This window comes from Neomonachus schauinslandi, chromosome 5 (genome assembly GCF_002201575.2).
Source record: "Neomonachus schauinslandi chromosome 5, ASM220157v2, whole genome shotgun sequence".
Lineage (NCBI taxonomy): Eukaryota > Metazoa > Chordata > Mammalia > Carnivora > Phocidae > Neomonachus > Neomonachus schauinslandi.
Window position 1 is genome coordinate 96,380,444 of NC_058407.1, and position 67,669 is coordinate 96,448,112.

The 67,669-nt window shown below is 50.6% G+C and overlaps 5 protein-coding genes across 24 annotated transcripts in view; all 5 read left to right on the forward strand.

Moving 5' to 3' along the window:
• The first annotated feature begins 1,660 nt into the window (after positions 1–1,660).
• ZNF384 (zinc finger protein 384) lies at positions 1,661–21,803 on the forward strand. 6 transcript variants are annotated; one of them, XM_021690760.2, is made up of 11 exons: positions 1,803–1,836; positions 2,983–3,042; positions 8,932–9,002; positions 9,287–9,524; positions 9,760–9,807; positions 10,006–10,339; positions 14,964–15,188; positions 15,893–16,075; positions 17,603–17,681; positions 18,921–19,079; positions 19,651–21,803. In XM_021690760.2, exons 3-11 carry the CDS (start codon positions 8,937–8,939, stop codon positions 20,026–20,028), a joined length of 1,710 nt encoding a protein of 569 aa, XP_021546435.1. In that variant the 5' UTR covers positions 1,803–1,836; positions 2,983–3,042; positions 8,932–8,936; the 3' UTR covers positions 20,029–21,803. The 6 variants fall into 6 exon arrangements, with proteins under 6 accessions (XP_021546434.1, XP_021546435.1, XP_044771403.1 ...); XM_044915468.1 differs by lacking the exon at positions 9,760–9,807 and adding an exon at positions 11,201–11,293; XM_044915469.1 differs by lacking the exons at positions 1,803–1,836; positions 15,893–16,075 and adding exons at positions 2,377–2,483; positions 11,201–11,293.
• A 1,686-nt stretch (positions 21,804–23,489) lies between these two features.
• Positions 23,490–30,464, forward strand: ING4 (inhibitor of growth family member 4). Of its 6 annotated transcripts, none has more exons than XM_021690755.1 (8): positions 23,490–23,552; positions 26,515–26,586; positions 28,292–28,458; positions 28,639–28,753; positions 28,895–29,003; positions 29,241–29,388; positions 29,647–29,708; positions 29,820–30,464. In XM_021690755.1, the coding sequence occupies exons 1-8, from the start codon at positions 23,516–23,518 to the stop codon at positions 29,857–29,859; spliced, it is 750 nt and encodes a 249-aa protein (XP_021546430.1). In that variant the 5' UTR covers positions 23,490–23,515; the 3' UTR covers positions 29,860–30,464. The 6 variants fall into 6 exon arrangements, with proteins under 6 accessions (XP_021546430.1, XP_044771407.1, XP_021546431.1 ...); XM_044915472.1 differs by having other exon boundaries at positions 28,895–28,995; positions 29,251–29,388; XM_021690756.1 differs by having other exon boundaries at positions 28,898–29,003.
• A 976-nt stretch (positions 30,465–31,440) lies between these two features.
• LOC110580887 (acrosin binding protein) lies at positions 31,441–39,856 on the forward strand. Its single transcript, XM_021690570.1, has 10 exons — positions 31,441–31,498; positions 31,803–32,021; positions 32,204–32,298; positions 32,780–32,897; positions 33,530–33,965; positions 34,450–34,582; positions 37,258–37,437; positions 37,559–37,726; positions 38,886–38,969; positions 39,569–39,856. The coding sequence occupies exons 1-10, from the start codon at positions 31,456–31,458 to the stop codon at positions 39,689–39,691; spliced, it is 1,599 nt and encodes a 532-aa protein (XP_021546245.1). The 5' UTR covers positions 31,441–31,455; the 3' UTR covers positions 39,692–39,856.
• Positions 39,857–41,297: 1,441 nt separating this feature from the next.
• LPAR5 (lysophosphatidic acid receptor 5) lies at positions 41,298–52,327 on the forward strand. The gene is made up of 2 exons (XM_021690616.1): positions 41,298–41,317; positions 50,440–52,327. The coding sequence occupies exon 2, from the start codon at positions 50,636–50,638 to the stop codon at positions 51,740–51,742; it is 1,107 nt and encodes a 368-aa protein (XP_021546291.1). The 5' UTR covers positions 41,298–41,317; positions 50,440–50,635; the 3' UTR covers positions 51,743–52,327.
• A 9,933-nt stretch (positions 52,328–62,260) lies between these two features.
• Positions 62,261–67,669, forward strand: part of CHD4 (chromodomain helicase DNA binding protein 4) — a 30,607-nt gene continuing 25,198 nt past the window's right edge. For 8 of the 10 annotated variants that reach the window (XM_021690768.2, XM_044915474.1, XM_021690769.2 and 5 more), the window contains exons 1-4: positions 62,261–62,394; positions 63,275–63,452; positions 67,014–67,135; positions 67,343–67,558. In XM_021690768.2, the coding sequence (XP_021546443.1) occupies positions 63,353–63,452; positions 67,014–67,135; positions 67,343–67,558 (438 nt within the window). In that variant the 5' untranslated portion in view covers positions 62,261–62,394; positions 63,275–63,352. The remainder of the gene's footprint in view (positions 62,395–63,274; positions 63,453–67,013; positions 67,136–67,342; positions 67,559–67,669) is intronic. The other 2 variants (XM_044915476.1, XM_021690771.2) reach the window with 1 other exon arrangement.

The window sequence follows — 67,669 nt, forward strand, 5'->3', positions numbered from 1 at the left end:
TGGTCACATCTGAGCCCTTAAGATCTTATCCTGCCAACTGTTGCTATTCAGTTAACACAGACTGAGTGCAGAGCCCAAAAAATATGGTTGAGAGAGTAGACATTTTCAAAAGGATATAAACTATAATTACAAACCAAGGATACATATCTCCTATTTAAACCTTTAACTTAAATATTTATTTTTAGGTATTTTTTGCTACTTCCTTGCTGTGAAAAAAAAATCACTTAAATCTTCAGTCTTATTTTCATTATCCGTAAAGAGAACATTACAATTATTTTTATTTGCGTTGTTTTGCTTTAAGCAAGGGGCTATTACTGTTAGTAGGAAGGACTTCAATTCTGCCTCAGCCAAAATAGAGCTCAGCTCAAGGGGATTCTGGCCAGATGAGGGTGCAGGCAGCATTCATTTACTCAAATAGCATATATTTATTCAGCATCTGCTTCGTATTCAGCAAAGCAGTGGGAAGGATACCATGTACGAGACCGTTTCTTCCGTGAGAAACGGACAATCTTGCTGAAGAGTCATGTATATGAAATAGTTAAAAGAGCAACAAAAGGTACAGACTAAATGCTGTGGAAATTCAGAGAACGGAACCGTTATGTGTTCGAGCAATCCCGTAAGGCTTCCTGAAAGACTTTACAGTGTTCATTTATGCGACAGACGTTTACTGACCACTTACTAAATGCCTGGCTCTGAGGATACGGCGGTGAACAATTCAAAGCCCTTGCCCTCATGAAGCCGATATTCCAGCAAGAAGAGGTGGACAGCAAACAATATAATATCAGGGGGTGATGAGTGCTCTATTTAAAAGTAGAGCAGGGGGGCGCCTGGGTGGCTCAGTCGTTAAGTGTCTGCCCTCGGCTCAGGTCATGATCCCAGGATCCCGAGATCGAGCCCCACATCGGGCTCCCTGCTCAGCGGGAAGCCTGCTTCTCCCTCTCCCACTCCTCCTGCTTGTGTTCCCTCTCTCGCTGTCTCTCTCTGTCAAATAAATAAAATCTTAAAAAAATAAAATAAAAAATAAAAGTAGAGCAGGGTGAGGAGATAGAGATGTGGATGGGGGCAACAAGAACATAGAGACCCAAAGCCAAGAGTACGTGGTGTGGTCAGGGAGAGGTTATCAGTTACTCTTGGGGCCTAAGTAGGGACCTCAGAAAACAACTGACATATCCTCATCCCTTCCCGCAATTCAAAGCACTGAGATATTGAGAGTATAACGAAAAATAATGGTAACTTCCTATATCAGTTTATTCTACGCTGAGGGAAGGGAAACGGATCCATAGTCTTTTAAGAATCCCTACCTGAAAAAAAAAAAAAAGAATCCCTACCTGCCTTCCCCCCCCCAACACACCCCACCCCCGGCCCCGTACCTGATGCATAATTCATAAACCTGTCGGCTTTCACCCTCCCACTTCCCCAGAAGTCCCTTCCGGAAAGCCGGGACCGCAATTCTGAAGGTTCAGCTTCTGCCCTTAGCGGAATCCGCCTTCGCTTCCGTTGTGGCGTCACATCCACACAGGACTCTATCGCGTCCCTGGGCAGAAGCCACTTCCGCCCCTACTTGTCGTAACTTCTGCCCTGAGTATCCCGGAGCGCTGGCAGCGCCGGATATGCTCTGCCGCTCCCGGAAGTGACTCGACCTTTGCATTCCCCCCCCCTTTCCCCTTTACCGCCCCCCCTGCATTGCCGTTTCCCTCCCTCCCCCCTTTTCGTTTCCGGCGCTCCCGCCTTCTCTCCGCCGCAGCTCTACTCCGAGTCTGTTGGGGGGAGGGAGGGAGGGAGGGGGCGTGGAGGAATCGGGGTTCTCGGAAGCACGAGCTGCAGCACCACTTCCGGGTGAGTGTTAGGGGAGGGAGGGCCGGAGGGAGGGGGCCACCCACTGCCTCGCGCCCCCGCCCTGCGGGTGTCTCGCGCGCATTCCGTGCGTGTGAGTGTGTGGGTCTGTCTCGCGCCGAAAGTGCGTGCCCGCGCGCTCCGCCTCGCGCTCTTCCCCCCTCCCTTCGCCCCCTGCTGGTCCTCCCGCCCCACTCGGCTCCCTCCTTTCCCAGCAAACGCCGCCCCTCCCGCGCTCTGGCTCAGGCTCTGGCGCCGCCGCAGCCGTCGCCGCCGGGTGAGTCTCGCGCCGCTGCAGTTGGCGCGCGCCAAGCTCTCTGCTCCTCCCCCCTCCCCTTTTCCTTGGGGGGGGCGTGGAAGGGGGGGTCCACGGTGTGACTGTATGTGTGTCCGTCCCGGAACCGGAAGTGGTTGTTGGAGGAGCGGGCGATGGGGAGGAATGGGGGGGCTTAGGGGGCGGGTGTCTGTCTGGTGGGTGGCAGAGTTCAGCTCCCTGGAGGGGAAGGAGGGACGTCCCAAAGAAGGGTCTTTGAGGAAGGGGTGGGGGGTGACATCAGGAGAAGGCTCCCAGGGGCTGTCTCAGGGGAGCGAAGGTGTTTTGGGGACAGCTGGGGTGTCCAATAGGTAGACCCCTGTGCAGGCTGAGGGAGGTACTTCTTGGCGCAAGGCCTTGGGTAGGCAGGGGCGAAGTCCTCGAAGAAGTGGGGGGGAGGCCAGAGGAAGTGGCTGGGCCTGAACTGGCACTGTGCCTGACACAAGGGCTTGTGCATCCCCCTAGTCTTCAGCTTTGCCTTCTGAGGCAATCCTCAGGGGGCAGGGGCCCATCTCTTCCTCCAACTCCTCTGTTCTCTGACTCCTGCTTACCCGTGGCCCTGGGGAATGAAGAAGAGCCAGTGTCTGAGCCCAGGAGTGGAACCCAAACACTGGTGATAGAGTTCATCTTAGTTCCTGGGAATTGGATTTATTTCCCTTGTATCCACATAGTGGGTGGCACTACACTCCTTATTATCCCATTGCATCTTTGGATTTTGGGGGTCTGCCTGCCTTCCAGACTGACTGCTGACGGTCAAAAGAATTCCTGAGGTTCTCCACAGTTCCCTGGTGGCTGCACCCTTACTGGCCCCTGTAACCCAGACAATTTGTTTACAGAAAGTTCAGGAGCCCTGGAAAGGAGAAGGAATAAGACGACAGGAGGAAGAGAGAGAGAGGGTAAGACAATTTGGGGTTAATGGCTTTTCTGGTTTGGGGGGAGAAGGGGTCATAATTAAATGGGCTTCTTGGGGACGATGTGACAGAATTCTTCTAGTAATAGCAATTTTAATACTGGTGTTTGTTGTGAGAGAAAAATGATCTCTTGAAGATACCCAGGAAGTTTTTGTGTAAAAAGTTAGCACTGTACCCCATCACTTTCCATTCCCACCAGTATTCAGAAATGATTTATGAAATGTCCAGGTGAAATCACTGAGTAGGGTTGCGTTGTGTCCAAAGGAGAAATTTATTCTGCTCTAGGGACAAATGGGCCCCAGTCGCCAGTATAGTCCTTGTGGTATAGCTTATGGAATTGCTTTCCTGGATTTGGAACAAGCAGAGTTGAGTTTAGAGTGGAGTTCATAATCTTAATGTCACAGAGGAGTGCTTCAAGTGGACCTGTTTAGTGATTAGTATCTGTGACACAGGGTTATTTCAGTTTGGTGTGTCAGGGTGAAGTTTTCAGAAAAAAAAAAAAAAAAAAAAAAAAAACCAAAACCTGGTTCGTGGTAGTTTGAAGTAAAGTGGATAAAATTGTATGGAGTGAACTTCAGAAGTAGGTCTGGAAGAATTCAAAATAATGAGGTTTGATGGTGGTAGCGTTTTAGGTAGTCTGAAAATGACAATGTGAGACCCAAAAGAGTTTGAGTTCAGAGCTTATAATCCTAGAGATGTCTTCTAAGGACCAATTCCAATCTGGTTTATAAAATTTATTCCCCATAGGCTCCTGAGCCAAGTTGATAATTAAATATTAAGTGCATATTTCCTTTTCTCCAACTGCCCCGCCCCCTTTTCCCTGCCCACTTTTTTTTTTTTTTTTTTTGCCTCATATTTCCCAGATCCATCATTTATAGTGAAGTAGGCAGGACAGGGGGAACCACTGTGCTCTTCTTCCCACAGGGTACTGGGTACCATAGTCCAGCGGTACCCAGGGTAGACATTGCTGGCTCAGATTGCCAACTTTGTGGTGGTAGTGGTCCTGTTGCTGTGTTTGGGCATGGTGTGATGGTCTTTCCCAGTAGAATTGGGATAAACCTATTCTGGGTTATTTTGGACTTGGAAGAGTTCACAGATGGTAGGAAGGCCCCCAAATTCTATTGGGATGGCCCTTGCTGAGTGCCGTTAGAACCTGAGGAAAAAGATTTTGTTTCTTTACTGAGAGAAAAATGGTTCTCTGTGTTTCTTCATTTCAAGTCCTTAGCTAATATTGCAGCCTTCCTGCAGTTGTGCATTTTGGAGCAGTTTTTAGAGTGTCTGAGGTCCGTGGGTCAAGTTCTTTCTGCAGTTGAGTTTGGGTTGATTGTTCTTCGCATCTCTATTTATTGTTGGTGCTTCTAGTTGATGATTACTGAGCTGGAGGCTATAGACCTGATACTCTTGGGTAGTACCTTTGTAATTATGTGGTCTTTATGTAATTGTCAGTAATTGTCACTAGTAGTCCTCGGTACATGGAAGTATTTCCCTAACTCTCTTCCTTTTGGGAGCACTTGAAGCATTTTATTTCTTTTTCTTTTTTGAGCTGCCTCCCATCACCATATGCCTTATGAATTTGTTTTAAGGGGTTTATTCTCCTCTATCCTCTACCCAAATAGAAACTTAGTAGAATAGTAAATTATTCAGAGTCAACCACTGATGTGGGACCTAGAATTAGATTCCAGAAGTCTTGATTTCTAGGTTCATTCTCCAGCTACTACACTTGGTTGGAGCAAGTCTTTCATGATTTTCTCAAGACTTGTTGTGTTAATACTGCTTTCCTGAGGAAAAATCGGGCTTTATTTGAAAAACAACAATTTTTTTAAATGTAGTAAGTACCAGGAAAGAGACTGTAGTCTTTTTACCATGTCTACCAAAACCACATGCTGCAGGCGGTGGCATCTTTGTTCCTGAATGGCTGGTTGCGCTGTGGAAGGATGGACAGATGGACAAAGCTCTGGTGCAAGAGTTCAAGACTTACTAAATGTTTCGTGGGTGTTACTTAATAATTGTCTTTTTTCTTCACCTCCTCAGTGCTTCCAAGATTTTTTTTGAGATTGGAAAAGAAATGTGTAGTTCTTTGACCCTCTTGAAAGAAAAATACTGTTCAACTTAATTATAGTAAACCTTCCTTTTTGTTAACAGAATGCTTGAGGTATGCTGCAATAGTAAAGTTGAAATTAGAACCCAGATTTTCAATCTGCCAACATTCTTCTTTCTACTTACTATGTTTTTCTTTCTTTCCTGCTCTTTGGGTCTGTAATAAAAGCCTTCTACTTCCTTCCTAATCTAGGGTAAACCAGTTCTTTTTATTATCATTGATATGTTGGCATAATCATCAAAACTGGCACTCTGTGTAGAAATGGGGTTTCCTCATAATATCATTGGGCTTCTTCAGGTTTTAAGAATGTTGGTATATGCCTGCTTGGATGTCGGGATGGTTTGGGGAGGAGAATTATTCCATGAAACATAGAAAGTTAAGAGGTTAATGGACAGTAAAAAGGTATCGAGTGATCTGGCACCAGGAGCGCCCTTTTACACAACTCCAGGGGGCGCCATTTACATTGTATTCTGGCAAGAGCCTTCCTTCTTGGCTCTCCATTTGATCTCCTTTCAGGGATATAGAGATTGAAGTCAGCCTTTTCAGAACAGTAGTATAGCATATAGGTGTCATTTTGTAGGCAAATATTACTTCTAGTTGGGTGAGCAGAACTCTCCGTGTACCCCCCTCTTTGGGGCAGACATGTTTATCGGAAGCCCACAAGGCACATTTATCATTGTGTCCTAGGACCAGCTGTGGTTCTGATCTTCAGCTTTGTTCTCTTAACCAAAGCAGAGGGATAGCCTGGGTATCCAGGGAAGTGGAGAGGCCATTTATTCAGTTAACCCCTCCGGATGGTCTGGCCCTTTTACTCAGATTCCATTATTCTAAAATCAATTAACCTTGGTGGCCAAGTGAGGTCTCCCAGGTTGTGGACAGAGAATATCCTCTTTTAACTGCATTTTTGCTGTTATCAAAAATTTCATTTTTGGAAACATTTACAGAGAACTATCTCAAAAATGCATAGTCCATTCCTGGAAATGCTGTAAATTTTAGTTGATGTATCAAGTCACAATATCAGAGTGTATGTACTTCAGTTGTAGGGTTCGGGTCTCTTGGAGAACCCACATTCTTAACTTGCTCTTTGGTATCTGCATTCAGATCCCCGCTCTAATATTTACTATTTGACTCTGTGACTCCAGTTTCCTTATTTGAAAGGTGGGGATCCCAGTACCTACTTCATGGAGTTGCTGTGGGGATTAAATGATGCAGTCGTTGTGAAGTACTTCGAAGGGCTTAGAACAGTGCCCTGAACACAACGAGCAGTTAATAGATGTTAATGGTGATGGTGGTGGTGACATTGTCCTGTCCTCCACGTCACTTTGTGTGCTCCCTTTGTAAGAACCCACAGGGGCTCTTTCTCTCAGAAAGTGTTTCACCTGAGCCACTTGTAGGACAGTATGAATGGATCTAATCTTTATTGGCAGGGAGGAGCATTGTGCTTCGGAACCCTATCGGAAGACATTCTTATTTTCAGGCTTTTGGTTCCTCCCTTCTAAATTTTCACATCCCTAATGTGTTTACTTGCTTGACTCTTTTTTTTTTTTTTAAAGATTTTATTTATTTATTTGAGAGAGAATGAGAGCACATGAGAGGGGGGAGGGTCAGAGGGAGAAGCAGACTCCCTGCCGAGCGGGGAGCCCGATGCAGGACTCGATCCAGGGACTCCAGGATCATGACCTGAGCCGAAGGCAGTCGCTTAACCAACTGAGCCACCCAGGCGCCCTACTTGCTTGACTCTTTAGGGGGAGATTATAATTAGACCCTCCTTTCTTTACTCTGCAGCCTAATTCTCTACTTCATTGCCACCATATGCCACCACTCTTGTCTGTGTCATTTCTTTCAACTAGAAGGTTAGAGAGATGGGGATTATGAGTTATGGTTTGAGCCCCCTAGCATTGTTTTCAAAATCTGTATGTATAGAGTCCACTGTCATTCAGTCCATTAAATGTGGACTTGCATACTGGGTGAGGAGTTCTGTGTTGGAGACCGTGGGGAGGTCCAAGATGGGATCCCAGCTTCCCAAAAGGCTTGGCAAGATTGGATCACCTTAAACTGTGATCTGATCATTTCTTGATTTCTGTCGCCTAAGGAAGACCTGAGACCCCTTTATAAAATTAGTGCTGGAAGGAAAAGGTTAGCACCAATGTTGGAGATTGTTCTGATGTATTTTATAAGTTGGGGAGCAGGATGTGCCTGTGGTTGATTTCTCGAGTCAGTTAATTATTGAGTCTTATTTGTGTGAAGTTGTAGTCACAGGTTTGGTGCATTCCTCTCCTCTCCTTTGCTACTTTTTAGGAAAGAGTAGGCTGCAATTCAGTTCTGCTTCCCTTTATAGGTTTTATGAAAATCGAGAATGCTGTTTAATAGAGCAAAAAATGTGATGAGATTTCTGGAGAAGGAGAAGGAACAGGGTTACGTTTAGAGTGATGTCCCTTCTGTTTCTCCTCCTTTGTTACAGATTTTCCTAGTTTTCTTAATCTACTTCAAACCTGGTTTCTGTGCCCAGTGTACCCTCAGTACTTAGCAGCTCTGGTATCTGCCTCCAGCACATCCTCAGTGGGACCCACTCGTGGCTGTAAGTCACAGGTCCTTCTTCCCCACCTAAATCTTGGTTACTTCTGGTTCAGAGTAAGCAGCATGATGATAATGTTTATTTCCTGCTGTTCATCATTTCCCCATTCCAGCAGTTTCATACTCCCTCTTCACCTGCCTTCTGCTGGGCTGGATCTTTCTAGGTCCCGGATTTGGGGAAACTACTCTTGAATAACTGTCATTAACATACTACCTTGCTAGGAGAAGTGATCAGAGTGGGAAAATGGCGGGATGCCTAGATTCTGTACCCATCTGTGACTTGCAACATGATTCTGAAGGATTGCTCGTCTTGCTTATTCCTCCCTCCCAAAGTTTTAAGCTTAATTATCATCCACACACAGAGAAGAACTTGAACTCTCAGAAGCATCGTGTTTGAGAATTACAAAGCAGGGGTCTAGTACTGTGTTAATGTGTTCTGGTCCACTATTGTCCCTTTTCTGAATCCCTGTAAGTAGGAATCTGGGTGCTACTGCTACTCCTGGTGCTAGAACGTTCTTTTAAACTGGTGATTCCAGGTTCTCACTGCTCTGTTCAGCATGTGTAGTACCCAGTGCAGCACCATGAATGTTCTTAGACCTTGGTGGGTTTGGGGGGGGCATGGTCCCCAGGTATCATCTGGCACTGATTGTGATTCCTGCCAGTTTCACTCTTTAATTCCCTTGGGCATTTTGTGTTCTGGCCTAGAACCTTTTCAAGCTGCATAGAACTACAAATGTGTCATTTGGAAGTCTTAAAATGTTTTATTTCAAGGAAGGTGGATTTGTGGGATAAAGGAAAAGAGGAGCAGGGATAGGTACCCTGGCTGTTATTAAGTCAGTCAGTGATTTACTTCGTGTGACTGTGGGTATATCCCTTCCCTGCTAATGACTTGACTTTCTCTTTTTGTCACCAAAGGAAAGTATTACCAGGTCTGTTTCTTTGGGTTATGGGAGACATTCTATAGGTGAGATGTGTATACAAGTTCTTTCATTCGCATCTTACATAGGATAGGCTCTGTTGGATTTCATGCTGAGTGGCTCTCTGGGACTAATATGGCAGATCCTGAGATCTTCACTCTGAATTCCCAGCTGTATGGTCAGGTGCCAAAGAAGGGGCCAGGAATTCCTCAACTGCCCTTCTCCGTTGCTGCGTTTCTTCAGATTTAGTCCTGAGTGTGATGTGGTTTCTCTTTCTCTCTTCAGGTAGAATGGAAGAATCTCACTTCAATTCTAACCCGTACTTCTGGCCTTCTATCCCCACAGTCTCAGGACAGGTAGGTGGTGTTTGGTTTTTGCTCCTTCCCTTTCACGTACTTTTTTCAACTCTGAGCAGTAAGTTCTATTACTGTGGAGACTGAAGCAAGATAAATCATGTGCTGTTTCACCAGGTCCCCCATCACTGAGAATTCTAATTTCTGTCCTGGCTTCTCTCTGGAAGCACAAAGATATTATACTTCTTGATCTCCAAGGAGGACAGACCATGCAAAGTGCTTAGGGAGCAGACAAAATCGGGCTCTTTCTGAGGAGACCGCTTGCCTCCCCTTTCCTTTTCTTTTAGATTGAGAACACGATGTTCATCAACAAGATGAAGGATCAGCTGCTGCCAGAGAAGGGCTGTGGGCTGGCTCCACCCCACTACCCCACCCTGCTGACAGTGCCTGCCTCAGTGTCCCTGCCCTCAGGCATCAGTATGGACACAGAGTCCAAGTCAGACCAGCTGACCCCACATAGCCAGGCGTCCGTTACCCAGAATATCACCGTGGTCCCTGTGCCGTCTACAGGACTGATGACTGCTGGTGAGCCACTCTGCTCTTCTCCAATCTGAGGTGTTGATCTTCCATGATCAGTACCCCAGGCTGGAGGGCTCCAAGGACATGGGGAGTGGGATATGTGTTTGATTACTCAATCACATTTTTATTAAGTGCCTACTGTGTGCCTAGCAATGCGCTAGGCATTGTGGGGGATACAAAGAAGTAGAAGATGCGGTCCCTGCCTTTGAGGAGGTGACATTCTTTCCTTCTCTGAATCAAGGAGTCTCCTGTTCTCAGAGGTGGAGAAGAGAAGGGAGTCAATCAAGGGGTAAATCTCACTGTTAACCGGGGGTGGGGTGGGGGCAGGGGTTAGGAGACCATTATTTTTCTACAGGGTTTGGGGTTTCCTATATACTCTGGGCTGGGAGGGCGGTGGTGAGGGGTTGGTTAGACAATGATCTGGGGGAAATTAAATAGGATCAGGACTGGACAACATGACACCATCTCCTTTTTCTCCCAATCCTAGGTCCTGGTTTGGTAATCACGTCCCCCTCAGGCTCCCTTGTGACCACAGCCTCATCAGCTCAGACCTTCCCCATTTCGGCTCCCATGATTGTCTCAGCTCTTCCCCCCGGCTCACAAGCCCTGCAGGTGGTCCCTGACCTCTCCAAGAAGGTAGCATCAACCCTAACAGAGGAAGGAGGCGGAGGTGGTGGTGGAGGTGGCAGTGTGGCCCCTAAGCCCCCTCGGGGCCGGAAGAAGAAGCGGATGCTGGAATCAGGGCTACCTGAGATGAATGACCCTTATGTCCTCTCCCCCGAGGATGATGATGACCATCAGAAAGACGGCAAGACCTATAGGTAAGGATCAGAGCCAGGGCAGCAAGGGGTGAGGATCACTGTCTCAGCTTACCTACCCCCTTTGTGTCTTGCCCCTAATCGGGCTCTACACAGACAGCTTTCCACCTCAGATCCACTTGCATGTCAGGTGTTCTGTTGTGGGGCAGGAACGTAGAGCTTCCAACTAGCATTTCTCTAGTGACTCTTCCCCAGGACGCAGACCCATTGTATGCCTTCCTTTTTGGGGTTGTCAGCATTGACTAATTTTTGAATGACTTAACGGAGTTTCTTCCTTATGATAAGGCTTTAGATTGGATTTCAGACTCCGTCTCCAGCTCCTTTGTGCTTTCTACACCTTCCATTCCTATTTTTCTAAGAAACTGTTCTGATAAGCCCCTAACCTTAACCTGCGTGCCATCCACTGGTTCTTGGGCCATATTTGAGCACTGACTGCCTGACCCTGCATGGTTGGGATGATGGGAGGGGTCTGTATAAAAAGATGGGAGGAACAGGATATCGCCCTTTCCCCCCGCCTTGGACTATATGCTTATAAAATGCCTGTTTGCTCACTTTCTAATTCATGAAAGTCATTTTGATTCTCTACTTCCTTTAAGTTGTCCATTGCCAAATAGTCTTATATTTGCATGTGGCGCTATACAAAAAGAATTTCAGAAGCAAACTCTCTGCCCTTTGAAAGTTGGACGTCTTTTAATCCCCTTGAAAACTATCAAGGGCCCTAGTGGGTTTGGGAAGTCTGGTCCCAGGTTACAGAGTGGGATAACCACTGTCACAGCTTTGATGCAGACAGGGGCAGATGTGCATGGCTGGGAGACTGGGTCTGTCCTTAGTGTACCGAGATGGGCAATGTTGTTCCCATTTTAGGAGCGAAGGGAACTGCGGCACAGGAAATGGACAGAGCCTTGGGCTCATGGATTCAGTTCCCGGCTCCACCACGAACTTGCTGTGTGACCCTGGGCAAGTCCTTTTCCCCTCTCTGGGCCTCAGTTTCCTCATCTGTAAAATGGGGAGAATTCTGTTTATGCCTCCCATTTGTTGGGAGTATATATATCAGCTAAGATGTGAAATGTTGGGAACTTCAAAAGAAAGAAGCAGTAGTTGTCATTTAGCATTTATTTGTATTTGTGTTGTACACATCTACTGTGGAGAGTAGCCACGACTACAGAGTGTTTAAATTCCTCTTTGTAAGTGAAAATGAGGGGAGTGTTGCTATGCAGAAAGTATTGAGCACTGCAGAATCCCAGCTCCTAATCCGAAAGTTCACTGCAGCTTTATTATTACAGGTGTATCCCACTTTATACAATAAAAGTGTTCCTGGAAAATGTTTACATCATATTTTATAAAGGTACCTGACAAGTTTGATTCATTTAAAAGCATCTTTTATATATCATTTTATAAAGTGAAAATCCCTTTTATTTTGTAGAAATCTGGATTTTTATGTATTTGCTTAAAGTGAGGTCATTGTGACATGGAGATACACCTCTAGAAAATGTGTTGTTGTAAGAGTAATGGGCTAGGTCTCTGACACTCTTTGGAGCTTTGCACGTGGATCAGGGTACTCTGATTCTGCCAAGCGTTTGTTTTTGTTTTTGCTTTTGCTTGTTTATTTTTGGGGCCCACATTCAAGCTATCTCTGGACTTCCTAAACTGTGTCTATGGGAAGAAATGTGAATATACAATTGGAAGGAAACCCTGGTAGCATTTTCTACACCCTTAGTGTTTTTGGAATTCTTGACCAGCCCCACACCCAGGTGACTAAGGAGAACTCTGAAATTAAGGGCGCCTAATTATATTCTAGGTGACTGGAATTTCTTTAGAAACTCAGAACTCTGAAGTTCCAAAGGAATCTTTTTAATCCACACACAACACACACACACAAAAATAAATAAATCCCTATTTTCGTGCATGTGTGGGTCAACCACATTCATTCCTGTGGTCAGTGGCATTTGACTGGGTATTGTTGGACTTAGGTTCTATTAGTCTGGACAAGTCATCTTCTTTCTAGCTCTTTGTTCCCATCTGTAAAATGGGAAGATCAGTCACAGCCCCCCATTTGTCATGTGGAAATGTTTTGAGGGAAAATCAGAGTATCTGAAATTGGTTTTGAATATCTTAGGGAAAAAATGGGGTGACTCAAAGTTGTTATTGTAAACAGGGTCATTGCACTGCATGCCTTAAAAGGGGTCCCATTCTTGTGTTGGATGTGACTGCTGCCCACTGCCACAGTGCTCCTAAATCAGATTTCTTTCCAACCACCCAACACCTTGCATTAAAGGACTTGTGCTCTTTTATCTGGCTTCATAGGATTTCAGAGTTGGAAATAACTTTAATGGTCACCTAAGCCAGCCCCTTCTCTGTAGTTTTAGTCTTCTAAACATTCCTGACAGATGATAGTCTGCCTCTCCTTGAATATGTCTAATGTGAGGAATCTCAGATTAGGTTAGAATCATAGCTTTGTGTAGTGAATAACTGTTTGCCCTTTGGCAAATTACTTAACCTCTCTGAGCCTTCAGTGTTCCTTTCTGTAAAACAGGGATAATACTTGCCAGGTTGTTGTGAGGAGCGGAAACAGTGTGTCTCAAGTGCCTAACTGGTGTGGGGCCCTGGCAATATCTGGCACAACAAATGGCAACTATTATTATGGTTATTATGATCGTCATTTGAGACTGCTTATTTTGTTGCCAGTCCATTGTCTATGGATTTAAGTTTTGCAGATTCTTCTCTAGTTGGAAACTTGGATAAAGAGGGTTATTTTCTCATTTGTAGTTAATTTCATACTAAGGGTGCAGTTGTGTGTTCAACACTCACACATAAACTATGAGCTTTTGTTTGAGTTACAATGAATGTGTTGTTCCACCTGTCTGAGAAATTTTAGCAACCAAGGGAAATTATGGTGTAACATTAGTACTGTTTCCCCTCCAAGTGACAATGTGTCCAGTTTCTAACCTCAGTGGAAGATTAGTAGCATGAGCTCATCCATGGGCACTGGTACTGTTAACATTTGTGCAGTTTTATTATTAGAGAGCACTTGGCTTAGCTTTGACTGTTCTGCGGGTTTGCCGGCCCTTCCGGGGGAAGATATTTATCTCTCCATTTTACAGACCAGAAAATTGAGGTCTAGATTGATGAGCAAGCCTATAACTGAGCCCTGAGTAGAGCCCAGGTGTCCAGACTTCCATTGGCTGTGTCCTTTGGACTGTACTAACTATAAACAGAACCTGTGCGCCTCCCATATAATGGTTGGGCATGCCAGACGATAGCCAGGGATTGGCGAACTGGAAAATCTGGGAACCAGATTTCCTTCAGAGTTTTCAAGTGACCAGAGATGTAGAAATTGACCTTAATGATCGGAATTTCAGTAGAAACATTAATAATAGAGACCATACCCCCAAATAATGTAACATTTTTTCCTCTGAGGAGCGCAGAGTTCTTTTTAGTCTTGATCTCAGTTATTCTCTAAAAATTCTCCTGGGATCAGAAGAAAGCAGAAGTCATCCCCCCACACCATCCTGAGGCCAGATTATAGAAAGAAGTTGGGGAGGAACCAGAGCAGAGGGACTTTGTCCCCAGTTGCCTGGCTTCCAGGTGCTGCCCTTCCTACCAGCTCACACTGTGCACTGCAGAGTTGTTGAGGAATGAGAGCATTCCAGCTCACACACAGATAACTCTTACTCGATAAAGTCTGAATAGTTGTGGCTTATCTTGCTCAGAGGCCTCCTTATTTGATACTGTTGGGCAATGTCAGAACAGGAAGGATTACCCACTCAGGTGATGGGTGAAAGTATATCAGCTGCTTATTGATGTCAGCCCAAAGTACTGACTTTGGGTCCATGTGGTAGGAAAGAGGAAAGGTTTAGCATGGAAGCTCAGTGTTTCACAAATCTTTTCCTCCTAAGTGTTTGAGGGGAGACAGCCCACTCCCAACAGTTACCTCAGCTCTTTGCAAAAGTAGTTCTCACTTGATGGCCAAGGGGTTCGGGGGTGGAGGCGGCCGGTGGAACACCAGATCCAGGGTGCAGGCCAGACATACATGATTTGGAAAAGCCCCCCCAAATAATTCCTATCCTTCCCCACCCCCATCCCTCTAGGAATCACTGGCAAAAAGGAAGTAGGAGAGAATCTGAGAGAAGGCAATGATGTGAGGAGACAGGAGAGAAGTCCTTCTGGGGAGTATAGTCGACTAGTTTGTCCTCATTAGCATCTCGGGAACTTGAGAAATACCCAAGGCATGTCCTTTATAGATGGGAAGTTGGGGAAGGGAGCCCTTTAAAAGTCTGAAATCAAGTTATAGGCAGAAGAAAAACAGAAGTAAGTCGATAAACCTGGCCCAACGGAATCCACATCAGCCTAGAGCCCATGATAAGATTTACCTGTCTTTTCTGGTTGAATTTTTGTTTCTCGACACACTTAGGGAGTCAGATCCTTCGAACATTTATTGAATATTTGTATTGTGTGGGTCTGTATGAGAAGCTTAGACTATAAAGATCAGAACAGCTCCTCCTCTCAGGGCCTTACAGCAGAGGTACAGTAAGTGGGAGATCAGATAGGCTGGTTTCTGTGGAAGCGGAGGGAGGGTGCAGCGCCCTGCCGGTGGGAAGGCTCTAACCACTGCCCTCGCTTGGCCCAGGTGCCGGATGTGCTCACTGACATTCTACTCAAAGTCGGAGATGCAGATCCACTCCAAGTCCCACACCGAGACCAAGCCCCACAAGTGCCCGCACTGCTCCAAGACCTTCGCCAACAGCTCCTACCTGGCCCAGCACATCCGTATACACTCAGGGGCCAAGCCCTACAGTTGTAACTTCTGTGAGAAATCCTTCCGCCAGCTGTCCCACCTCCAGCAGCACACCCGGTAAGGCTGCTCTTGGTTTTACCCTGCCGCCTGGCTGCGAGCCCCTGCCCCTAAGGCCACGTTGCCTGAGCCTACTCTTCTCTCCTCATGGTTTCTCTTTTCCCTTTTGACTTGGCCCTTCGGGAGCCTCGGTTTGCTCTCATGACTGTCTGTGAAAAATAAACTCTCTATTTTAGCAGTTTGCGGGGGCCTGGGCAATGGTGGTCTCCAATCCCAAAGTCTGGAACGGTTTTTGTGGTTTCTCTCTGTGTCTGTGTTTGGAAATCTTCCGCAGAGCAGGCCCTGCTTATACTATATGCTTCAGTTCAGAGCCAAGGTGTGCATTCAACTTCAGGTCCATGGGGAGCAGGCGGTATTGGTCTTTGTTCAAATTACTATTTGGAAGCAGGGTATCTGTGGTGAGTTGCTAACCTTAGAACGAAGCAGAGGGTTGACAAGACTGAAATCGTTAAGGTGACCAGGAGCCAGGGGTCGCAGCTCTTCATCATCTCACTGCCATTCTAGCCACCGACGTAAGATCAGCAGCAACCTAGATCCGGGTGTCCTCGTCATTAGCCTCTCCAGGCCGGAGTGTGTTTGGGAGGAGGGAGGAGGGGGTGCTGTCATCCGTCAAGCAACATCATTTCACCCAGCAGAGAGCTGAGCCCATGGTGTCGAACCGCTTCCTCCTCCCCCCTTCCCTCCTCTCCTCTCCTCTCCGGCAGGATCCACTCCAAGATGCACACGGAGACCATCAAGCCCCACAAGTGCCCGCACTGCTCCAAGACCTTCGCCAACACCTCCTACCTGGCCCAGCACCTCCGAATCCACTCGGGGGCCAAGCCCTACAACTGTTCCTACTGCCAGAAGGCCTTCCGCCAGCTCTCCCACCTCCAGCAGCACACACGGTAAGGGAGAGTGGCGGGCTACTGCCCCCGCCCCCGCTGGCATGCCCTCCCCACCCCCGCCCCGGACACACACAACAACCCGCATGCGGGGGGCGGGGGACAGACCTGGCTGGAGGAGAATACGACCGGCGTCTGGGAGAAGAAGCAGCCATGACCCTGGAGACACAAGCGGACGCTCGGAGAGAACCTTTTTGGGGCACAAGCGGCGTGGGGGAGATGCAGTGACTGTGTGGCATTCCCTGATGCATGGGAGGAAGAGATGTACCCGGGGCAGAGACAGCTTCTGCCTTCATTTCTCTTGCTGCAAACACCAGTGCACACATCTCGCAAGATTTTTTTGTCCTTCGTGCCAAAGCAAGGGCATTTGATTGGAGAAGACCGTACCGCTAGCCCTTAGGGCACCAGTTGTGAGCAGGAGACATCATTGGCCTTGAGCTGGGTACCAGCCTCGTGACCCCTACAGCAACCAGCGAGGTTCCAAGGATGCCAGGAGTAGAGAACAAATCAAAACATGTCCAAAATAGTCACAGAGAACTAACTGGCCAACAAAATGAAAACGCTCATACTTCATAAGAATGCCCACCGTTTGTCCTGTGAATCTGGAGTGACTAGGAGGAAGTGAACCTGCCAACTGGAAGAGTTGATGTCCTTCAAGGGTATCTCAAGTTGAACTGGAGTCCAGACTTACTGCTCAGAAGCCTTCTCACCTGGCTGCTTCTGGATGCGGTGATTCCCCCTCAAAGGGGTCAGACATCTTGCTTTGCGAAGAGGAGGAGTCGGGCTTTCCTCACAAAGAGACACGTCTTGTGACGTTTCCAACATTTTATCCTGGAGGTCCAGAAAAGCACCTGGTCACAAAGATGGCTCTGAAGTCTCTGATGAGGAGCAGGTGTCCGCAGACCCTCAAGTCCTTGGCTCATCTCAGTGGAGGGCCCTGTAGTGTTTGGGAAAGAGATCGAATTGGTACTAAACTAGGCATTTCTGCCCTTAGGGGGCCGGACTGGGAAAAGCCCCATGGAGTTTCCATGAGTATTAATATCGCTGCTACTCTCCATAATTAGCATAACTCTGCTTTTCTTTGATACCAAAGCTTTTTCTGGGAGCAGTGTTCAAGGCTGAGGGAATAGGTTTCGGTTGTATGGTGGGGGCCAAGGAAGAAGTGTTCTATGTTTCTTTTTCCTTACCAATGTGTTTACGTTATGTTTCTGAACATTCATTAGGGACAGCTACTGTAGGAGCTGACTTGTATGTCAAATTGTGGACTGCCTGTGTCTTGGCTGCTAAGCCACCAGTCCCTCCTCCCCCATCAGAGGAGCCCAGCTTGAGCTGAGTGACGGAGGCAGTGAGCAGAAATCAGGCACTATGGCATGATCCGTGTCAGAGAGGAGCTGAGGCTGGGATCTCCTGGAACCCAGCTTGTACTCTCATAGGAGGGCAGGCATGGCCTTGAGGAGGTTGGTTAAGGAGCCAATCCCTGAGTGGCCTTGCTGACATCCTTTCCCTGTCTTCTTTTCTCATCCCATGCAGAATCCACACCGGTGACAGACCATACAAATGTGCACACCCGGGCTGTGAGAAAGCCTTCACACAGCTGTCCAATCTGCAGGTAAATGTTCCCCCCTCCACACGGGGCCTTGCGCATAAGACTTGGGTCAAAGTGCCATTTGACTAGTACAGTGGTTCCCGAACTTTTTCAGGACCCCTTTACGCCCTTAATTACTGGGAAACCCAAAGAGTTTTTGTTGATGTGAGTAATACCTGTCTACACAGAGAACGTGAAACTGAAAAACTTGAAAAAATACTTAGTAATTCATTAAAAAATAACAAACCTGGGCACCTGGGTGGCTCAGTTGGTTAAGCGTCTGCCTTTGGCTCGGGTCATGATCTCAGGGTCCTGGGATCCGAGCCCTGCGTTGGGCTCCCTGCTCCACAGGGAGTCTGCTCCCTCTGCCCCTCCTCCTCCCACTCATTTGCTCAATCTCTCTCTCAAATAATAAATAAAATCTTTAAAAAAAGTAATAAACCCATTGCATGTTAACGTATATAACGTATTTCCAAACACACACACCCAAAAAATGGAAAGATTGGCTTTTTTTTTTTTTTTTTAAGAGAGAGTGAGTGCGTGCACAAGCGGGGCTGGGGGGAGGCAGAGAGAGACTCTTAAGCAGGCTCCACGCTCAGTGTGGAGCTGAAAGCGGGGCTGAATCTCATGACCCTGAGATCATGACCTGAGCCGAAATCAAGAGTCGGACGTTCAACTGACTGAGCCCCTATAGAGAAAGATTGCTAAGCAATGATTCTTAATTTTACTTAAACATAAGGCAAAATAACCTGCAGTGTGGGGAGAAAGATTTCATTTAGATGTTTTCCATTAGACTCCAGCACGTTTTTAATGTTTAGCTTACCAGAAGATGGCTAGATGCTCCTACCTGCTGTGCTCAGTCTTTGCTACATTATATGTTAGGTAATCTCTGTACAGTCATGAGAGAATGAAAAGGCAAACGTGGTCTTACTATTATTTTGAAAATAGTTTTGAGTTTGGGGGCCCTGTGGAAAGCTCTTGGTATTCCCTAGCATCCCCCCATGCTTCACTTTGGGAACCACTGGGCTAGTGGGGCCAGCATAGCCGTCTTCCCTTTTCAGGCTCCTTGGATGTCCTGCAGGAGCTATGCCTCTTCCCTTAGCCTGTAACTCCTCAAGTTTTACTGAAAGCAGTTCCTGCTGCCTTCAGATGGAAGGAGAACCTGGGAGGCTGACACCCCAGCTCAGGGCTCTGGCATTAAGGTCAAGGAGGCAGGAAGGATGAGTCTGATGCACTCATCCTGATTTCTCCTCATTTTCCCAGTCCCACAGACGGCAGCACAACAAAGATAAACCCTTCAAGTGCCACAACTGTCATCGGGCGTACACAGACGCAGCCTCCCTAGAGGTACACCTATCTACGCACACGGTGAAGCACGCCAAGGTGTACACCTGCACGATCTGTAGTCGGGCATACACGTCGGTGAGTGCTCATGCCAGTGTCTGCCCTTCACTTCCCCATAGGCCTGCGGGACCACACAGTCCACCTCGCCCCATCTTCCCGGAGAGAGCTCCCTAGCTCCAGCTTGTCAGAATCTGTAAAGAGAGGCAAAATTAAACAGATCTATAGCTAAGGAATTTAGGGGGTGCCTGATCCCTTAAGCCTATAGAGAAAGATTGCTAAGCAATGATTCTTAATTTCACTTAAACATAAGGCAAAATAACTTGCAATCTGGGGAGAAAGATTTCAGTTAGATGTTTTCCACTGGACTCCAGGAAGAGGTGGTAAAGTCGTTCCACTCAAAGATCTTTGGGGAAATGACAGTTTTCCCTGTGCCGGTTGAATGCCTACCGTGACTCTGAGGGTCTCCCTCTCCTTCCTGCCCGATAGTGAGCACTGACGGAGGCTCCTGGGGAGAATTTGCCCATGGCTCCAGAATGTCTCTGTTGAAGTATGGCTCTATTTAAAGTAAAGTAAGAGCCCAGGATGCTAGTTAGAAGTAACCCCTTTCCTTCTCTTTCATCCCTCAACTCTTTTTCTCTATCTCCTTCAGGAAACGTACCTTATGAAACATATGCGCAAACACAACCCTCCTGATCTCCAGCAACAAGTGCAGGCGGCAGCAGCGGCGGCGGCAGTGGCCCAGGCTCAGGCCCAGGCTCAGGCCCAGGCTCAGGCTCAGGCTCAGGCTCAGGCCCAGGCCCAGGCCCAGGCCTCCCAGGCATCCCAGCAGCAGCAGCAGCCACAGCCACCACACTTCCAGTCCCCTGGGGCAGCCCCCCAGGGTGGGGGCGGCGGGGACAGCAACCCCAACCCTCCACCCCAGTGTTCCTTTGACCTGACACCCTATAAGACGGCGGAGCATCATAAGGACATCTGCCTCACTGTCACCACCAGCACCATCCAGGTGGAGCACCTGGCCAGCTCGTAGAGACCTGTGCTGCCACCCACTGGGAAGAGGGGAAAGAAGTTCTGGTCCCTTCTTTCTCCAACTTCTCTTGGTGGGAAAAGTCTTCTTCCTTGACAGGCCTTGGCTCCATCTCCTTGGGCCTCAGGCACGGCCTTCCTACACAGGATACCATGCTTATTCTCAACTCCTCTTCAAAAGGAACATCAGCCCTCCTGATTGGCAAAGGAATAATGAGCTGGTAGTGTAATCCAGCAGCCTCCCCTTCTAAGCATAGCTTTTCACAATTGGGGGTTGGTGCTCAAGGGAGGGATTTGCTATGACCTCATAGAAACTTTTCCAGTGTGGGCACTTACCCTCTCGTTACCCTCATAATCCTCAAAGTTGGGGCTGATGGAAGACTGGAGGCTGGTGCTCCCGGATCTCTGAGAGAAGGGAGCCCTAAATGCAACCAGCCTCCTGTTCTATTCTTGCCTGCAAAAGAACAGAGGTTTCTCACGTGCCCCGATCCCCGGGAGCCGTCTTCCCCTCATGGTCTCACTTCACTTCCTACCTAATGCTGGAAGAGGGAGATCTGGGTGGGGGTCAGACCCCCTTTATTTGTAAAGGGGCAAGGGCTGAGATGTGGTCCCCAAGGGGCCGGAGATCCCCATAATGGTCAAGGGTGGCTTAGAAGTGTGGGTTATGGTTTTCCTTGGAGCCTCTCCCCTTCTCTGCCAGACAAGGCCCCATACTCAGTCTCCCAATCCCAAAGCCAGAGGAGCTGTGGGAGCTTAGTGTTCTTTATGAAAGCCCAAAACAAGGGGTGTTGCAGAGAAGGGAGAGTTCAGGGCAAACACAAGGACTGGACTTAGCTCCCTAGGTGCCACGGTCAGTTGCTGGACACGGATTTATATATAAATATATATATAAATATATATATATATATACCCACTCATCACGGCCATTTTTGTTGTAACCATTTCTGTGTTTATAAATGCATTATCTCTGAGAATTTTCATATTTGATGTTTTGTTTATTTTTGTCCTTATTGTTTCTCTCCACCCACCCTGTCTTCTGGCCAACAGCATTTTTATTTCCTTTTGTCCTTTTTGTTTGTTTGTTTTTAAATCATGGCAGATTTCAGAGAAAAGAGAAAATGAAAAAAATCAGGAAACCAGTTGTTATAAAGCAATTTAAAATGAAGAAAAAAAAAACTTATGTACAAACCAAGGGGTGTTTTTAGAACCTTGTATAGAAATAAATTCGTGTAAAAGGATCAGAGGCAGTGGAGCTGCTGATATGAGCGAGCATGGGAAGAAGCTACCTGGGGAGATGTTCAAGGGCAGTACTAAGAATTTACACTAGAGTGTGTGTATGTGAAGAGTGAATGCTGTGTGATGAGACTCGGTGTATGTATCCCCAAGCATAGAAGGGCACAGCATTGATACTTAAAGTGAGATCTTGGTTTATGAGGGTTTCTACGTACAAATCCTGTCATGGGGCCTGCGATGCCTAAATATATGAGAGCAAGGTTTCAGTCATGTGTTGATAAAACCACTAAGCTCCCCATGAAAGAAATGGAAGCATGCCCTCTTGAAAGGGCTTACACTCCTACCTGAGCATCACCAGCTCAGGGCTAATGCCAGCCGGCTGAGTGCGTACATACATATATCTATTATCCATATCTGTAGGTTTGCAGTGGTGGGAGCCATAACCAGAACGGAGTAACAATGCAGGACAGTTGTAGTGCTTGAAAAGTAGAATGTGGTCAGGAAACCTGGACTTCAGCCCTGGCTCCACCGCCAAGCAGTATTCACCGAGAGGCTTCTTCAGCTGTTAAAAGAAGGGATCGGACTAGATCGCCTCCAAGATTCCTTTTTGAGAATTAAGGACCTTTAAGCACTGAAAACGTGACAAATCTCCAACATCCAATAACATGGCTATCTGTGTACTGCTGGGCAACCGTGCTCATGACCTAGAGGAATGTGGATGGTCCATGAAGTAATAATGCCCACTTAAGTTTTGGGCTCAGCCAGTCTCTCGGGTGGGCATCCAAGACCTCTCAATCTGCGCTGTGACACTAATGAATGTATCATCTATGATGAAACATGTCAATGTCTGCTAGCTTCCTGAATACTTCTTCCCCTGCTCTCGCCAATTGCTGAAAATGTCCTGGCTGCTCTATCTTCACCACAGCTATTAAAACCAGAATCTACTCTTTTTAAGGATTCATCCACAATCATAGCAAGAACTCTATGAGGTAGGTACTACTAGTCTCAATTTATAGAGAAGGACATAAGCACCAGAATAAAATTGTTATCCAGGGGCATGACACTTCGAGTGAAGTCTTCTAGATCCAACTGCTGTATCTTACCACTTGCTCAGTAGTAAACCTGAGGTTTCATCTTACCCTTCTTCACATATTTGGTCTAAATTAGGTGACTGAAAATCTTTCATTAAAAACGCTGCCCTGTGGCATTGATAATTATCATGAATGTGTGAGTTGGGGGTGCGGGGGACAACAGTCTCCAAAACACTATCTTACTAACACCACTATTAAGGTTATGGGCTTTGAGTTGTTTCCCCAGTGTGGTGGCAGTCTGTCATGCACTTGATTGGTTTCCATCCTGATGTAGTCCTCATTATACTGTAGCTGACTAGGATGACAGCTGGCCCACTTGTGACAGAGCTCCGTGCTCCAATCCTTTCAGAATCATGGTGCTAGTCACATATAAACTGGAAAACAAAAAAAGGGGGGGGGATAAAAACAAGGGGCAAGGCCAAAAATACTATGTCATTTTATACGTGAGAATGTATTCGAGTGTGAAAAGGACAGGAACCCTGACAACTGTGAAGAATTACAGCTTTATTGTGTAAGTCTTTGTATTTATAAGTACAGTTTATAAATAATGATTTCTTTCCAAGTTAAAAAATAATCCTGGGGAGCCGATGTTCGTGCGATTGAAAAGAAGTGCGGAGGGTTTAAATCTCGCAACACTAGCTACGCCTTCCTAACTTCGTTAAGAAACTAGCTCCCTTGAAGAAAGTCTTGATTCAGCCAGGACCTGCTGTGGTCACTAGATTCATATCCTGCAAAAAGGAGCAGAGTCCCCAGTCGCTGAAAAGGTATATTTATGGAATACTATCCTAAAGAGACAAGGGGGGTTTTTTGCCCCTCATTACCGCACATCCTGGTTTTGGAGGGGAAAAAAAAAAAAAATTTTGATAGGGAATGCAAAATGGCGACCCGCAGTGACGTCATGCCTGCTTCGGTCGCGTACTGGGGTCTCAGTAAGGGCGGAAGCGTGCTAAAGCCACCTCAAGACACCTCGGCACGGGCCGCCCCGGCTACCTACGCAAAAAGGAAAGTTTCAACGTCGGGCGGATGTGTCCCGGCGAATAATTTACTGAGGGCGGAAGCTCTCCTTTTAAGGGCGGAAAGGCTCCAACCCAAGGATGATAGCTTCAGCGCCTGTTGCGTTTCAGTCACTTCCGGGGCGGATCGGAAGTTGCTTTGTTTTGCTTCAAGATGGCTGCGGGGATGTATTTGGAACATTATCTGGACAGTAAGAGCAGGCTGGAGGAGGGGGTCAGGGGTCATAGAGTGGCGGGGGGGATCGGGGCTGAGGAGCTGTACGGCCCCGAAGTCCCGGTGGTCAAAAAGTCACAATTGTGAAGGGGTTCCGTGAGAGAAAATATTGGAGGGTGTGAAGAAAGAGGGGGCGGGGCAGCAGGGTCGGGGCCTGGCTTTGGGTGTAGACGAGGGAGGGGCTGCGCGGTAGGGCTGAGGGGATGTCTCTTGTAGGGCTAATGGGCAGAGCTGGGAAGGTATTTGCCGAGCCCATCTCCAGGGTCTCCAGCCTCAGGATATTCACCCCCCCCCCCCGACAATCGTTTAGGATCGGTCGTTTTAGTATATCACCCACTGCTATTTGGAGCAGCGACAAAGACCTGCTCGCAGCTCCTCCGCTCAGTTGTTTCTGAGAAGCGGTTTCTCATGGGGATCGCGGGTTGTGAGTGACCACTGTCAGGTAGTAAAACTGGAACCTTCTCTTCTTGGAGTAAAGATCCAATTCCTATCGAATGGAAATCTGGTGTTGTGTTTATGCCATTTGTGTTACCCACCCCTTCACAAAGCCTGTCACCCTTATGCGCTTACATTTATTTGTCTTAGTGTTGGGAGTCATCCATTCATTTATTGAGGCCCTGCTCTGGGTCAGACATAATGGCAGGTACTGCGGAGATACCAAAATGAGTAAGACACAGACCGTGCCCTCAAGTGCTCATAGTCTAGGAGGAAACAGATTCTGCTAATAAATAATTATAAAACTGTGACAAATGAAATAATAGAAATACATTAAAAGGACAGTTGGTAGCACTGGAGAAAGAGGGGCTAATTCCCTGGGGATGTAGGTAAAGCTTTACCAGAGGATGTGATCTTTGAATAGAGTTTTGAAACCTGAGTGTTTATTTGCCAGTGTGGAGAAGGAAAGGAAATTTCTGGTCGGAGAAGGCATCAGCAAAGGTATTATGGTGGATTTGTGGCAGGTCAAGGAAAGGTGAAGTCAGAGTGCTTGATAGATAGGACTCTAAGGTGGAAGATTGGGAAGTGAGGCTGGAGAAAGGCTGGGGCTAGATTGTGCAAGGTCTTTTAAGTCAGCCTAAGAGGCTTGCACTTTAGATAGCGAAGAACCAACAGATTTTAAAAATAGGTTTTAATAAGGGAAAACAACTGATGTATGATAAGTTCAGGTCTCAGAGAGTGACAGAAGTCTTTAGGAGCTAAAAGGACAGCACTGATTGAATGACTGGGTAGTTGAGAGAGAAAGAAGAATCTAAGGTGACTCTGATTTCCTGCTTGGGAAGTGAGGTGGATATGATACCATCAGCAAGATAGGGAATCAGGAGTAACAGCAATATACCTAATTCAATTTTAAACTTAAGCATAGGCATGGTAATTGTATGAGAGTGAATGAGGTCAAGATCATTCAGGGAATATAAGGAAAGTGGGAAAATGAGAGGATTAAAGTATAATCTCAAGAAAAGAGGGGCGCCTGGGTGGCTCAGTCATTAAGCGTCTGCCTTTGGCTCAGGTCATGATCCCAGGGTCCCGGGATCGTGCCCCGCATCGGACTCCCTGCTCAGCGGGAAGCCTGCTTCTCCCTCTCCCACTCCCCCTGCTGTGTTCCCTCTCTCACTCTCTCTCTCTGTCAAATAAATAAAATCTTAAAAAAAAAAAAGAAAAGAAAACATTAACATTTAAGGGACAGGCTAAAGAAACATCACTGTTGGAATTATCAGAAAGTATATGATGAGATTTAGAATCCTAAGAGGAAGAAAGTTACTGAAGGAAAGAAGATGGTGCCAACTGCTGCAGACATATTTTTTAAGATAGGACTAATAACAGATCATTTGTTTTGGTAAGTCACTGGTGACTTAAAGTAATCTCAGTAAACTGGGGATGGCAGACCTGACGTTATAGTTTAAAGCAGTGGAGGTATTTTAAAAGTTTGAAATGGAGTCATGGGAAGAGATTTCTCTTTTATGGAGAGACTTAAGTTATATGTGCATTTATTCAAGTATTTATTGAAGACCCTCTGTACACAAGTCATAGCAAAATAAGTGAGAAGACAGACGTGTCCAGTCCTTCTGGAGGGCTAGGGCGAGAGATACCAAATAACTGGTTACACAATTAATGATTTAATTGCAGTTGGGTAAGTGCCCAAAAGGGTAGAGCTAGAATAACTTGACGGCATCATCCAGGGCACTTGGAGTCTGGAGAAGTCAGAGTTGAGCTGAACTTTGAAGAATGAACAGCAGTTTAGTAGGCTAAGAAGTATGGTGGGGGTGGGATGAAGAACAAGCAGTCATTCCGGACAGAGAAAGCAGCACGTGGAAAGCTGGGTAGCAGTACGAGCCCTGGCAAAGTTGGGGGGCACTCAAGAGAAGGCCAGTCTGATCAGGGCAGACCAAGCACAAAGGGGGACTGACCTGAATCAAGGCTGGAGTAAGGCGAGCATGGGCCAGAAAGTACAAAATATGAATAGGAATTGTGTGAGAGGAAGTTACCAGACGGTTATAAAGCAGGAGGGTGACTTGATGAGATTTGCATTTTTTAAGAGAATATTCTGACTACGATACAGAGAGCAGATTGGAAGTGTGTGTGTGTGTGTGTGTGTGTGTGTGTGTGTGAGTGAGTGATAGTGGAGGATACCAGGTGGGTATTTGGATTGAGGGCAAGGAGCTTGAAGGGAATCAAGGGAAAGGAGGGGCTGATTGATAGAGTAAGATCCCTGAAGGGGCAAATGGTGGGAAAGCTGGGAAGAGATGGCAAAGTTAGTTGTGGAGAGATGCAGACACAGCCTCCACTGAAAAAGGAATGATGACTGCTGTTCTGGGTTAATCCAGCTGTTCTAGGTTAATCCAGCTGTTCCAGGGAGGGGAAACTGAGTCCCCTTTTGGATCTGTGCTTTAAAAGCAGCTATAAGGCCTATGAAGTGCAGTGATTCTTTTTCTTCTTCTCCCTAGGTATTGAAAATCTCCCCTTCGAACTGCAGAGAAACTTTCAGCTCATGAGGGACCTGGACCAAAGAACAGAGGGTATGTACAGAGTAAGGAGTTTGGGTGTATAATGAGTGTGTATGATCATTTCTTTTTTCTGTTTGGTGTTACCATATCATCTGGTCTGATCTGGAGAACTGTGGCTTCTCTCTCTTTTTTACTCTCTTGCAATTCTTAAAAGGAGAGCAGTGAGGATCTGCATTTCTAGATCAGCGTTTCCATAATAGAGTATTGCAGCAATGCCTCAAGAACTCAAAGATGCTCTGTTCTTTATATCTGCAAGAAGAATTCAAAAACAAGTCAACTCTAGAATCGTTTCTGTTCTCTGTATACAATATATCTATAGGAAGACTAGGATGTTTCTACTCTGCTGGATTGTTAATGTTGTATCACAAAATTCAATGTGGCTGTAGACCGCAAGTCATGTTGGTAGAGAAGTTCTTAAAAAAAAGAGAGAGAGAGAGAGAAAAAAAAGAAGAAGGAAGAGCAGCAATTAACAACAGGATCTCTACACTATATTCTTCAACCTTACAGAAGCACTAGATACCATCTGTGGCCTTCCTTGGATGTTGAGCAAATCTGGCTGCATTGAGGCATTCACTTGGAGCCTGAGGCTACACTACAGTGGTCAGGTTGGTCTCTTCAAGGGCAAAGATGTCATCTGTTGGAGCCATGCCCCATACCTGCTGAAGGATATATAGGTCTTACCTTCCATCCTTATGTAGCCATGCTCAAGGATGTGACAAGCTGGTGTTAGAATACCTAAAGCTGTGATTTCAGTTACTCTGGGTAAGTTTACTCATGAAAAGGTGAACATCATGTAAAATCCTGGATGTAGGACACCACCCCACCCCACCCCCGGCCCCGAGAACTGCCTGGCGGATGCTGAGAACTAGCTTGCTTCCTTTGTATCACAGTCCCTACTCTTGAGTTCATGCACAGAAAGACCGGTTGGGACATTATCAAACTACATGCATTTCCAGCTTCCTCCCATGAAAGGGGGCACAAACATAGTGTGCACACAGATCCTTCCAGTTGTCTGTCGCTGCACCACGTTACAGTCACTCTTTTGTCTCTTTTCATCGACATTTTATATGAGTCCTACCAAATAGTAGGTGGTAGGCATCTACAGTCTCAGTGTCTGGGGACATCGCCAGCCTTCCAATATTAAAAAGTTCGGAGCAATGTCTAAGATGAACAAACAGAGAAAAAGTGACGGGAAATACAGGCAGGTTGCAGACGATGAGCAAAGTAGGGTAGAAGAACTGTTACATAAATGAACTAGGGCCTAGTTTTAAATGATGAGTCACAGATGTACAGACCTGGAAGGCGGCCGCAGCAGATGACCCAGCCGCTTCGCAGCACTCAGAGCTGTTGTGGAATGTTTTTTGAGACACGAAATCAGGAAGCCTGTGAGACAAGATTCATGGTTCAAGAAGCAGCAAGCCCTGCAAAGAAGCATCTGCGGACACCAACAAAAATATACTTCGTATTAGTGCGGTGTGCAAAGGCTCCCTCCTTATTTTTCACTAACTTCAGTTCGCCTGAAGGCACCTTTAAAACAAATACTGTCAATATGTTGCATTACTTGAGTAAATGGCACAGTACCTGTGAACTTTCAGGGCATTTTAGTTCGAAGGTTATGATGCTGGTCAATGGAAAAGGTCCAAGAAACAAGAGGAAGAAGTGTGTTTCACCTAGCCACTCAGGGGCCTTTGTGACCCGGCCTCTGTCTCTGTTGTAGACCTGAAGGCTGAAATTGACAAGTTGGCCACTGAGTATATGAGTAGCGCCCGCAGCCTGAGCTCCGAGGAAAAATTGGCCCTTCTCAAACAGATCCAGGAAGCCTATGGCAAGTGCAAGGAATTTGGTGACGACAAGGTGCAGCTTGCCATGCAGACCTATGAGATGGTATGGCCCTGTTCACGGCTCCCCACCTACCTCCCATCTAATCCTTGGGGTCCTAGACCCCTCCTTCAGCTGTGTGGGGATCTGTTTTGGGTCTGGGAGATACACAGAATGTGCCTTAGCCTTATTTTCTTTTTGCCCAAACCAGCCTTGTAGCTCTCTCTTTTCCTTCCTTGCACCTAGGTGGACAAACACATTCGGCGACTGGACACAGACCTGGCCCGTTTCGAGGCTGATTTGAAGGAGAAGCAGATTGAGTCCAGTGACTATGACAGCTCTTCCAGCAAAGGCAAAAAGAGTGAGGAGGGGGGCGGGGCTTGAGGGGGGGGGTTGCCGAGGGAGAAGCCGCCACACTTCGGCTACGGGGGAGGGGCTCGAGCAGGAAGACTTAACCCATCTTTCTGTCTCCCTGCCTTCTGGCTTTCCCCCTCTTTCCTAGAAGGCCGGACCCAAAAGGAGAAGAAAGCTGCCCGTGCTCGTTCCAAAGGGAAAAACTCAGATGAAGAAGCTCCCAAAGCTGCCCAAAAGAAGTTGAAACTTGTGCGCACGTGAGTGTACAAGGGGGCGCTTTGCCACACAGTGTATTTTTTTCTCCTGCCCCGCACTCCCACCCCACACTGCCCCTAGCCACTCTCCATCTTCTGTGCCAGTAACTTCTTGTCATTGTGGTATTTGCTGGATAGAAAAGAGACGCCACAAATCACTTGCCCCTCCAGGATGTCTTTCTACCACCTTTCTAGCTTCCCTTTCTGCAGATGACACGTTCTCTTCCTCTCGGCATGCAGAAGTCCTGAGTATGGGATGCCCTCAGTGACCTTTGGCAGTGTCCACCCCTCTGATGTGTTGGATATGCCTGTGGATCCCAACGAACCCACCTATTGCCTTTGTCACCAGGTCTCCTATGGAGAGATGATTGGCTGTGACAACCCTGATGTGAGAACCAACCGTTTTGCCTCCAGATGGGGTTCTGGGGGCCACGAGGGAGCGGGTACAAGAGGGGAAGAAACGGTTGAATAGTGGGACTCCAGAATAACAGGAAGGTGGAGTTGGTTGGCCTTGGGACCTCCAAGATTTCTCCAAAGGGACGGAATACGGGAACACTTCTGAGGAATCTGTGGAGGAAACTTCTTTTCTTTCCTCTGCTCCACTCGGGCCCCTGACTTCTGCTTCTTCCATCTTCCTCCTTTTCAGTGTTCCATCGAGTGGTTCCACTTTGCCTGTGTGGGGCTGACGACCAAGCCTCGGGGGAAGTGGTGAGTGAGAGAGTTGCGGCAGGCGCGGGGCTGCCCCTGAGCTGCGTGGAGGAGGGCACTCCCTCTCACTCACTTTCTCCTTCCACCTCTCTCTATCACGTTCCTCTCTAGGTTCTGCCCACGCTGCTCCCAGGAACGCAAGAAGAAATAGATAGGGGCCTTGGATTCCCACGGTTTCTTCTACATCCCTGGACCTGGGCTAGTGGGGAGAGGAAAGCCTGTGCTGGGGCCCGGGGGCTCCGGGAGAGTGGATGGCGCAGTGTAGTCATCCCTTCTCCTCCCCTCTCCCCACTCCTGGTGCTGAGGCTGCATCCAAACCCTGGTAGGGAGGGGTGCTGCAGCCGCTAACCATCTGTACTCTCATTCAGCCTGCCCCCCTCAGAGGGAAGTGGTCTTGCCCACTGTCCTTTTGCCTCTGTGCTGAGGTTGGTGCTGTATTTCCAAGGGATGGTCCTCTTCACTCCCCTTGCTTTGTATTCAAGGACTGGGGCAGTAGCATGGGGGCACTCCCCTGCCTCCTGATTCCCTCCCCCTGTGGGGGTGCTCTGGTGTGATAAACTTTGTTCTCTTCCTGCTTTTTCCGAGGTAGGGGATCCCCCAGAGCATCTGGGCTGTGGCCTTAGTTGAAGGGGCACCCCTTCCTCTGTGCCAAGAGGATTCATCCTGGCCTTGTGAGTGGGAGAGGGGGCAAGGTGGAATGCACATACACATGTGTAAAGGAATTTGAGTAGGTGAATAAAAGCTATCCATGTTGGCCTCCTGTGTTTATTGTAGAGACCGTATTTCAGTACGTGTGCTAAACATTTTGTTTGCATATCCTCTGGGTTGGATTAGAGGTGGGAGGAAGTAGAACAAGGCATGAAACCAGAAGCGGTACCTCTGCACCAGAATCCACAACTTCTCACCTTGGGAAGGGGTGCGGCAGGGAGGGGAAGTGCTGCAGCCTGGGGCTTTCCCAGACTTTTAAAATTCTGCATCTTTTCTCCATAAAACATCTTTCACTTAATTTCCAATAAACGTGTATGTGTGTTTTATGCATGTACTATTACACTATTAGCTTGATTTCTTATTTTAAACACAAAATGGAAAAACATTTTGCCCCTATGCTGATGGGTTGTCTTGCTCACCTCCCATTTGGAAACCCCGTCCTTAGACTGAACCATCCTTACACCTGAGCACCTCCTCACCCGAACCCGGCTTGCTTCCCCCTTTGGCTCATTTCTTACCTGGAGGCTCCCTCTAGTTCCTACCCACGTAGGCTGACTTTGTTCTGTACACTCCATCCCTGCCTGCCCTAGAACCCCGCCTACATTCCCATCTAGGCCTCACCACCCATTAGGCAGATTGGTTCTCCAAACCCCGGTTTTGTCATCTGTAATGCAGGGATAACAGTACCCACTTTGTAGGATTACCTCGGGAATGCAATAAGGTGATACATACAAAGAACAGCACGGGGCCTATTCCGTCGAAGGTACTGAGTCCGTGATGGCTTTTGCCGTCATTATCCTCCGGGGGTTGAATATGACACATGTGAGGACCCTTACACCCTTTCCCCCCCCCCCCACCGGGCAGGCGCGGTGACCCCCAGAGCGCGCGGCGGTTTCCGCCGCCCCGCCCCCCGCCCTTTGTGACGTCGGGGCCGCACCTTCTACTCCCCCATCGGCAAGCCCGCGCCCGCCGGCTCTCTCTGGCTTGGCCCGTTAGAGGCCGCTTTGGTCCGGGAAACGCGGGCGGATCGACTGGGGCCATGAGGAAGCTAGCCGCCGGCTTCCTTCTCCCACTCCTCGAGGGTGAGAGGTTCCCGCCTACTCGAGCAGTCTCTTTCTCCCGGGGTTCAGTCCTCCACCTCCCAAGCGCCCTTGTTATAAGGTTTTGAAACGCTTTCTCAGGGTTGTCACGTTGGGTTTGCTCCCTAGCTTCTGGGCTCAGACCCTACCCTCTGCCCCTGGAATCTCCTCACCCTGATCCGCGGGGATCGCCGGCCAGACATCCCCCAGTTGCTGATTTCCACGGGGCCCGTTTGCGAGTCTGTCCAGGGCCCGAGGCGGGTTTTGGAGTTCGGTCCATCCATCCGTTTGTTTCCCTGCCCCGCAGGGCTGCTCCTGCTTCTGACACCTGCCCCAGCCCAGGATTCAATTTCGGCCTCCACCCCAGGCAGCCCTCTCTCTCCCACCGAATATGAACGCTTCTTCGCACTGCTGACCCCAACCTGGAAAGCAGAGACTACCTGCCGTCTCCGGGCAACGCACGGCTGCCGGAACCCCACCCTCGTCCAGCTGGACCAATACGAAAATCACGGCTTGGTGCCGGACGGTGAGGGCCAGACTGGTGGGGCAGCCTGGTGCTCGCTTGAGAGGGGAGGAGTATGGCCGGCTCCTTAGCCGGGGGCCATATTCTCCACTCTGCAGACCCAAGGAGCCCACTGCCCCCTCCCCCTCGGGGAGAGAGGTTCCCCCTTGTGTGTGTTCACCTTCTCCACCCCTGCCCATTCTCAGGCGCTGTCTGCTCCGACCTCCCTTATGCCTCCTGGTTTGAGTCCTTCTGCCAATTTACTCAGTATCGTTGCTCCAACCACGTCTACTACGCCAAGGTGAGGCCGGGGACAAAGGTTGGATCTGGTGTCTGAGGACCACGGGGGAGTTGGGGGCCGGGGAGGTGAGGTGTTGAAGAAGGGCTCCAGGAGGGCCATCCTGAGATCTTCCCTCCCTGCCACTTTGCCAATCCTTTACTCAGAGTACGTAGGAGTACAGTCTCACCTTGGGTGTCCAGACTGTCGGAATAGTCTTGTTCCTGCAAGGAAAGTAGGGAAGAGGGCAGAGAAGAGGCAAAGGGACAAGGCCTCCCCTTTCTTCTAATACTTGAGTGGTTTCTTTCAAGTCAAACACAAGAGTGAAGGCAGAGGTGTGGCCCAGACACCGAGTCTTATCTCACCGGGGAACCCTTTCTCAGGTTTAGAGGGTTCCACCAGGGACTGTGAGAGAGGAGACATGCCAGAAAAGGACTGAGCTGGACGCTGGAGTAGAAGTCTGCCCTATGGGAAACGCATGCCCACTGTCCTTCTCTTCTTGCAGAGGGTCCGGTGCTCCCAACCAGTCTCAATCCTCTCACCTAACACTCTCAAGGAGATTGACAGTTCTTCTGATGTCCCTCCCACCACGATGACCTCCCCCCTCTCATCTCATGTCACAGGTGAGACCCTGCCAGTACCTGGGAGGCTACCTGCAAGCCCTTCCACAAATCCCAGAGCCCAGGAGTTAAGGCATCGGTGGTAGGGAATGGGAAAGAATGTTGAGCAGGGCTGGGGGGTGGGGGGCTGGCAGCATGGTTACATAAGGCTGGAGACTGCTTTTTATGAATACAAGGTGGGGCTTTCCCGTCCAGGAGTATCTTCTGACATTGCTTACAATTCTAGGAAAAATTCACTTTTCCCAGCTCCCCCAAACATTCCTGCGTCTGGAAGTCCTCTGGGACTTTTATAAGCCGCCATCTTCACTCTAGAAAGGATTCGTTGCTCGCTATTCAGCATCTTTGGTGTTTCCTAAGTGAGAGGGACAAAAGGTGGGATTTGAGGTGGGAGCTAGGGAAGAGGAGCACTTGTCGGGGAGGTGGAAAGGAGACCACAGTTGCCATAATTGCCATGGCAATTTTTCTTTTATTTTCATACTCGTAGTCTTCCCCGTGTCTTTTATGCTCGGCTGTGTGAATGTCATTTAGGCTGCTTTCCTGTGCCTTTGTGTTTCTGTGTGTGTCCCTCTCAGGGGCCAGAAGCCTGACTCTTCCTTCCCATTTTCTTTCTCGGTCCTTCCCAAACCCTTCTGCAGCCACAGAACGACAGGCCTTCCAGCCCTGGCCTGAGAGGCTTAACAACAACGTGGAGGAGCTGCTACAGTCCTCCCTGTCTCTGGGGGGCCAGGAGCAGGGGCAGGACCGCAAGCAGGAGCAGGGCCAGGAGCATAAGCAGGAGCAGGGCCAGGAGCAAGAAGAGGAGCTGGAGGAGGAGGGAAAGCAAGAGGAAGGACAGGGGGCAGAGGAGGGATTGGAGTCAATGGCTGGGCTGCAGACAGACCCAGAGCTCAAGTTCCAGTCTGAATTTGTGTCTTCCAACCCTTTCTCCTTCACTCCCCGAGTCCGGGAAGTGGAGTCCACTCCTATGATGATGGAGAACATCCAGGAGCTCATCCGATCAGCCCAGGAAATGGATGAAATGAATGATCTGTATGATGAAGAACCCGTCTGGAAAAAGCCAACCCGTGACAGGTACAGGCTGTTCTGACCTACACACTCCGGCCACCACCCTATCCCCGCTGCTGCCTTTTTTGGGAAGGAGAAGCTCCCTTACCCAGCCTCGGCTTCCAAGACCCACTCAGACCTGCTTGGGCTTCAGGCGCGCCTAGCAGCTGTCTGCCTCACCTCTTCTGTCTCCATCACTGCCTTAAGCACTGTCCTAGATGCCCTTGCTCTGTGTGATGGGATGGTATGGGCCCTGGACCTGGGCCTGGGTTCTGGTCTTGTCTCTGCCTCTGATTAGCACTGCAGCTTTGGGGAGGATTACTTCCCTTTCTGTTTCTCAGTTCCTCATCTGTGAAAGGAGGCAGTTGGCCTGGAGGCCTCTAAAGCCCCATCAGCATGCTGAATGTGTGTGACCAAGACCAGACACCAAGGAGGGGTGGGGGAAGAGTGGATGTGGCTTTCTGCCCCAGCCCTCCGGCCATGCCCACCAGCCAACGCTGTGTTCTTGCAGCCTCCTGCAGATGCCCCACGTAGAGGCATTGTTGGTGCTATGCTACTCGATTGTGGAGAACACCTGCACCATAACCCCCACAGCCAGAGCCTGGCAGTACATAGAGGAGGAGATCCTTGGCTTCGGGAAGCCGGTATGCCTGCAATGCTGTTTAATGGATACATGCTCTTTGGCCATCCTCTGCGCCCGGCACTAGACTGGGCCTTGAGAGTGAGGGGGGAAAGGCAGGGATACAGAAAGCACAAGGCATCACTGGAGAGACATTCTCTCTGAATGAGAATCTTTCTTTAGGAGGACATCTCCGGCTCACCTTAAAGGAAAAAGGCCCAAGACCTAGTCTGGAATCCTTTCCAGTCCAGAGTTCAGTCTTCATCTCTCTGAGCTGTTAGGCTTGAGTTATCTCCTGAGCTAGTTCACCATCTTCAATACTTGGCTTTGCCTTGGATGCAGCTCTCCTTTCCAGGGGGGCCATAGATCCCGTTCCAAAGATCTGTAGAGAGATCCCAGTCTCAGTGTGCCCTCAGCACCAAGCGAATCCTATTCCCAGGAAGATATTCTGTAGGCTTTCAAATAAGACAAGTTAGTAAGCACTTGTTAAGAGTGAGCATGCCCTCCATTCATCCATTTGTTCAATATTGCATAGTGCCAGGCCCAGAGGATGGCCAACGAGCAAGTTAAATAATTGGTTTTTAATTTTTTTTTATTTTTTATTTTTTTAAAGATTTTATTTATTTATTTGAGAGAGAGAGAATGAGAGACAGAGAGCACGAGAGGGAAGAGGGTCAGAGGGAGAAGCAGACCCCCCGCTGAGCAGGGAGCCCGATGTGGGACTCGATCCCGGGACTCCAGGATCACGACCTGAGCCGAAGGCAGTCGCTTAACCAACTGAGCCACCCAGGCGCCCAATAATTGGTTTTTTAGTATAGCGTACCAACTCTGTACTAGGTACTCGAGATGTTGGTGATGGGTAAAATAGATCCAGTCTTCTTAGACTCTAGTGGGAGAGACAGATGAGGAAACAGGCAGAATAGTGTGATGGATAAATGCAGCCATGGAGAAGTACATAGTCCAGACGCAGCAGATGGGGCACCCCATGGTCCATGTTTGGGAGGATCAGAGAATTCTTAGAGGAACCAATGTTTAAAACAGAGACCTGAAGATGAAAGACGTTACGCAGGCAAAAGAAGGGGCTTGGTAGAGGTTCCTGTTAGAGGGAATAGTAGGGCACCAAGAATGAGCATACTGCTCCCGCCCTTAAGGGGTCTGAAAGCATGAGGGATTCAGTAGCATTATAAAAGAAGTGCGCAGTAGGTGTTGGAGAGAGACTTTTCTTTTTAAGATTTTATTTATTTATTTCAGGGAGAGCATGGGGGGGGCGGGGCAGAAGGAGAAGCAGACTCGCTGCTGAAAGGAGAGCCCCATGTGGGACTCGATCCCAGGACCCTGAGATCATGACCTGAGCCGAAGGCAGACGCTTAACCACCTGAGCCACCCAGGCGCCCCCTGAGACTTTTTTTTTTTTTTTTTTTAGGGTAGGAAGTTCAGGAGTCATGGAGAGCTCCCTGGATGTCGGGGTTTGGTTAAGGGACCAGTCGGGAGCCCATTTTTACCTGGAGCAGAGTGGCAGGAGAGCTAGGAAGGGGCCTAAGGTGAAAAATCTCAAACAGCGGCCTGAAGCATTTGTATTGAACTTGGTAGGAAGCGCTAACCTGATAACAATTTGAGTCAAGGACATGATGATGCTCCCTTACGTGCTGGTGTGAGGAGTAAGTAAGGTGACATAAGAGATTCCGTGCACTGTGACGTGTGTACCCACGCGTGAAGGGGGAGGATGGCATGAATGGGACATGCTGGTTAGCAAGCCCCAGCCTAGAATGCGGAGGAAGCCCAGTCAGGGCGCAGCTCCCAGCTAGGAGATGGGTAACTCCGCTCTGAAGAATGTCTTCCAAGAACTTGGAGGTTTTGGACCTGGGTTCTTGGGTAGAGTGTAGGTTTGGGAGTTAGCAGAATAGAGCTCCACCATCTATTAGACGCGTGGTTCTGAGCAGATCACTCGACCTCAACTGAGCCCCTTTCCTCATCAGTCAAATGGAGATGTTTCTAGTACCTAGTCTAGCATAGGGCTCTGGTGAAGGCTAACTGAGACGAGAGTGTTTATGGCCATGGTGCTTAACACTGTGTTGACTGTGTAGATATTAGCATTATCATTAGCAGAGAGAGGGAAAGAGAAGGTCATGAGTCCTTTTCAGAGTCTAAGGAGTGATTGCAAATCTTAAAAAAAAAAAATTGGGGGCACCTGGGTGGCTCAGTTCGTTAAGCGTCTGCCTTCGGCTCAGCTCATGATCTCAGGGTCCTGGGATCGAGTCCCGAGTCGGGCTCCCTGCTCAGCGGGGAATCTGCTTCTCCCTCTCCCTCTGCCCCTCCCCACTTCTTGTGTGAGCTCTCTCTCTCAAATAAATAAATAAATTCCTTAAAAAAAAAAAAAGGAGGGATTGTAGGTCACCTGGTGATAGACATCTGTCAGGTACTTGGCAGTGAGGATTTGGAGCTCAGGAAAGGGATCGGAACGGATGATACGATTTGGGTGTTGCCTGCAGAAAGGTGAAGGTTACCTGGGAGTAGACACAGCAGGAAGAAGGTGAAGAGTTAGAACACTGAGCAGAGGTCCTGGAGGAGCCTTTGGGGAGAGGTCAGGGAGGAAAGCCAGAGAAGCCTTGAAGAGCCTTAATGGGAAGACATTCTGCAGGGACGGTGCTGCAGGGCTGGAAGTGTCTCAGCCTCAGTCTGTCAACCACACTCCTGCCCCAGGTCTGTGACAGTCTTGGGCGGCGACACACAGCCACCTGTGCCCTCTGTGACTTCTGCTCCCTGAAGCTGGAACAGTGCCACTCGGAGGCGGTCCTGCAGCGACAGCTGTGTGACAACTCGCACAAAACACCCTTCATCAGCCCCTTGCTCATAGCCCAGAGCATGTCCATCGGTACCCAGGTACCTAGCCGGGCAGCCTGCAGTGGGGGAGGCCTTAGGCTCCAGGAAGGAAAGGGCAGTGGGAAGGGAAGTCTGCAGGGGGGCAGGGGCGTGCACCTCTCCCCTGTCCCCTGTGCCACAGGTAGGGACCCCAACATCAGGCCGCTTCTACGGGCTGGATATGTATGGTGGGCTCCGCATGGACTTCTGGTGCGCCCGGCTGGCCACCAAGGGCTGTGAAGATATTCGGGTGTCCGGCTGGCTCCAGACAGAATTCCTTAGCTTCCAGGATGGGGATTTCCCCACCAAGGTCAGAGCCTTTACCCAAAGCTCAACCCTACCCCAGTTGTCCCCATTCCTTCCAGTTCCTTGCTCTAAGTAGCCCTAAGATGTGCAAGGGGGCTAGGCCTCTGGCTTCTGGGGGACCAGTCCTCACTGAGCCTCCTGCCTCTTTTCCAATAGACACCCTTCCACCCCCCGCCCCCTCTCAAAAAAAAAAAAAAAAAGAGCGAGCAGGATTGTGTTTGTGAAAGGAGTAGGAATCAGAGGAGTGGAGGGGCCGGGAGAGCACAGGACTGGGAGGCAGGGGACAGAGGTTCTGATCCCAGCTCTTCAGGGTCCCTGCTGAGGGGCTTTGGTCAAGTCACTTCCCACACTGGCCCAAAGTTAGACTCACCTTTACAACCAATGATGAGGGGATGCCCAAGGTGTCATGGACCTGTGACCCAGTGCTGCCCTGCTTCAGTCTGGCGGGCTCCTTGCCCTACGGTTCCAGCACTTTCTCTGCTCAGTGGAATCAACTTTGCTCCCTCTCTCCCCAGAGTGACCTCCCCTGTGGAGCTACTAGTTGTTGACGGACAGCCAGGCCCCTCCCTCCTGTGGTTTAGCAGGAAAAGTCAAGGCCAGGAAAAGCCGGGGCAGCTTAAGAAAGGGTTGGTAGCTGAGATGAGGGGCCCCTGCCCAGCTCTTATCCCTGGGCCTGAGGAGTGGTAGACCCTAGAAAGGGTCTCAGAGATCATCCCTCCTCCTCCCCTGGATTTATAGATGGGGAGGTGAGATCCACAGAGGGAAGTGATTCACCCAAGGTCATACATTAGAGATTCTTCTACCCTCTCCCTCACTTAACCATCACTAGAAGGCTCCCTGAGATTGGACCCCTGATTGGGGCCCCTTCCCCATTCCCTATTTCTCAGCAACTTTCCCAGCAAGCTGACCAGCAGGGCAGCCACTTAATTCTCCGCCTCCTGGCTTCTGTTCAGCACCGAACTGTGACTGAGGGTGGGACAGGAAAGGCACAGGGGACAGAGGCCTATTCCTCAGAGAAGGGGGCACCCTGGGTGTGGAAGGTCTGGTTCTCAAGGGCTCTACCCATGGCCCTGGTTTGGCCATTATGGGCTCTCTCTGGAGGACTGGCATCTTAGAAGGCTTCTGATATCTCCGCACCTCCCCATTCCTGGCTCCTGGCTTAGATTTGTGACACAGACTATGTACAGTACCCAAACTACTGTGCCTTCAAAAGCCAACAGTGCCTGATGAGAAGCCGGGACCGGAAGGTAAGCCCCTCACCCCGCCCCCTCCTTCTCCCCTCAGCCCTTCAATTGGTCACCACAGGGGGATCTATTCTGAGTGCACACACACACACCCCACTCTGCTCTGAGCAACAGGGGTGGAAACAGTTCCCAGCTTGCCTCTCTGGGCTGAGGCCTCCACCAGAGCCCTCTCTCCCACCCCCTCCTGTCTTGGAGTAAGCGAGGCCCTCCAAGGCAGAGGTTGCGGGGGGGGGGGGGGGGGGGGGGGGGCTGTCCAGGAGGGATGTGCAAATAAAAGGAGAGGGCCCTCGGGGCAACACAGCAAGAATGCCTAGCTGGGTTGGGCATTGGATATTGAGGTCTGGACTCTTACTCACCAAGGGGTCTGGAATAAGTCACTTCCTTCTCCATCCTCAGCCTTCTCGCTTCTTAAAGGAGAGGTTGGGCTACTTGGTGTGTCTTGCAGCCTTAAAAACCCACATCTGTTTCCTCCTTCCTCCGACTGCCCTGTGCCTGTCCCCGCTCGCTTCTGGTTCCTGCGGGACTAATGCCACTTCCCCACCTCCACACCTCTGTCCCCTGGGCTCTGTGACACAGACTGTGTGTCCCCGATCCCTGTGTAGGTGTCCCGGATGAGATGTCTGCAGAACGAGACTTACAGCGTCTTGAGCCAGGCCAAAAGTGAGGACCTTGTGCTTCGATGGAGCCAGGAATTCAGCACCCTGACTCTAGGCCAAGCAGGATGAGCTGGGGTCCATACTGTCTCTACCCCAGCCCGACCTTCCCACATTCCATTGCTCTTAGACCCCATCTGTCAGTTTGCTTCCTGGCTGCCCCTTATGGGTCTCTTACCTGGCCCCTACTAACTTTCCTTGGGTTGGGGCAGCAGTCCCAGAGAGGCCCATGATGGGAACGCCACCCACCTTAAAGGATGTCTTTGCATAAAGTGTTTATTTTCAACCTGTGTGGCCTACTTTGGTTATGATCCCATCCTCAGCACTGCCATCCTGCCCCCTGGGAATCAACACTCCAACCGCTGGGATTTATGGATCCGTCTGAAGATGAAAGGACCTCATGAATTGTATTCAGGGAAGTAGCCAACTCCAGGAGACCTAAGGAATCTAGAGGTTGGATTGAAGAAGGCCATGGCTGGGGTCTTAGGGATTGTGTGGGCCATGAGGGCGTGTGTCTTCATTTCTGAAGCCCGTGACTTCAGATGAGTATAAGATTGTCCCTCCGGAGGATAAAGGCCAGAGCCTGCCTGAGATCATGTCCCGGGGGTGGGGGGAATAACCCCAGGGAAGTAGGGCAGAACTTGCACTTCATCAGGAGGGAGGAGACATCCGGGACCTGGAGCTCAGGAAACCCTTGATTTGACATCCAGTGATGGGCCAGATGATCTGAACTTCGAGGTGGTCACATCTTGACAACATACATTGAGGTGTGACTCCAGCATTGGCCGTTAATAACTTGGGATCTCCCAAAATGTGTTCTAGGGACACACATGTTCAGGAAACCGTACAGTCTCTCCTCCTACAGGTACACGGTGATTAACAGCATTAAAAACAAAAACACTTGTCTTTTATGGAAAAGTTCAAACTCGCACAAAAATAGAATAGTATAAAGCACCCCATACACCCTTCACCCAGCTTCACTTATGAACACATGGTCAATCTTCTAATGGCATGGTAAAGACCACGAGAAGTCCTGTCATAGAGAAACCTGTTCAGCGTAGTGTTTCTCCGAGTTATTTGACCGCAATATCCTTTTTCACCTATTTAAGTTGTTTTTGTGTATTGGGCATGGACAACATGCCCAGCCTTGTTGATGCAGAAAGTAAGGGGCCCAGCCAGAGGGCGCAGAACAAGGGGCTACCATCTGAGTCCCCCCCGTCCCCCAGAGCTCACAGCCTGCGGGAGCCAGAGAGAAGCAAGGAGGAATGGCCCCGGGCAGGGAGGGGCATGGCCATGAATGGCAAGAGTGAAACTACCTGCTGGAACGCAAAAGAGAAAGAGACGCCCAGGGGAACTGGTGTAAGTACAGCTCGGGGTGGGTGGTTAGTCATCTAGCATCAGTGGGTGGGTGCGCCAGTTGAGCTTCCCGGAAGCTAGGGAGTGTGTGAGCAATGGGTCGGGGGAGGTATTAGTAGGCAAGAGCTGGGGCTTGACTGAGGGCCATTCTCACTGACCGGCTGCAAAGGCCACTGAGGGCACTGCTTCCTCTCTCTCCCTGCCCCGTGTGGGGTTGGGTGAGTGCAGGGAGCTGGGACACGCTGAGATCTGCCAGGAGAGCGTGTCCCCACCCACCTCAGGAGCAGGTCCTACCAGCCCAGCCAAGCCCAGAGCAGGCAGCGGAAGCCACAGGGAGCACAGGTATGGGGCTGGCACCAGGGGGTTGAACTTTGCAGGGGGCACAAGTCCCTCCTTTAGAACGGGGTTCATGGGTGGGGATGGAGATGAGAGTGCTCCATGGGACCTGGAGAACCTTACTGAATAGAGTAAAAAGCTAAAAGGGGAGCGAGCCAGGGGAGACAGCCACCACACTTGGCACATCCAGGAATGCCCCTCTGAAGCCCGAGGCCCTCACACTGGAGCATCTTGGGGAGATGTGTCTTCTCCTTCCCCCGCCCCCGAAGCCACCACGGTTATGCTGAACCCTGGGCTTCCCACAGCCACTGAGGAGGGCTCTCTGGGGGTGGTGTCTAGCCCTTTCCCACTCTCAGATAAAACTTAACTCCGGGACCCCCTCCCCCTTCCCCCCAGGCCAAACCCTCTGCTAGATGACAATGAACTAATTGATTAAACTCCACTAATGGGTTTACTGGCACAGATGTGTTCTTGCAGTTATCCTTCCCAGCTAACCAAGTTGTATCTTAATGGGGTCTTTGAGAAACACCGCTTAAACCCAGTGCGTCCATCTTCTATATGAGAGGATTAGACGAGACGGTCTCTAATGTCCCTATAACTCTGATAGGATGTGGCTCATGAGTGGCATGAAGGGGATGGAATTTCAGATATTGAGGACAGGTGGGGGAACTATCTGGGGGTCAGCAAGGCCTTAGGATAACTTTGGATCACACTACTAAGGGCAGCTGCCTACCTCTTACCTATATTTAGGGGAGCCCACGTGACAAGAAGGGAACTGCCACCAGGTTGTATCTCTGGCTCCTTTTAGGGTGAGGAAGTTGTAGCCCCAGGGGGAGATGGAGGCAAGGATTGAGGGGAAAATAGGAACTTGCCCATACCCGTAAGCCTCACCTCCTGGCCTCTCAAGAGACACTAGAGCCCAGCTCCATCTGTCTCTGCCTGATGATGTTGGCCCTCCCCCAGCCTGCTGCCCCCGGAGTATACCCCAGCAGCAGACACCTTGTGTGCAGGGGTGGGGGGACACCGGAAGGAAGCAGCAGAAAGGGGGAGGGCGAAGCCAGAGGCGTGCAAGAAGTGCAGCACAAGTTCAGAGCATGGTCAAAGATCAGAAGGCTCCGGCTTTCTCTGCGGGGGCAGGACCCATCCAGGCCCCAAAGCAAGGGCAAGATGTGCACGGACGACTCAGGGCACAGGGCTGTGGCAGCGGGCTGATCCGGTCCGAGCGACTTCTCTGGATGGTGACTTTATTTCCTGTTTTTCCAGCTCCTGAAAGGGTGGAGGGAGATGTGCAGGTGGTGAGGTGACATCCGCACGCAGGGGAAACCAATTCCTGAGCTGTAGGCCACCTTTGCTTTCTGCTTTTGCCCAGAAAAAAACGGGAGAGATGAGGTCAGAATACCCAGGGGGAGAAGACATGGCAGAGGATGATACTGGATGATGCAGGAAGAGACAGGCCGAGGTGGGGCCCAGTGGGGAGAGGCTGGAGCAGGAATTTTGGCTGGAGAAGCAGAGCAGGCCTGGAACAGGAAGAGGGACCGTGGAGATAGGGCACAACAGCCGCGGGGGGCCTGTGTGTCCCCCCACTCCCCCCGGGAAGGAAGAGGCCGTCCACTCGCTGTGGTGACATTGTACTATCTCTGCGCTATAGACCCCTCAGGCGAGCGGGGTTCATCTGTGTCCTCAGAGCAGCTCTAGGACAGAGCTGTTCACAAAGGCTTCACACTTGCTAAGCTTCTGCTGGAGGCTCCTGCCTAGTTTGGATCTGTCTGGGGTCTGAACATACACGTATTAAGACGTATAATTTAGGGGCGCCTGGGTGGCTCATTCGGTTAAGCGTCTGCCTTCGGCTCAGGTCATAATCCTGGGGTTCTGGGATCGAGCCCCAAGTGGGGCTCCCTGCTCAGCGGGGAGCCTGCTTCTCCCTCCCCCTCGCCCCGCCCCGCCCCGCCCGGCTCGTGCATGCGCATGCTCTCTCTCTCTCAAATAAATAAAATCTTTTTAAAAAGGGGTATAATTTAGAATTAAGCCTGTCTGTGGGCAAAGGGGCCATCCTCCCAATGCTGCCCGCACACAGCAGCTGAAGTGAACTTAGCTAACAGGGCGGTTAGAACGCACAGGGGTGGGACGTACTGGCTGGCTGTGACTTCCAGCTGTGGCCTCCGGAATCTAAAATGAGGTTTGGGGCTGTTCTAGAACAGATCTTCTGGGGCAAGGGGAATGAGATCTGAGAGTCCTTCTTTTCAAACTTCTGGAGGATGTGAATGACTAAAGAGAGGAGACAGAGCAAGGCATTTGGCGGGTGTGCAGGAGGGTGGGGGGGTGTGCATGGAGAGTGTGGTAGACAGGAGGAAGCTGGACAAAGAAGAGTTATTTCTCTCCCCTCCCTGCCCCCATCATTGTCCCAAATCACCTATTCCTTTCTCTTCAACCCTCTCTGCAAGGCTGGTCAGCCTCCAGAAGTGTGGATGGGCACAGGCAGGTTGTGTGGAGGAGCGAGAGGGATGACCGTGACCTAGCCTCCTGCCCATTTTTACTCAATTCTCACTTCCTGCCTGGCAGAAAATAGCTCTGCCCCTCTGGCTTATCTCAGCAGAGAGCAGTGCCCAGCCCAGCTCAGAGGGCAATGGGACAGGCCGGAGAGGCCCTGAGGCCGTCAGGAATCTAGGCCTCGGACTTGCAGGTAGGAAGCTGAAAGAGCCCCGGGGGAGGAGAAAGGCGGCTGTCCAGACTCTGGTGAGTGGTGTGGAGGGCGGGTGGTGTGCACTGGGCCGTCCCCAGGGTGCTTCCCTGGCCCCTCAGTGTCGTGGCGCTGGGATCTGTTCGTGCACCTCTGCGGGGGGATGTGCTCCTGAGGCTGCCTGATGCTCTGTCCGGGTAAGAAGATTGTCCCTAAGGCCAGGGCTGTGTCTGCTCTTCCTTCTGTGGCCTGGTTGTCCACGCCTCGGTGCATGCTCCCACTTGTGTGTTATCGGGTGTGTGTATATAGTGATTGTGTGCTCGCAGGGATCTTGCGTGCACGTCTCTTAGCGTACCTACACCTTTGTGTGTCTTTGCACATGGATATGTGTGTAGTGCTATGCTCATTACCACATCTGTGCGCGTGGAGCTTATTAAGATGATGTGGGCCTCCCGGTCCCTCCTCCTCTCTGGTGACACGAAGCCTCGGTGTTCGTTCTTTTCTGGGACAGCTGCTGTGTCTTTGCTTCCTCCACCTCCTCTACAACCTGACCTCTTTCTCAAGGCAGGATTGGGGTGAGATCCCGGGCTGCCCCTCCCCCCCCCCCCCAGCTAGAGCCCTCCTTCCATTTCCTGTTTACCTCCTTTTTGGCAGTTTTCCCCATCTTTGCCATCTGGCCTGGCACTGTGCCCATGCAGCTCCATGACAGGAGCCCCAGGGAAGCAGGCAGTTGGGGTGGGGACCAGGGCATGGGCCTGGCAGCTCTCAAGGCCCAGCTTGGGCCATTGTGTGTGTATCTGTCAGAAAGGGATGACTTTTTGACAAAAAGGACTTCTCCACTGTGGAATCCAGTAACAAAAGCATCACCATCTGCTTTACTAAAGGCTTCCTCACTTTACCTTTAAGTAGCAGCTCACCTAATACGTTTTGGTGTCTTTAACATTGTAACTTGGTTGACAGAAATACTTGGGATTCTTGGAAAATAATTATTCATTCACTCATTCATTGTCTCCCATGTGCCTCCTAGTTGTAAGAAGCTATTGATTCTCCAGGTAATGGTTGAGAATGACAAAGTGTGACTGTAATTATAGTGTAAACTGTTTCTGAGATTGTAATGCAAGCTGTTTCCAAACAGGCCTTTTAGGGGGCATGGTCTTTTACTAAGTGAGTTATACATGTGGACAAGATAGAGCAAGATAAGAAGCAGTTGGGGGACCGATACAAGAGATACTATAGCGAGATTATAGGATGTGTGAACATGGGGTGGGGGGGACAGATTTCCTTCCAGGCAGTCAGTGAATGTCACATGGGCCTGCTAAGAACGGAGACTGAAGTGTGAGTGAGCTTAGGAATAAAGCAATGGACGACGGGGCCCCACCCCATGACCTTACCATCCAGCCGGGGCTGATGGAAGCAAATAAACACACGTAAAACAACCTGAGAAGTTCAAAGCAGCAAACTACTTAAGTGCTTAAGTAGGTAAGAGGACATCGTAAGGAGGGGCATTCCTGTGTGTGTGTGTGTGAAAGCGAGATGAGTCTGTGTTACCAGTGTTGGAAGTTCGAGAAAGGGTGGGCTATTAAAAAGTGTATATTTTAACTGGGCAAATAAGGAAGTAACAGTTTATCTGTGGGCCCAGATTTCTTATGGGCAGCTGTAAGGGACCAGGTGCTCTGGGCAGCGTGCATCCTCATATCCCACCGTCCACTCTTGCTGCAAGCAGCCCTGGGGCAGCTGGGAGCTGGGTTTGAATCCTGAATTTGAATGCTGACAGAGTTCTAGAGCTTTCTGTTTCCTTTCCTGTAAAAATGAGGATAAACCCCTACCTCAAAGGGCTGTTGGAAGGATTAAAGACCACGTGTATAAAATACCCTGGGATGTAGGGGCGCCTGGGTGGCTCAGTCGTCAAGCGTCTGCCTTCGGCTCAGGTTATGATCCCGGGGTCCTGTCATGATCCTGGGGTCCTGCGATCGAGCCCCGCATCAAGCCCCACATCAGGCTCCCTGCTCAGCAGGAAGCCTGCTTCTCCCTCTCCCACTCCCTCTGCTTGTGTTCCTTCTCTCGCTTTGTCTCTCTCTGTCAAATAAATAAATAAAATCTTAAAAAAAAAAAACAACCCTGGGACGTGGTGAATGGTCAGTAAATGATCGCTAGTACTTTTCACTCAACGTTTATGGAGGTAGTGGCTGGGAAGACAAATATGACTCAGTCACAGTCCACAGCCCCTCCCCTCTAGGAGCTCACAGTCTAACGGGAGGGGCAGACTAAGCACAGCTAATTACAATACAGGTGGGACACCTATGGTGAACCATGCACAAAGTGGAAAGACATCTGCTTTGTGGGGAGGGAGGAAGGCAGGCGAGGCTTCACAGAGTCCTAAGAAATGATTGACTTGGCCAGTTGGAGAATGGGAGGCAGGGCATTCCAAGCAGAAGAGCCTGCACCACACGTGCAAGAGCAGAGTCCTGAACACATTAAGGTCTGTGCAGAATTATTATTAGTGTGGTGTGATTGGAGCAAAGAAGCATGGGAGGTGGGGCATGTGTCAGGGAAAGAGTCTGGTCTTACTTGCTTTTCAGCGTGTTTTAGCCCCATTTGGTATGATTTTCGTTGTTGAAATTGGTTATTTTTTTTTTTAAGAATTTATTTATTTATTTGAGAGGGAGAGAGAGAAAGAGCAGAACAAGGGGGAGCGGCAGAGGGAGAAGCAGGCGCTCCGCTGAGCAGGGAGCCCGATGCGGGGCTTGATCCCGACACTCCGGGATCATGACCTGAGCCGAAGGCAGACACCCAATGACTGAGCCACCCAGGTGCCCCGAAATTGGTATTTTTTTTTTAAAGATTTTATTTATTTATTTTGACAGAGAGAGAGACAGTGAGAGAGGGAACACAAGTGGGGGGGGGTGGGAAAGGGAGAAGCAGGCTTCCCGCGGAGCAGGGAGCCCGATGCAGGGATCGATCCCAAGACTCCGGGATCATGACCTGAGCCGAAGGCAGATGCTTAACCAACTGAGCCACCCAGGCGCCCCTGAAATTGGTATTTTGCAGAGGAAATGTTTATTTCCTTTAACTGTTCTACTGAACCTCTTACAAGTCTTAAACTGCCGGTAGTCATGGTTGAAGGGAGAACAAATGAACAAAGAAACCCACAAGAAAGCTTTACTTAGAGCCAGGTTTACAGCTTGGTTCCATGTAAGAATTTAAGCAGTTCCGGGGCACCTGGTGGGCTGTCGGTGAAGTGTGCAACTCTTGATCTCGGGGTTATGAGTTCAAGCTCCACGTTGGGTGTAGCGATTACTTAAAAATAAAATCGTAAGGGGCACCTGGGTGGCTCAGTTGGTTAAGCGTCTGGCTCGTGAGTTTGGCTCAGGTCATGATATGGTGGGCCCTGGGATTGAGCCCTGCGGTGAGCCCCACTTCAGGCTCCGCACTCAGTGGGAGTCTGCTGGGGATTCTCTCCCTCTGCCCCACTTCCCCCTTGTGCTGGCACATACATGCTCTCTCTCTCACATAAATAAATCTTAAAAAAAAAAAAAACTTTTTTTTTTTAAAGATTTTATTTATTTATTTGACAGAGAGAGAGACAGCGAGAGAGGGAACACAAGCAGGGGGGAGAGGGAGAAGCAGGCTTCCCGCTGAGCAGGGAGCCCGATGCAGGGCTCGATCCCAGGACCCTGAGATCATGACCTGAGCCGAAGGCAGACGCTTAACTGACTGAGCCACCCAGGCGCGCTTTAAAAAAAAATTCCTTTCGGGCGCCTGGGTGGCTCAGTTGGTTAAGCGACTGCCTTCAGCTCAGGTCATGATCCTGGAGTCCCTGGATCGAGTCCCGCATCGGGCTCCCTGCTCGGCGGGGAGCCTGCTTCTCCCTCTGACCCTCCCCCCTCTCATGTGCTCTCTCTCTCATTCTCTCTGTCTCAAATAAATAAATAAAATCTTTAAAAAAAAAAAAAATTCCTTTCAAGAGGAATAAAATCCAGGATCTTGGGATAATTGCTCAGGGTCTCTGGACAACTTTGCTCCCTCAGATGGCATGTGGACCCCATGTTCATAGCGTTGTTCACAATAGCCAAAAGGTGGAAAAACCCAAGTAACCATGGACAGATGAATAGATAAACAAAAAATGTATATAAATACATCATTCAGCTATAAAAAAGATTGCAATTCTGATACATACTAGAACATGGATGGACCTTGACAACTTTATGTTAAGTGAAAGAAGCCAAACACAAAAGGACAGGTATTATTATATGATTCCACTCAAATGAGGGATAGGCAAATTCAACTCGCACAACTCAACACCAAAAAAATACCAATAATCTAATTTTAAAAATGGGCGGAGGACCTGAAGAGACATTTCTCCAAAGAAGACATACAGATAGCCAGCAGACAAAGATGCTCAACATCACTCATCATCAGGGAAATGCAAATCAAAACCAGGATGAGAGGGGCGCCCGGTGGCTCAGTGGACTAAGCATCCGACTCTTGATTTCGGCTCAGGTTATGATCTCAGGTTTGTGGGATAGAGCCTGTGTTGGGACCCACACTGGGCATGGAGCCTGCTTAAGATTCTCTCTCTCCCTCTCCCTTTGCCCCCTCCCCCCTCTAAAAAAAAAAAAAGACAAGAAATAACAAGTACTGGTGAGAATATGGAGAAAAGGGAACCCTTGTGGACCATTGGTGGGAATGCAAACTGGTGCAGCCACTGTGGAAAACAGTCTGGAGGTTCCTCAAGTAATTAAAAATAGAATTACCCTATGATCCAGTAATTGCACTACTGGGTGTTTACCCAATGAAAATGAAAACACTAATTCAAATAGAATAGGCAAATTTCTGGAGACAGAAAGTAGAATACAGGTTACCAGGAGCTGGAGGGAATGTGGGGAGAGAATGGGCAGTTAGTGTTTAACGGGTATAGAGTTGTTTGGGAGGGTGAAAAAGTTCTGGAAATAGCAGTGATGGTCACACAACATCGTGAGTGTACTTAATGTCACTGAATTGTATACTTAAAGATGGTTAGGGTGTCTGGGTAGCTTAGTCGTTAGGCGTCTGCCTTCTGCTCAGGTCATGATCCCAGGGTCCTGAGATCGAGCCCCGCATCCGGCTCTTTGCTCAGCGGGAAGCCTGCTTCTCCCTCTCCGCTCCCCCTGCTTGTGTTCCCTCTCTCGCTGTGTCTCTGTCAAATAAATAAATAAAATCTTAAAAAAAAAAAAAGGTTAAAATGGTAAATTTTATGTTGTGTATATTTTACCCACCCCCCAAAGATGGAATTTGGGGGTTAAGATGGAAGAGTAGCTTCTGTGGCATTAGGGCGTTAAGGAGGGTGGGATTCTGAGACCATGTCCTGTCCTCTGGCTCCCCTATCTCCTGGCCATATCCTTTGTCCACGAGCTTTTGCCTGAGCACTGTGGCTGCCGGGGGCTGCTCTCTCCAGTGGCCTTGGCAGTGCCCTTGGTACGTCCTTGCCTCGCTGCCACACTCTCTGGACTTAGGGTTCCCTCTGAGCCCTCACTAAAAAACCACCTTCTCCCTCCATCGCAGAACCCCAGCTGGGAAGCTCCCTAGGCAGATCCTCCCGGGGAGCACCTGGAAAAGTTCAACCGACAGCACCTTCCCCTGCCTGGCAGGACTGTGCTGGTGTGTGATCAGCCCATGAGAGCCCATTATGTTAGTATCCCCATTTTACAGATGAAGAAACTGAGAGAGTGGTCAAACAATCAAGCTGAACCTGGGTTGTTCTGACCACAAACACAGCCCACACAGGAGCGACCACGGATGTGATAAGTGAGGCTCAGATATTGTACTGTACTGGGGAATTTGAACTTTATTCTTTAGATAATGGGGAGCCAGCAGAACTGGGGAGTTCCAGGGGAGGCGCTCCATCAGATTTCTCACCATCTGACATAATACCTATTTATTTGCACTTTATTATCTGTCTCCCTTCAGTGGAATGTAAAGCAGATGGGGGCAAGTTCTTTGTTTTGTTCAGGGCTGTGAACATTCCTGGAACCTTCTAAAGCTCAGTAAACATCTGTAGAAGAAAGGAAGAGATATTATTAGCAGAACCTGTGCACTTGACACATATCTCATTTAATCTAACAACCTCGTGAAGTAGGAGACCCGCCCCCCAAACCACCACCAACAACCACCACCTTTTTCCCCAGGTAAGGAAAATGAGGTTCAGAGAGATTAAGTCACCTTTCTGAGGACAAAGCTAGGCAAGCTGGCAGAACGAGGATTTGAACCCAGGTAGTCTGACTCCAGAGCCTGGGCCTCTAACACGGGGCGATATAGCCTTACTGCAGAAAGCCTCTCTGGCCGGCTGGAAAGTGGGGAAAAGATCTGAGGCTGAGAAAAGACTCAAGAGGCCAGCCAGGTTAGCTAGATAAACATTTGTGACTTCTACCCCCTCCTCGCATAATCTTGACTTCGGCTTGCCTTCCTATTCCAGGTCTCCACCGCTGATGAAGCGGTGCCCCAAAGCATCCAACCCCTGACAGCCATAGCCCACATTCCCATGCCCTGCCGGCGCGGCGACGACGGTCTCTGCGCAGCCTCCGGGCTCCACCGCGGAGATGAACACGATGCCCGCACCCTAGCGTGCCCGACGATGCCCCCCGCCTAGCTCCTCCTCACACGGTGGTACGATGCTGAGCGACTCTGCCAACGACTCCAGCTTGGCTCCCCCGTGCCCTGACTACCGGAGCACCCACCGCCTGCACATGGTGGCCTACAGCCTGGTGCTGGCCGCCGGGCTCCCCCTCAACGCGCTGGCCCTCTGGGTGTTCCTGCGCGCGCTGCGCGTGCACTCCGTGGTGAGCGTGTACATGTGCAACCTGGCGGCCAGCGACCTGCTCTTCACCCTCTCGCTGCCCGTGCGCATCTCCTACTACGCCCGGCACTACTGGTCCTTCCCCGACCTCCTGTGCCAGACGGCGGGCGCCATCTTCCAGACGAACATGTACGGCAGCTGCATCTTCCTGACCCTCATCAACGTGGACCGCTACGCGGCCATCGTGCACCCGCTGCGGCTGCGCCACCTGCGGCGGCCCCGCGTGGCGCGGCTGCTGTGCCTGGGCGTGTGGGCGCTCATCGTGGTGTTCGCCGTGCCCACCGTCCTGGTGCACCGGCCCTCGTCCTGCAGCTACAACGGCAGCCAGGTGCACCTGTGCTTCGAGAGCTTCGGCGACAACCTGTGGAAGGGCAAGCTGCTGCCGCTCGTGCTGCTGGCCGAGGCGCTGGGCTTCCTGCTGCCCCTGGCGGCCATGCTCTACTCGTCGGGTCGCGTCTTCTGGACCCTGGCGCGGCCCGACGCCACGCGGAGCCAGCGGCGGCGGAAGACCGTGCGCCTCCTGCTGGCCAACCTCGTCATCTTCCTGCTGTGCTTCGTGCCCTACAACGCCACGCTGGCGGCCTACGGGCTGCTGCGGGGCAACCTGGTGGCGGCCAGCGGCCAGGCCTGCGGCCGGGTGCGCCAGGTGCTCATGGTGATGGTGCTGTTGGCCGGCGCCAACTGCGTGCTGGACCCGCTGGTGTACTACTTCAGCGCCGAGGGTTTCCGCAACACCCTGCGCGGCCTGGGCACTCCGCTCCGCGCCAGGACCCTGGCCACCAACGGGGCTCAGGGGGCGCTTGCCGAACGGCCCATCGAGAGCACCCTCGTCACCAGTCCGGCTACCGCCAGTCAGGAGCTGCTTGGGCCTTCCAACTTCGGGACGCCCTTGACCCAGCGCCCCGAGGACTCGGCCCTCTGAACGCACATTGTGCGGTCGCGTGCCTGTGTGTTCACCCCCACCTCCCAGCCCCGCCCCGCGCCGCTCACACGCGCGCTCACAGGGTGTGTACGTGAGGGAAGTGAATTGGGCACTTGGACTTCTGGGTGGCAACTGCTGCCCATAAATGCATGAGAGAACAAAGTGCGGGCAGCCAGGGGCACAGGGAAGGAAGAGTGCTGGTGGAAATGCCTTCTTTACTTTGGTGGTCATGGGGAGCATGGGGCAGATCCCTTCCCCAGTCCCGAGGGAGTGATGCAGTAAGCTTCCCCAGTGCAGAGGCAGACAACTGGATGACGTGCCCTTGGTGTGGGCATGAAACACTATGGAGAGCTGGTAGATGGAGCAGAAAATGAGTGTCCTGGATTTAGACCAACCACGGCAGTCTTAGTGCCTCCGGTGCCACCCACTCTCATTTCCACCTGGCCTTGCCCTGCCCAGCATGGAGGCAGGATACAAGAGTTTACTGGATACAGACAGAATCGGTTTCATTCTTGGTTAGTGACTTGTAACAATTTAGACCTGACACGCAGCATGGGGTGGTTGGGGGCAGGATAGAACTGTGAGTTAGAGGGCTGTTTTCTCCCCAGAGTCTGGTCCCTGTAGCCCTTTCTAGGTGTCCTTTCTCCTTCCACCCCACCCCACTTCCGAGACCTCCTCCATTCTAGGTCCTAAATTCTCTCTGCCTCTGGCGCTTCATCTAGAATTAAGGAGAACATTCTTTGTACTAAAGTAGCAGCTCTCAAACTTTGTTCTCAGACCCTTTTACAAACTCTTAAAAATCGAGGATTCCAAAGAGTTTTTGCTTATATTCTTTTGATACTTAACCATATTAGAAATAAAAACTCGTAAGTTGTAACAAGAGAAACACACAAGCACACCTTCCATTAGCTGTGAGAGCAATAATGTCATCACACTTCAGGAAGCCTCTGGAAAACTCCACCGTATACCTGTGAGTGAGGAGATTGCAAAGGACAAACAACATAGTGGGAGTAGTAGTATTCCGAAAATAACTTTGACCTTGTGGACATCCTCCAAGAGTCAGTATTAGAGTTCCCGTGTAACTTCTTCCCAGGGCATATGTATACATTGTTTTTTTTACTGCGGGGGACAGGGCCACGCTCCACAAATCAATTGCTAATTGTAGTCCCAAAGGCTTGAGGGTGTGCAGGGGCACGTAGGAGCTGCACACCCAATGCAACATTACTTTGGGCTTCCTGGTGCGGGGGCGGCGGCTCTGAGGTGGGGGTGAACTAGGCCCACAAACACTCAGAGGAGGGGTGGGGCTTCTTCCCAGGAAAGGGAGAAGGGGACTGTTGCCACAGCCAGGAAAGAAGTTTCCAGGGAAATAAGAGTGCAATGGAAAGACAGGAACGGGCTGTCTGTTCTTAGCAAGCTGGAGGCAAGGAAATGGAAGACTGGTTAATGGGCCACCTACTGTTTCCTTCTTCCCTCTTTACCGGAGTAGGGCTGGGAGGGGTTGCAGAGTTGGCATCTTGAGACTCTGCATAAGTGAGGAAGTTGCTGCCATGCGTGTGTCCTGTATGCATTTCTGTCGCTAGGTCTCTCAATGATGTGCGTGCGTGTGTGTGTGTGAGAGAGAGAGAGAGAAAGAGAGACTGTCAGGGTTTCCCTGTGTGCGTCTCTATGTGTTTTAGTTTGGACTAAGCCTTTTGTGTGTCTTCAAGGAACTGCTCCAGATGGTGATTTACAGGGGTAAAATGACCCCTGGTGGCCAAAGCGGAGAACTGACCCAGATTCCTCAGTGATAGCTTTCAAGTAGAGCCTTCCACCATCTGGTGGGAGGATAGAGCCCCAGGCCAGGCCCTCCTGTAGCTCTAGAGGAGGCCTGATGGTTAGCACCTGCTCCATCTTGCTTCATCCTTGGGTTCAAGACCCATGCCCCAGGAACATAAAACGTGGTGGTAGTCCAAAGTCTCAGAACTTTGCCCTATCCAAACTGAATTGAACGCAGTTTTTAAAAATTACTTGAGTATTTTTATATTCTGATATGTGAATGAATTCCAAAGTGATGAAAGCTCACAGAGCAAGTATCTTCTAACATACTATATAATTATTTATTTTTATAATTTTTATAGTTTCCTGTCTGTTTCTCCACCCCTTCCCCCCCAGGTAGAATGTAAGGTCCCTGGGGGCAGGGATTTTTGTTTGCTTGGTTCTCTGATGTATCTCCAGCATCTAGAACAGCTCCTGGCACAAAAGAAGTGCTTAATAAATATTTGTTGAATGATGAATTGTTGAATTTTGGTGTGGAGTAGTTTACTATCTCGTGGGGGACCACAGAACAAGGCAACAATTACCATTCAAGACAGAGGATGCAAGAATGCAGAGTAAGGTGTTGGCAGTTAATTTCGTGGGCAGTGGGAAGCCCCTAAAGGTTCTTGAGTGAGGTTATGCTCACTCTGACACACAGTGTGGGGTAGGGAAGTGAGGCGGGGCGTCTAAGGGGGAAAGGAAGACTGGTCAGGCTGCTGTTAAAATTGTCAAGGAAAGGTGTGACCATGGCCTGTGGAGGTGGATGGAAATGGGCCACCTCCAGTGTGAAATCTCTGGGGTTTAAGCTCTGGGGGTGCATTCAGTACATCCAAAGAGTTTCTATCACGAGATAGAGGCAGGAATAGATTCAGGAGATATGGCAGGCAGAGGGGGAATGAACAGAAGAAGCTGACAAGTAACAGGCTGGGGAAGTTTAAGAACATCTGTAGCCAACCACTGCCATTTTTACAGGATTCTCCAATTACTGAGGGACAGTAGGACAGACCCGAGCTGTGAGGGGATCCAGAGCCTTCACCCCGCGTCCTAGAGTGACCCCATTTGTGGTTTAGGAAAATCCAAATGAGGAAAATGAGAACATCCTAGATGGAGGGAGAAGAGCGTTAACAAGTTTGGAAATACTCCCTATGCCGGGATCTCCACTATTGATTATATTGATTATATATAATCAATATTATATATTGATTATATATAAACTCAAGACAGTTTATTTATTTAGTGAATTATTTAGTGATTGATTATTATAATAAGCCTCTGAGTTAGGGATGATTATTATCCTCATTTTACAGATGAAGCACCCTAGAGAAGCTGTGGTCTGAAGGTCACACAACCAGGAAGAGGTTTCTATTTGGCTCCCAAACTCCTATTCTTTGCAGTACATTCCACCGTATCTCCCCTTCCTGAGGCTTCCCACCTTCTCCCCCTGGCTCTGTCCCATCCACCCTCCCTGGTTTCCTTTCTCCTCCTCACCCAGGCCACCTCTCCCAGCTACTTCTCTCACCCTAAATCTGCTGTACCATCTCTGCTCCACTACTTCCTCCATACTCCTAACCCACGCACCCCCCCACCTGCCCCTTCCCCCTCCACCGGCCCCAAGTTCCTGCACAGAGCACCATGCAGCTGTCAGCACAGAGAACTGGGCTCACTCGCGGTTCCAGTCGTGTCAAGCCCCGAAACACACCCCATCGAGGCCTTAGAAGGGAGTAGCTAGCTGGTGGCATACCCAGGCCGGGTGGCTCAGCCTGGGTGCAGTTGGCCATGACTTTCTTCCCTTAGCCGGGAGGTACCCAGCATCTCTGAGGCCGCCCTCCTGCTTGTCCACCAACTAAGCTGAAGAGGAGACCTCCCCCGGGTTCTCGTCAAAGTCTGCCTCCTCTGTAGGATGGGCCCTCCCCATGGTGAGAATAGCCTGGAGAAGAGTAACAATCATTGGTCTTGAAATAGAACAAATTCAGGAGAACCAGGGCCAAGGTAAGGGGTCACAAAGGGGCAGGGATGCTTCTCTCTTAGCCCTGAACCGTCTTGAGGGAAATCCCCACTGGGTTGCCTCCTGGGGTCCCATGGAGGAAATGGGGAGGGGGGGTTAAATCTCACACCACAGGCCTCCCTTCTTCATTCTTTCAGGAGACCCTGGAGACAGAGGGAGGCTGGGTAGCTCTCACCATGCTATATCCTTTCCAGAGAAGATAACACCGAAAAGTGAAGTTTCTCACACGGGCCTTGGGAAATCCCAAAGGCTCTCAGAACCAACCTGGGCGGGTACTAATTTCAGCTCTGTCACTTCTTGACAATGTGACTTTAGCAAGTTACTTCAACTCTCTGAACCTCTGTTTTCTCCCCTGTGAAATGGGGATCATAGTATCTACTTGTTGGGTTGCTGTGAGGTCAATGATATCACCTTGGAAAGGCACCTGAGAGAAATCCCAAAAGGGGGAGCTCTCTTTTCAACAAGAGTGTGGGGAGGAGATGCTACTGGTAAAGTCTGTTTGTGATGCCCAAGGGGAGTGTTTCTGGAAGACAGCAAGGGCTTCAAGGTGAATCCTCACCCAGACAGAGCTCTGCCAGCGATTAGAACCAGGGCCAGGGGATGGGTGAGCAAGGCAGGCTGGGCAAGTTTCCATGGTGCTAGGTCAAGTAGACAGTTTTCAGGGGCAGTGACTGGCCTGTTGCCCTCTGGGGGCACTCTCTCCCCACTAGGCCTGATGTCCATCCCACAGACAGAGGAGTGGGTAGAAAAGTGCCTGAAAGGGAGAGGAGAGGGGGCATGGGATGAAGAACCAAGCAAAGGAGAAAGGGCAAGAGAGGAGGCTGGAGGGGAAGTAAGGGCCCAGACAGGGTGGGGCCGGGAGGGGGGCCTAGGGCAGGAGGGCGGGAGAGAGCCTGGGAGGGAAAGCTCCGAGGAGGGAGGAGGGAGGGACAGGGAGGGAGACCAGCGGCGCTGACACAGCCTCGATGTGTGGAACGGGCTGGGGTTTGGCCCACAGGTCAGGCGTCTGGCAGTATTATGGGATGGAGAGGCCTTAGGAGACAGGGAGAGTATTATGGGCTAGAACAGCCTTAGGAGACTGGGGAATATTATGGGCTGGTGAGGCCCGGATCCAACTGGAGGCGGGAGGAAGGGGTGCGGGGCGGGAAGGGGGGGTGGTGGTGGAAGGGAATATTATGGGCTGGAGGCCTCCTGCGACCAGAGGCAAGAGTATTATGGGCTGGCAAGGCCTTCGGTGGCCAGAGGGGGGAGCAGCGGGGGGTGGCGCGGGCCGGGGGGGGGGGGGGGGGGGGCCAAGTTGGGGGGGTGGCGAGTGGGGGTGGGGAGCATATTATGGGATAGCTCTTTGTACCTACTGCGGGGACTGCTTCTCCAGAAGATATTATGGGATGTCGTGTGTGGGAGGGGGAGTGGGGCTGGGGGGATTATTATGGGATGGTGGTGCAGAATGGGGAGGGCCTGAGGAGCTCTTCTCCAACCCCCCCACTCCTTACTCTCTTGCCATCCTCTCTAAGGTCTGCCTTCTCTCTCAAACGGCCCAAGGGGAACACCTGAAATCCACCCCCCCCCACGCACACACTTTGAGCACCTCAACCCATCCTAGGCATCTCCCCTAACTAGCAGACACCTCCAGGGTGCTCAGGGGGAAAGGCAGCCCCTGGGGAATGGGGAGAAAGCCCTAAAGCAGGGTTGTATTGGCCAGTGGACCACACCTCCCACCTGCACAGTGTCCCCTTGGCTCCCAATCCCCTTGGGCCACTCTTCTCCCCCTGCTCCCTCCACAAAGTGGGGGCCCCCTGATCCTCTTCCCCTCCCCCCTCCCCTCCATTTCCTCTCCAGCTCCCTCCACAGCCGTAACCAGTAAAACAGGCGGCCAGCTATTATGGGATGGCTGCTCCCGGCAGCTCTGCAGGGAGGGGGCGGTCACCGCGGAATGTCTCTTGTGGGTGGCTATTATGGGATGGCCGCCTCTCTTTTTTGGGGGGGGGTGGGGGCTAGCAAGGAGAAGGATTATTATGGGATGTGCCCTGCACAGCTGGGTGGGGCTGTCCTGGGTAGGTGAAGCTCTGGGGAGGTTGTGGGGGGGGGGGGAGGAAGGAAAGGAAGGAAGAGGGAGGGAAAGGAGCTGGGGAGGGTGGGGTGAGCCCTGGAGCCAGACCTGAGGCCTGGCCAGAGTAACTGGCTGGAGAGGTTCTTCTGGGACAGCTGTTTGAAGGGGCCCCTGGGGCAGGCTAGAGCTGGTCAAATCTGAACCCGGGACACCTGGGTCCTTTTGCAGCTTGTCAGCTGCAGGGTTGCTGAGTCCAGGGCCTGCAGAGCTGGGCTGGCAGTGAGAGCGCCTGGGTTCTGGCTGTGTGGCACACCAAAGGGAATAGTGCTCCTGGGTGACCACAGAACCCAAGTACTCTCCTCCCTCCTTTGCCTTCCTGGATTTGAGCCTTGGGACCACAGCTCAGGTAGGTGGGTCGGGCCAGGGGGGCTTTGCACCCTTGCAGTCACACCCCGGGAACAGAGGCTCTGTTGGCTCCTGAAGGACAAATGCCTGGCCTGTCACCCCCCCCACACACACACACCCTGAACCACCTGCATCCTGTCTAGCCATCACAATGCACTGTCGGTGTGGCTTTTCTTCCCTAGGTTGTCCTTCCAAAGCCCTTTTTCTGACAAAGCAAGAGAACACCGGTCCCTTAGACCTCTTATGTGCAGACTTTCTGGGGCTCACAGAGAAAAGAGATGTAGAGAGAGCATGTGCTGAAAACTCTATGGACAACCCACTCTGAGGGTTATTCTAGGTTCTTCTCTACCATGAGATGGAAACAGAACTCTAAGGTAACCGGCTAGAGAGGCTGTCCCCCTGGGTGCATTAATCAGGAGATTATCCCACCCTTAGTCTCTGTGGGCCAATCACTGCTAGTGGCTTATTTGTAATTTATCTGGAAGGGTAGCATGGAGCCAGGGTAGGGAGTGGGGGAGCAAAGAAGCATAAAGACCACAAAAGCAATACATAAACACACACATCCTAGCCCTCTCTGGAACTCAAGAAGAGAGGAAGGGATTCTAACATTCTCCTTGTTTTGGGAGCAGGGAGAGGTGGAGAGTAAGATGAGGCAGGGGATAAGTGGGTAGAACTTGCAGGGCTAGGGGCAGAGGACTGTGGGGGACAAAAGTGATCCGTGTTTACAATCACGGGCACAGAGCTGTGACTACCATTAGAAAACTCTCTTCCTGGTTTATATTATGAATCACCGTAGTAATGGGGTATATATATGAGAAGAAAGGGCTGTGGGGCAGATGGAGATATTACAGAAGGGAATTTGAGGCCCATAGGCAGGCTGGATTCCCTGGAGAAAAGGGGAGAGAGGAGGGCATAATAGGTATCTAGCAGCTTTACATGCCAAGGAGAATCTTGTTGAAAGAAGGTATACCCACATTATGGTATCTTAAAAGAGCTGCCTTTCTCCCCTAAGTGAGGAGTACAAGGTTCATCCTTAGTACTCAGAACAGTCATGGGGGAGGGTTTGCACAAATGAATGGGGCCCAATCTTGATAACATGAGATGTGAACGAGGAAGACTATGGCAGCCTTGCAGAACAGGGGAAACGGCCTGCACGCCACAGGGATGTGGCAAAAGGGGGAGTTCAATGAGGTAGGAGTTGGTGAAAAGATGTATCAGCATCACTGGTGCTCTGCTTGGAAGCAAAGGGATGCTAACTTTTTTTTTTTTTTTTAAAGATTTTATTTATTTATTTGAGAGAGAGAGAGAGAGAGCACATGAGAGGGGGGAGGGTCAGAGGGAGAAGCAGACTCCCTGCTGAGCAGGGAGCCCGATGTGGGACTCGATCCCGGGACTCCAGGATCATGACCTGAGCCGAAGGCAGTCGCTTAACCAACTGAGCCACCCAGGCGCCCCGGGTTGCTAACTTCTTGAAGCAAGCTCTTAGCCACATCTCCAGCCCTGGGTTCCTAGGGGAGGGCAGAGTCCTCTGGCCAGGCCCTTTCTCTAGGAAAGGGGGATAAAAAGAGCAATGCAGAGACCATGTGAGGTTCATCCTACTCACTTCTGATCAGGAAGGCTCCTCGTAGGACTTTTCGGTTTCTCTCCAACCTGTTCCACCGCCGTAGGTCTTGTATTTGTATGAAAAAGGCACATGAGAGCAAAGAAAGACATTATCTCTGCCTTGGGGGTTGGGGGCAGCAAGGCAGTGGTGCTGGGACATTGGTTTTCACTTGGGTCCTGGTTCCCTGGGGATCAGGAAGAGGGAAAAGTGACAGGTTTATGGGATCAGGCTCTCTGAGTGCTAACAGGTGTTAAGACTGGGCTCTTGGACTTCTCAGAACTGGGTCCCCGAGGTACCTGCAAGATAGGCCCAGTCTGGGAAAGAGAGGGTATACATTGAAAGGCTACCTTGTAGCATAATTGAATGAAGGAGGCATCCTGGAGTGTTGGCTTGTACATGGGAGGAGGGAAGATGGTGAATATTATATACATCAAAGGGTTTTTTTGGATGGAGAATGGGGCCCCAACAAGATGAGAATGGGGGCAGTTGGAAGTATGAGACTTCAGGATATAAACAAGAAAGTGGCTAAAAAATACAGGACATTGAGGGTGAGCAGAATTTGGTGTTCAAGAATGAGGGTAACAATTCTGGCATGTTAAGTGTCTCTCAAGAAGGAGGCACATGATGATATTATGGGATTTCAGTATTGGAAACACTGGATAGATGGACATTGCTTTTTAATCAAAATCCCTTAGTGCAGTAGGGAACGGATAGGAGATATCTTGACCACCCATCTATATCATAAATCCTTTTGGAATACCTTCTAGCCTCTAGAAGGACCATCAAGAACCTCTCCTGGGATCTGATCTCTCCTGAGACCAGTTGGGATTTGTTTTATTCTCTGTAACAGGAAATTGGGAAATAGCACTCTGCAGTGTTCCCTTGACATCAGACATTCTATCTTGTCTCATAGTTTTATGGGTTGTTTATGCTTCTTGAAGGGAGGCACCTGTGGTCCTTGCATTCCCTGTGGTGCCCAGCTTGGTGCCTTCCTAGGTGCTCTGGCAGCATCTGTTGAATGAACATGAGTAGCCGTGAGGAGAGGGAGAGCGGGTCTTGGTTCTTGGCATATACATAGCAGGATCCTCACTTCACATCATGGTGGGTTGTCCATCCATGGGAGTGGCCCAGGCATGTTGGACCACCTGACCTGGGGAGGCAGGGTGACGTGGGAGAAGGGCTGCTGAAATGTTAAGAAATAGTCTAAAGACTCCTTTCTAAAGATAAGAGTTTATAATTATTATGGGATGCTGTGGCTGAATTAAACTTCATGTAAATGGCTCATCTGGTCAGCATGGTATTTGGTTGGCCTTACTCAAAACTTAAGAGCTGAAGGTAAGCATCTGGAGAATAACTGGATTTTGGTGGGATTGGGTGGGGCCCTAGATTGACTCTCAGTTCCTAAGTGTCTGGAAATGATGGGATGAGGGAAGGTAGGGTTTGTTCTAGACATCAAGAGGCTTTATGCCAGGATACTGCTTTGGCCCAGAAAGGGATAAAGGTGTGTACAAGTTGAGGCCGGCACAGGGCAGTGTGGGTAGCCTGCTTCACCCTTGTGGCTCTGGGTGTTAGAATAGACTGACAGCCTGTGGAGGTGGGGGAGGTTTGAATATGAATATTATGGGATGCCTGGCTGTAAAGGTATAGGGGTGGTGGCTGGAGATGAAGCATTATGGGATGTGACACTGGGCTGCGCTGGGAGTGTTAGAGTATGTCTGGTGCACCACGGGCTCCTTGACATTATTATGGGATATCAAGGTGTGGGTGGGGGAGTAAAATTATGGGATATCTTTGGAGCGTTTAGAGAAAGGGAGATTAGATGTCCATCTGTAGGGTGACAGTAAGGCTGCGGATCATTATGGGATACCTCTTTGACAGAGAAGAAGGGTTATTATGGGCTGTGGAGTTTGAATGAATGTATGAAGGCTGAGGGTGGTGGTGTGAGGATCTAGACCCTAGCCTGCAGGGTCTGAGGGCAGCTCAGGCTAGGGGGTTGGTTATTATGGGATGTCAGTATAGAAAGTGGGAAACTGATTATTACGGGATGTGTGTGGGAGGAGGCCGAAGTGTCCGTTGTTGTAATGTGGTGGTGGGGGGGAGTTTCTGACTATTATGGGATATCAAATTGGGGGTGGATGAAGAGTGGTTATTATGGGATGTCTGTGGGGGATGGGGATGAGTATTATGGGCTGTGAGGCTGAAGTGCTGGGAGGGGTGCTTATTATGGGATGGCCATGGGGAAGGAGAGGTGACGAATTATTATGGGATGTTAGCATTAGGGGCCAAGAGTGAAGAAGTTGGCAAAGGATGGCTATTATGGGATGTCTGAGGTGGGGAAAGGGTTAGTTGCAAAAGGTCTGCAATATTATGAGATGTCAACAGCTTTGGCATATAGGTGTATGGAGTGTGTGTGTGTGGGGGGGTGGTGGTGGGGGGTGTCCGTGTGTATTATGGGATGGCCAGGAGGTGGGTGGTTGCCCGGGTGACACGCGCGCGCGCGCTCGAAGGGGGCGTGGCCAACGGTTGCCTGAGCGACGAGGGGGCGGGGGTTGCCCGGGAGACCTAGGGAGGAGGGTGGCGGTAGTGGAGGGGGGGGGTTGGAGTTGGTTGAGGTTATTATGGGCTGTCCGGGGGGGGGGGGGGCCTGTGCGGTGGGATTTCCCGGCCGGTGTTTCGGGCCCTTTAAGAGGCGACGCCGGAGCCGGAGCCATTTTCCCCCCTTCGGCCGCGGCGAGGAGGAGCCGGAGCGGGAGTGACACCGGGCCGGACCCAGCGCGACCTGCGGCGGCTCCGGGGTGAGGAGAGCACGGGGTTCCCAAAGAGACGCCTCTCTCAGCCCGACCAGCCCCCAAGCTCATCCCTCCACCCACCTCTTCCTCAGACGTCCCGGACTCGCGGACCGCCCCCTGCCCAGAGGAGCCGACCCTTCCTTTCCCTTGCCTGCAGGGCGCCCTGCCCCCCCCACCCCCGCCCTAAGCCGGCCCGAGTCTTGCTCCCCGCGACTCCCACCTCGGGCTTGGTCTCCCACAATGCCCGGCGCCCGCCCCCTCGCCCTTTGCTCACTTGCCCCCCGGGACACGTGGCCCGGCCCCCTGCCCGGTGGGCGCTCCCTCGCCCCCCGCGTCCCAGCTTCCAGCCCCCTGGAGCGCCCGAGCCTCCACGCCCCCTCGGCCCCGCAGCTCCTCCGGAGAACCTGAGTTGTCCCAGAGGACAGCCTTTGGAGAGCTGCCCTGTCTGGGGACTGGCCCCTCCCCAGGCGCAGGGAGGCGCCCCCCCACCCCCAAGTGACCTTGTGTCCCCGAGCGCCTCGCCGCCTGCCGCCTCCCCCGGGCCCCCCCGCGCCGTGGCCACTCGGACCCCCTTCCCTCCCCGCCCCCCCCGTCACACCCTGCTCGGTCCAGCCTGGTTTTTCCCCCTCCCCACGCCTGCACCAGCCTGCCCTCGGGGGCGTCGCTCCCGCTCATCCGGGGGGCTCCGGTTGGGGAGCCGGCTTCCGGGCTGCCCTCGAGGAGTGTGGAACTAAGTTCAGCCTGAGTGGCTCGGGTGCCCTGCTAGGGTGGCTGGGGTGGGGGGGCCGCTGGTGGTGGTGGGCGGAAAGAGCGGGTGGGTGTGGGGGAGGGGGACAATGCGCGTCACTGACTGTTCTCTCTTTCTTCCCCCCCCTCCCCCGCACAGTGACTCGGGCCAGTGTAGAGGGCCCCAGGCCGCAGGCAGGAGCAGCTGGGCCAATTCCCTGGCCGGGAGCGGAAGGGGATGGCGTCGGGCCTGGGCTCCCCGTCCCCCTGCTCGGCGGGCAGCGAGGAGGAAGATATGGATGCACTTTTGAACAACAGCCTGCCCCCACCCCACCCAGGTAACATCTTCCCCAAGGGCCCAGGGCAGGAAGGAGGCATGTGGGCCCTCCCTAGCGACTCTGGTGAGGCAGGGTTGAGTTTCTCTCTCTCTCTGTGCAGAGTCTGAGGTGGAGGGCATCCGAAGGGAGTGGTTCCCTTCTGCGGAGCTCTTGTGGGAGGGGGTGGAAGCCATGTGCCTCCTGGGCTCTGGGACCGAGATGCAAGCTTGCTGCACTGTCTTCAGGAATGCTATGCAATTCCCGGTCGAGGGAGCTCTCTGGGCTGGCCGACCTTACCTTGTGTGGGTCCATGGAGGAATGCAGGTGGCTGGGACCCCTGGAGGCGGGGTGGGGGTGGGGGGTGGGTGTTGAGAATTGCATGTTGGAGATCTGCAGGTCATCTGTGTTAGCAGGATCCTGTGGTTGCTGCTGTGGAAAGGAGAAAGGGAGTGCTGGTTACTCTCTATCTGATTATTTTTAGCTTCTGATCAGTTACCGGTTTTCTGTGCTGTCTCAACTGTGTGAAGTTTGAATTGCGCTCCTCAGCTGGGATGTGCAGCGCTTTTAGCCAGGCAGATTGCTGGAATGTTTCAAGTGGGGAAATGATGGGGGCTAGTGGTAGGATGTCACAGCCTGAAGGATATACTAGGGAGGGGCAAAAGAACAGAGGTGACACCCTGGGCACCTCCCCCTTCCCATGGCAAGTGGACATAATATAGGCTTTTTTCCTAGAGGCTTCTGCCTCCCTGCAGGGAGCCTAGGGTTTGGGCTGGTGGCATGAAGTGTTTGTGTAGGTGTGTTGGGGGTTGTTCTGTCTGTGTTTGGGGGTGGCTCCTTGGACTGGCCAAACCCGTATGGTTATAATCACCCTGCCTGATTGGAGTAGCCCTTGTCTCTTCTCAAATGGTGATTGATGTCATGCGTCTAAGTGGATGTCTCTTTCGTCTGTCTTTTAAAGAGCTTCTAGCTAAGTCACCTACTTGTTTCCTTGACCTTTTTTCGAGCTTTTTTTTTTTTCATGCTATTTTTTTATCTTCTCTGCTTATGTTTATTTTTCCTTTAATTCCGGAGCTTTCTGGTCCTGTTTTTTGTTTCCCATCAAACATATTTCACTTCTGCCTTGTCTCTCCTTAGCTCTAGCAGCAAGTTGAGGTGGTCTGGAAAAGGTGTTTCTACATTTGGTGTCTTCTGAGTTTGGAAGTCTTCGTTTGAAACTGAGGCCACTTAGGAGAGGGGTCAGTGTTGTTACTGAGTCTTCGGTTGCTGGGATAAGAAACTTAGGCTTGAGTCTCATCACTGTGTAGGCCAAGGTGGCAAATTTCTGTGCTGTTGCCCAAGGTGGGGGTGGGGTGGTGGTATAGGTAATATGATCTGATCCTTTCTGTGAGGGGTCAGAGGAGTAGTAGTGCTATCCAGCCAATGTTGGTTCCACATCTTGGCTTCCCATTGGCCCCTTGGTCTGGGGCTGCCCCCGTGTTGATTGGGAGCTGTGCAGGCTCCCAGGGTGAACTCTGCCCCAAGCTGTAGCATGACCCAGTTTTTCCACTTGCCACACCCCATTCCTGCCCCTTTCCCAAATCTTTTATGTCTCAGCTACTTTGCTGCATGTTGTCTCAGCACATTATCTGCCTGAGAAGTTTGGGGGTCTTATGAGGATGGGTATTCCCTTCACCTGCGTGGGTTTGTCCTTATATCCAGCTTTTATGGAGGTAAGGGAGACGAGGAACCAAGAGCTGTAACTGATTAGTGAGGGGGACGACATGGGGATTGCTGGGGAGAAGCCTGAAGAAAATGGTTCTTTCTGGTGAGATCCAGGCTGGTGTTCCATTCCCAAGGGAATGGGAGGGGCTTTCTTATGCCTGGCCTGATCCTGGGCTGAGTGGGGGGAGGCTGATGGTGCTTTGTCAAGCTTAATGTCTCATGTTCCCTAGTATCTGCCTTGCTCAGGAAGGGCGGAGCCAGAAGCATTTTAGGGCTAGTTGTGGGGTCAGGGGCGAAGAGCATGTGTAGGATTGAAGGAAGCATATTGTTGTCCAGCACTGTCCAGGTGCTGCTCCTTTTTTCTTGGTGTAGACATCACTCCCATCTGTTGGCTAGGTGGCTCCTACTAATCTATGAGAGGTAGTTTAGGATCTATGGCTTGGACTCTTCGGGAGGTAGGTGGTGAGGAGGAAACTGAGTTGTAGAGACTTCTCGTGGGCTCCCGTTCCTCAAGGTAAATACTTTGGATATCAAAAATTTGAGAAGGTTGTATGCTCTGATCATAGCTCCACTGAGCCTTTGTTAAATCTTAGCTTTGATGATTGGAGAAATAATTACGATTGAGGGAGTAACCCAGTCCCTCTTGTATTACCCTTCATGTTTGTCTTGGGTTTCCTTGCCTAGGACATTAAGAGTGGCCTCTTGAGAACTGTGTCATCCCAGAATAGGTGTTAGGAGAAGTGGCATGTGGACCTGGGGCCAGGTAGTAATTTGGGAAGTCTTTGTGAGGGTAGTCTTTCCTCGGCTACCTCTCTCAACCCCATCCCCCTCCCCTGCTACTTCCTGTCCTATGTTGGCAGCTGGGTGCCCTGGGCTGGCTTCTGCGGTCAGGAGCCATTTTCCCTCTCCTCAGTGGGTGAGGCACTCCCTCCTTTTCTCCACTCCCTTCTCCACTCCCCCCCTCCCTGGGCGGGGGTGGCTTAGGAAGAAGGAGAGAGAGGAGGGAGGAGGGAGGTGGTGTGAATGTGTGTTAGTTACAAAGGAAGCTGCGTCCTGGCCTTCTCCTCCCCCTCTGTGCCCCTTCCCACCTATCTCTGCCCAGGAGCTCTCAGTATTACCCCAGGCTTTGTGTGTGCTCCCAGCCAGGGGAGGAGGTGGAGCCAGATGGGAGGAGGATGGGGGGGTGGTGTGTGGAGGAGATGGTGACAGCTGGGCTGATTTGGGCCCCTGGGGAGAAGAGGCTACTGACCCAGGAGAAGCTGGGGAGGAACAGTGGAGCTGGAGATGGGGAAAGGAAATTATGTTTGGGAGTGGGTGTGATATTGGGCTGACAACTGAACCTGGGGCTTGAGGATTCTGGTGGTTTTAAGCAATGATGACCCAAAGTGGGTAGTGAAGGGTGTGGTTTCTGGGACCCCTGGACTGATAGCGTCTGGGAATGTAGTGAAGGTGTATTCTCTCGTTTTTGCCTTATGGGTAGGACCTTTCATTTTCATTCCCTGGTTTGTAGGATATTTGGTGGACAGTTGGAGGAGGGCTAGACCTATTTCTCTTATTTGGTTAATTCTAAGCAGCTTGCTTCAGCTGCACTGGTGAACATATAGAGGACTCCTGTTAGGGATGAGGGAAAGGAGGCAGGGGTCTGGACAGCTGCCCGAGGTGGGCCTGATCTGGCCTGACAGGCCTATTTTGGGTATATACAGCTCTCTCTTTGTCTGTTTTTGTCCTGAGTATCAGCTTCCTTCTGTGGTGAGTATAGCAGTTCTCTTCAGTGGAATCTGGGACAAGAGGTGGGGGAATAGTCTAAAGCCTCTGGATTAGGCTCTAACCTTTTGCTATTGATCTTTTCTCTACTTGCCTCTTTCTGCCAAATACATGTAGAAAATGAGGAGGACCCAGAAGAGGATTTGTCAGAAGCAGAGACTCCAAAGCTCAAGAAGAAGAAAAAGCCTAAGAAACCTCGGGACCCTAAAATCCCTAAGAGCAAGCGCCAAAAAAAGGAGGTGAGTGGGTGACTGGATGTTTTGGGGAATAAGAAGAAGAAGGGAGAAGCTCTGATGAGAACGGTTGAGGGGCGGGGGGCATTTGTTTCTTCTTCCAGAGTGGTGGGCCCAGGTCCTGGGGATGAGCCTCAGGGCTGTCCTGAGGTCAGCATGTGTGTAGCATGTGTGTGTCTGTCTCCCTCTCCCTCTCCCCTTTCCCTGCTCCAGCGTATGCTCTTGTGCCGGCAGCTGGGGGACAGCTCTGGGGAGGGGCCGGAGTTTGTGGAGGAGGAGGAAGAGGTGGCTCTGCGCTCAGACAGTGAGGGCAGCGACTATACCCCTGGCAAGAAGAAGAAGAAGAAGCTTGGACCTAAGAAAGAAAAGAAGAGCAAATCCAAGCGGAAGGAAGAGGAGGAGGAGGATGATGATGACGATGATTCAAAGGTGCCTTGACCTCTGTCCTGTCCTCCATGCTTGCTGTCGACAGTCCTGTCCTTTGTCCCCCAGAGACTGCACTGCCCCTTCGAGTGTCTTCTCTCCCCGTTTGTAATGATT

Coding starts and splice junctions, on each gene's coding strand:
- LPAR5 (XM_021690616.1), top strand. CDS start 50,636: ATGCTGAGCGACTCTGCCAACGACTCCAGCTTGGCTCCCCCGTGCCCT.
- ZNF384 (XM_044915468.1), top strand. CDS start 8,937: ATGGAAGAATCTCACTTCAATTCTAACCCGTACTTCTGGCCTTCTATC. Junction 9,003..9,286: donor TCCCCACAGTCTCAGGACAG/GTAGGTGGTGTT, acceptor CTTTTCTTTTAG/ATTGAGAACACGATGTTCAT. Junction 9,525..10,005: donor TACAGGACTGATGACTGCTG/GTGAGCCACTCT, acceptor TCCCAATCCTAG/GTCCTGGTTTGGTAATCACG.
- ING4 (XM_021690755.1), top strand. CDS start 23,516: ATGGCTGCGGGGATGTATTTGGAACATTATCTGGACA. Junction 26,587..28,291: donor CCTGGACCAAAGAACAGAGG/GTATGTACAGAG, acceptor TCTCTGTTGTAG/ACCTGAAGGCTGAAATTGAC. Junction 28,459..28,638: donor CCATGCAGACCTATGAGATG/GTATGGCCCTGT, acceptor CCTTGCACCTAG/GTGGACAAACACATTCGGCG.
- LOC110580887 (XM_021690570.1), top strand. CDS start 31,456: ATGAGGAAGCTAGCCGCCGGCTTCCTTCTCCCACTCCTCGAGG. Junction 31,499..31,802: donor CCTTCTCCCACTCCTCGAGG/GTGAGAGGTTCC, acceptor CCTGCCCCGCAG/GGCTGCTCCTGCTTCTGACA. Junction 38,970..39,568: donor TGAGAAGCCGGGACCGGAAG/GTAAGCCCCTCA, acceptor ATCCCTGTGTAG/GTGTCCCGGATGAGATGTCT.